The 72089-nt window shown below is 42.0% G+C and overlaps 2 protein-coding genes across 4 annotated transcripts in view; both read left to right on the forward strand.

Annotated features, from left to right (window-relative positions):
• The window catches only part of MEGF10 (multiple EGF like domains 10), an 84311-nt gene extending 82531 nt beyond the window's left edge, over positions 1 to 1780 (forward strand). For all 3 annotated transcript variants that reach the window (XM_068177545.1, XM_068177543.1, XM_068177544.1), the window contains exon 25: positions 1 to 1780. This exon is cut by the window's left edge and continues 461 nt beyond it. The gene's annotated coding sequence lies outside the window, so the exon portion shown is untranslated.
• Positions 1781 to 25512: 23732 nt separating this feature from the next.
• Positions 25513 to 45820, forward strand: PRRC1 (proline rich coiled-coil 1). The gene is made up of 9 exons (XM_068177413.1): positions 25513 to 25655; positions 31447 to 31563; positions 34127 to 34480; positions 35680 to 35837; positions 38013 to 38115; positions 41138 to 41301; positions 42753 to 42856; positions 44442 to 44544; positions 45485 to 45820. Exons 2-9 carry the CDS (start codon positions 31467 to 31469, stop codon positions 45692 to 45694), a joined length of 1293 nt encoding a protein of 430 aa, XP_068033514.1. The 5' UTR covers positions 25513 to 25655; positions 31447 to 31466; the 3' UTR covers positions 45695 to 45820.
• Positions 45821 to 72089: the final 26269 nt, after the last annotated feature.

Raw genomic sequence — 72089 nt, forward strand, 5'->3', positions numbered from 1 at the left:
TATACTGGCTTAAAAAATAGTAGTTTGCAGATTAGTCTTGATAACATCACATTTTAGTGACTTCAAATATAGGCTTCATGTCTGTCATGTTCCAGAGTAGTAATACTCCCAGGACAGTGCAATTTACCAAATACCACTTTGTACAGGTGATCTGATTCACCAGTTTCTCACTAGTAGAAGGAAAACTGCCTTGCCAAATTTTACCTTCCATTCTTTAGTCAAGACCTATTACAAGAAACAAGATCTGATGGGGATAAGGAAGCACAGTGTTGCAGTTGTTTGGGAAATTCACCATCAGGCATTGCTGTCCATTATAGGTGGTGGATGTACTTGGCTTGAATAGTTCTGGAGATAAAATAATTGCATACATCAATATTTACATCATGCTTCAAGATCTCTTGGTACTGTAGACCCAGCACCTGTCTTCAACAAGTATTTTGCTACAGTTCAGCTTCATACGTTGCAGTTCTGACCACTATTTCTGCCACACACAAACTAACAATCCACAACATATCAGTTATTACTTTAAAAAATGTGTAAATTGAATCAGTTTATTTTTGTCACCATGGACTGATCATGTAAGGAGTGGACAAAGGTGATGACTTCTGTAAATCTTAATTGCAAGGAAGGGTTTACATTTTATAAAAAGGTAGTAATAATGACTGTAATATAGGATAAAGATAGTCAAGTGTTCTGACTTTTTTTTCTTCGAAATAACTAAGCGAACTCTGTGCATACTTGCTAAAAAGGCACTTTTTCTTTTTTTATAGTTGATGTAGGGAAACACATGCTTAAGCTGGTCTTTTGCATTGCTAATAATGTGACACATGTACCCCCCCTCACCTTCATTAACTCCTCTCTCCATTTTTACGCTGTGTGTCTGTGTTTTTAGTGAACTAGCTTGTAACTGAAAAAATATTCTAGTGTGTGCGTCCATTTCTTTCGCATTTTTGCCAACTGGCCTTTCGTTTGCCCAGTTCAAGGGACCTCTGGGCAGAGCAAGAGGATCAAAGTAAGAATTCACAGTGATGTCTGTCAGGGGTGATTAAAAAATACCTAACAGTTCAGATTGATTCATTAATTCAGGGAAAGAAAATCAAGGTGTTTTTTGTTGAAAATGACAGCAAGAACACAGAAGTAGAAAAAAATTCCTACTTAAAAGTTTAGCTTATTCTGCTGATCATGTGGATGGAGACCATCTTCCCAAAACAGCCCCTTTTTCCAGAAGAGGCTTTCAGTCCTTCCAAAACAGTCTATTATGAGCTGCACAATTCAGTGAAAATTAAATTCACCAAGGGATCCGTCCGTGTGACCGAATTTTCCCCAAACACGTAAACCTAAAGATAGCATGGTTGTTGTAGACTAGACAACAACTTTCTCTTTCAGTGAAAAGACACTTTCAGGAAGCTAAGAGTGAGGTGCCAGCATTTAACATGACATGGCAGTGCCTCTGTAGCACCTTGTCCTGAGGGCTGGTGTGTCACTGATTGATGGGGAGAAGGATCCTGGCTATTCTGTAGTTCCCTGGGCATTTCTGTTACATCCCTGGAATAAATAATTCCATTACCTTTGGATTTGGAAAGTACAGATATTAGCTAGGAGATTTCTAAGGCTGCTTGCCATTTAATCCCTGTCTAAGATGAAGTATTGATTTGGTTTGTATCCATGTACATAAAATGTAGAGCTACTGGTATTTACTTCTTTTGTATTGTGTGAAACAGACTTTAAAATAAAACCTTTCTTCTCTAAAGCCATGAATAGAAAATGCTGCACTTAACAACTGGGGGCTCACTAAAACTTGTTGCTGTTTTTGAAGACCACTAGGTAAATTATCTTCATCATATAAACAATTATTTTAACAAGGAAAAGTGAAGAGCTGAACAAATGTGAGGATTTTTAAATTTCCAGCATGTCGCATATCCTCAAGTGAAATACTCAGTCAAATATTCATGACAATAGATGAGTTTACTGTCATTTTGCTTACTGTGTGTGTTCTAAATATACACATGACTGAGGTCTGCCTTCCTGCATGTGGGTGAAGCTCCTGCTGTGTAGTCAGCAGCAGCAATGTCTGCCCAAATCTGAACTGGATCTGCTGTACATGCAGGGCAAGCAAATGGCTTGTGAGTTTACTTCAGAGAACGATTCCTGGTAAGGTGCTCAGAACACTGATTTCCTGGAGTGCACTCTGCTCTCAGCTTCAGAGATCCCCAGTTCAATCCTCGTGACTGCCAGACAGCTCTCCCTGTAGGTCCCACTGTGGTCTTCACACAACTCAAATACTTCTGGAGGTGCATTCTGTAGGGTGGAGGAGAGTGAATGGGTCAGGTGATGGAGCAATTTTAGCAAACACTCAGAGAAGTGGCTTCACTTCACCACAGACACGAATGGAAAGGGATGCCTTGCCTCCATATATTCACATAACAATAGTGACAAAATATAGCCTCGAAAATGGAGGTAGATCTCCCCTAGCAACGTGTCACCATTTAAAAAAAAGGCTGCACCAAGTTAAAAGCTGAATTTAAAGTAGTGAGTATAAACTTTAGGCTTTAAATGCTGTAGGCATCATTAATTCAGGGCACTTAGAAGCGTAACGAACCCCATGGCTTTCTGCTGTGTCCAAGATTTTAATCACAACACACAGTTACACATAAAACCTGTCCTTATCTTGATCTACCCAGAGAACTTCCATTAACTTTAATTGGAGATGCAGATGCAGATTACAGGAAGGAAGATTTCACTGTGCTCACACTTTCTGCTGAGACAATCTGCAAGTTCATACTGAAGTGAAGTTAGGATAAAATCAAAAGCAAGGAATGTGTTACTCTAAATATATTGGATTTTCAAGTACACTAACAACAGTTTTTTATCCAATATGTGTCCAAATAGTACTTCTTACACCGGAGCTCTAAAGTCCAGACTGAAGATCACAGAGCTAGTTTTGACAAAAAATGCTTTATATTAAAGATTGTATATACAGTATCTGAAATTACTGAAAACAAATGAGTGTATGTTTTTCAATTACTGTAGAGAAAACCTTGTCATTTGATACACTCATCCTAGTGCTAGAGCACTGAATATAACTTTTCAGTTTTTTAGCCCACAAGACTTCACTTTGATATGACTGAACTGTATTATATTTTTAAAGAAAACTTATCAAGTATGCCTGGCTTTTTTTTTTTTCTTAGTTGTAAGAAAAAAAGTGTTTTGTTGTGAAAACATATATATATTTTCCAAAGATGACTGATGTTCATCATTCTCCCTTTCACTACCATGTATTTCACTTCACTTCACTTCCCTATAGGTTAATACAATAAAAGTTTCTAATGAAAGATGAGAAGCACTTTTTTTTTACTTTGTTTTTAATTTGCCTATAGGAGATCTTGAAATAGCACAGGAAATGTATGAAATGTCATTTTTGCTCTCTCTAGGTTTAATCCTAGCTGGCAACTGAGTACCATGTTAATCACTCCTCCAGGGAGGAGTAGAGGAAACGAAACTCTGTGGGTTGAAATAAGAACAGTTTAATAATTAGAAGAAAATAAAGTAAATTACTAGTAGTGACTGTAATACCAAGACAGAAAATTCCGTCATAGAGGGCTAATGTTTCAGGTTTAAAAAGCTACAATCCAGTATTGTAAAAGTACAGTCCTACTTTCCTGGCTTTTCTGTGCAAATCTGAGAAACTCAGTGTTCCTTCAATGCTGTTGAAAAGAGGGGTTTAATCCTAAGTAATTGACTTGTTTTACATTCAAACAGCCATCAAGAGTGATCCTGATTAACTACATAGGGTAAATGATCATTGGTTATAAGTAAGTATTCTCCATAAAGGGTCATGATTCCACATAAGGAAAAAAAGGGCTGGGACATTTCACACAATCACAGAATCAATCAGGTTGGGAAAGACCTTGGAGATCATCAAGTCCCAAGCTGTGACCTAACAAAACCTTATAAACTAAATTATCCTTATGCTAAATTGAGGGGCCTGGAACTGGACACAGCACTTGAGGTGTGGCCTCACCAATGCTGAGCACAGGGGAAGAGTCACTGCTGGCCACACCATTCCTGATCCAGGCCAGGAGCCATTGGCCTCCTCAGCCACCAGGGCACACTGGTGGCTCGTGTCCAGCTGCTGTCCATCAGTGCCCCCAGGTCCCTTTCTGCCTGGGCACTGTCCTGCCACTCTGTCCCCAGCCTGTAGCAGTGCAGGGGGTTATTGTGGCCAAAATGCAGGACCTGGCACTTGGACTTATTAGATTAAATTCTGTCTTAAAGGACTTTGCCCATCCATCCAACCATTCCGGGCCTCCCTGCAGAGCCCCCCTTGCTTCCAACAGATCCACACTCACACCCAGCTTGGTGTCATCTGCAAATTTACCGATGAAAGTCTCAGTGCCCTCATCCATGTGGTCAATAAAAATACTGAACAGAGCTGGCCCAGCACAGAGCCCTGAGGGACAGCACTGGTGACTGTCCCCAGCCGGATGCAGCACCGCTCACCACCACTCTCTGGGCTGGCCATCCAGCCAGTTCTGAGCCCAGCACAAAGTGCTCCTGTCCCAGCCGAGGGCTGCAGCTTTTCCCGGCGTGTGAACATGTGAGCTTCTCCGGATTGAGAAAGCAAATCGAGGAGCATCATCAGGATGAAGGGCTATGTCAAAGAAATAGTTCTTTAAATCAGTAACTTATTAACTTCCATTTCCTGGGAATCATGACAGGCAACAGTAGGCCGGGTTGTAATGTGCCAATGTCCTCCACGACCTCACTGATCTGACATAGGTCCTGTAGGAGTTGTGTCCTTGTTTTGTCCTTGGATGGCAAAGATCTGAGTGTTCCACAGGCTTGTGGTTGGGGTATTGTGCCCCTTTTGAAGCTGTTCTTGCACCAGAGACTGAAGCATGGCCAGTTTTACCTCGGGGAGGGGAGGCATTCATCTACCCGCACAGGTGTGTCTGATTTCCAAGTTAGTTTTAGAGTGTCACGCTGCTCAATAGCCCTAATTAAAAATTTGTCTCTAGGTGTACTCCCCACTGAAATAAACGTCTCTTCCCCACAAAGCTATGGGGGCTCTTACCACAAAGGGTCTGGTCTGGTGGATCCTTCAAATTCTATTAGCTCCATGTTCCTGAGGCACGTGCTGTTGCCTCCAATCCTTGACAGAATTCCCAGAGTAGGAGTAAGAGCCCAGTCAAGGGGCCACTCGGACCACGAGATGATCATGATGTCTGCACCCATGTCTACAAGTCCTGAAAGAACAATTATTTTGGTGTTACAAGTTTTAGTATGCATGTCAGCTGAGGTCGACTGTGGCTGATTACCTGTGTCCACATGACTAAGGACTCTGGTGTGCTGCCATTGCTCAAATCAGGAAGTAAAATCACTTGTGCGATTATTAATCCTTGGGGAATTATTATTAATCCTTGGGGAATAAAGGTGGATGAAGACACATCACTGACACTGTAATTTCCTGTTGTGATATTAATGATACAACTGATGGTAAAACAAAAAATCCCTCAGTTTTCGACCTACAATTCCCAAGAATTAACAGTTCACTGGCTGGTTTTTGGGTCCAAGCTGTCCTGTTGATGAGTGGTGAAGTCAGTCAGTATTACTGGCTTGGCACTTGCCAAGTCCAGCCTGGCACCTGGAGGCAAGATTGTTTTTAGCCCCATGATGAGATGCTGAAATTCTGGGACACGTGGCCTCCGGTGGTTGCAGTCATGGATGGCTGGGACATTTGTGTCACTGCGCAGGGCCCTCCTGTGCTCCACAGGAAGCTTCCTGGTGGCGGCCTGCTACAACCTTCCCACTTTGGACAAATTTGTTTAGTGTGTTGGTAATCTCTGCACCCGCAGGTCCTAGGAGCGAGTTTCACATCTCACTGGGGTACTCCGTTATGGAATGTCCCTTTTTGCCACATTCAAAACATGGTCTCAGGCTCTGTTGTTGCCCTTGAGGGATGACTCGCATTGCTGCTAAAGCCTCTGCCATCCCTTGTCCTACTGCCGGTGCCTGTAAAGCAGCCGAGTGTTCTGGTGTTCTGAGGCAATTACAAGCCTCAATCATTTGCATCAATGCTGGCTCAGGCTCTGGTGGAAGAACACAAAACACCGTTTTGCATTCAGGGCTGGTATTTGAAATTACCAATGTTCTCAGTAACTCGTCTTTTGCCCTTTAATTTTTAAATTGTTTTTCAAAGGCTTGCTTAAGGCACTCAATGAATTGCATGTAATGTTCATTGGACCCCCGTCTTACACCCATGAAATCAAGTGTCGGTCTCCTGCCATCAGGCACCTGCCTGAGTGCTCTTGTGGCTTCATCTTTGATACTGTCTAATACAGGTCTTGGGAGGTTGCAGCCTGATCAGCAGGTTGGCTTTGCGCCCCTTCACCCTCAAGGGGGTCGATTGTTACTGCTGCCCGTGCTTGATCACCAGCATGTGGTCGCTCGGGGTCTGGCTCGGATGGGCAGACCCCTAGACCGCCCAGGAGATTGGTGAGAGATCCCAAAATTCGACAGTGTTAGATGAGGAACAGGCACAAATTGGTGACCCAAAAATGAAGAGGGTTTATTAATGCAAAAATAAACTGATCGAAGGCGAACACGGTACAAAGGGGTGCACCAAAAGGGCCAAGAGCCAGGGTGAATACAACTTATATATGTTAGGGTGGAGGTGGAGTTTGAGAGTGAGGGTCCAGTAGGGGAGAGGGATTAGAAATATGTAAAACTTAGCAACATTTTTTAACCAATAATCTAACAGAAAAGGAACTTTCTAGAGGTGATTAACATACACTGGCATGGGATGCTGGGAGTGAACTGCTTTCCTCACTCTAACTACGCTGGGTTTTCCCTTTGTTCTAGTCCCAGTATCTTTACTCAACCCCAACACCAGCATATTCCACAATCAACTGATTTAATAATCTTTTCCACCCTGTTCCCACAGGCTGTGTTGTGTGTGGGATGACAACATAGGCATTATGTACTTCAAATCATGTGGCATCAAAACCTGAGTGGTGAAGATAGCCTGAACGAAGTTCCTTAAGTAAGGTGATTCCCTCCCATAGTCCTTTGCTGCTTTACACAGTTCCTTTATTTCCCCATATAACAATGACTCCCATCTTGGATTCACACCCACCCTCTTCTGTACCGTACCAAAGCTACTGTAAACTTCGACACCATTTCCCAATCCCCCTCCTTGATTGCTGCTATCCAGATCCTCTCCCAGGGGTCTCTGGTCAGTGGATCTGGAAGGACTTAGGTCTTTTTCTGAGGAGGAGGAACAATGACTTGAGACAAATACAACTTTATTCGTAACATGGCATCAATGATGGTGTTTGGCCTCTACCACTGGCATCAGTACAGCCTGCATGGGCACCTCCAGGTTGTCACTGGCATTGCGACAATCTTTGGACCAGCCGGGGTGGTAAAGAATGAAATAAATAACGACGGGATCAACGAGGCAGACCAGAAAACAACTTTAATAAAAGAACAACAAAAATGTAAGCCGCACGCAGTATAGGGTGTCCTCTGAAGACCCCAAAAATGGGTGTACACAACAATATATATGGAACTCCCAGAGGGTAGCGAACCAATGAACAACAACATAACCATGTGTAAAAACTAACCAACCAACCACTACCAGAAACTCAGAACATAACCTTATTTGGCTTAAATGCACTAGCATAACTACATTCATAATTCCATCTTCGTCTCCGTAACTTAAACAGACACTTCCCACTACCTCAGACTTATGTTTGTTTTGTTGTCTACCAGGATCAGCCCACTGTCCAACTCTGGCCACTCAACTCCCACATCATGTTGGAGGGTGATAGTTCCGGAACTATGGTGGAGGTGGTTCCAGTTTCCTCCGGAAAGGGTGTTGTAGCGAGCGCGGGTCTCCAGGACGGTTTGGATGGATGAGAGATCTCTGAAGTCAGGTCTTAGAAAATGTGATTTATTAAAAGGGGGAAAGGCCCTGCTTGGAGTTGTCAGGCGCAACAACTCGTGGCAGGCCCAGGGAGAGAGGGAGAAGGAGAGAGAGGGAGGGTTCCAGGTGAGGGTCCCAGGGGAAGATCCAAGAGAGCGTCCGGTCCCTCAGGCACACCTTATCAGGGGGCTGCAAGGTGGGCTGGAACAGGACTTGGGCCAATGGGGTCACAGATACCTGATACTGCAGGGGAGGGCGACAGGTGTGGGATGAGCCATACATTGGGGGGTGAGACAGAGCATTCCATTTGACCTTTGGACCTATCTGCAGGTAAAGGGCATTGTTTAATCAGAAGGGGGGATTGCTTTCAACCTGGCTATACTATTGTTTTCTAATTATTCAATAGTCAGGGTTTGCAAATCTAGTTCTCATCTCAATGTCTGTATTTTCCAAATCTTTTGCCAGGCAATCATATTTATAAGGTTTTCCTATTTCATCCTCCCCAACAGGGTGTGGAGCCAAAGGAGGAGCCTTGGGTAAAATGGTGGCATAGGATCATGGCATGACAAAACGGCAGTTGGTGGAATAAGGAAGTTGAGAAGAAGGCATGGGAACCTGTAGGGCAGAGCAGGAAGGATGTCGTGGCTGTCGCCATTCTAGGCCCCATGTGGAGAAGGCGGAGGAGCACGCACAATAGCAGAGTCATCGTAACTCATCCACATCTCTTTACATGTTTATCCCATGTCCTACTTGCAGGGTAGATCAAGAGAGAAGTAGAAAGAAGAGGTTGGGTAGAAGTGGTAGTGAAACTAGGACCACAATTCTCTTCTTCCTATTTCAGTGTTTCTATAATCCCAGAGAAGATAGAGAGTAATGCGGTGCCAGAGTCCGCCTGCTAGCTCCTGGCACTGGGCCAAGAAAGGGCTGTTCCCCAAAAGCCATGGGAATACAGCTTAAAGCAATTGCTCTACAGCACTGATCTCGAAGCACCAATGGCAGAGGCTTGCCGGCCATGAGACAGGTTCCAAGCCATGCTGAAGGATAAACCCACCAGAACGTCCGGCCGTCTCATCCGCAGGGTCCGGAGATGACCACAGGCCTCACACTGGACGCCAAGCTGCTGCCGTGCCCACCAGAAATCCACTGGACTTTGCCCAAACAGCCGGCAGGGTTGACTGCCAGGGACACTCCCCTGTATCTCAGGGAGGTTCAGGGAGTGGCTAGGGCTGAGCGCTGACAGTCAACCCTGGGACGGAGCAGAGGCAATGTCCATGGAGGAGAAAAGAGGCCAACTCTTGGCTGGGGTAACAGTCCAAGATTTATTACGGAGGTGTGGGGAGCTCCGCACTTCAGGGAAACAAACAACAAAGAGCCCTGAGCAAGGCTGTGCAGCGGTATATAAAGGGGGGTGTAAACAGGGGGAAGGGATCACCCACCAAGCAGTGGGGAAATTTGGGGGAGTGGAAGGTGGGAAGACAGACAGGTATAATGTCCTGTAGGGAAGATCTAGAGGAGGGACCCCTGGCCCTTGCCCAATCACTCGACAGCCTTGGTGGAAGATTCCAGATTGGTGGATGGGGGGAGTTGAGTGATGGACAAGGCACCAGGGAGGGGGCAGGGGAATGACTCCACAGGCTTCAGGGAACAGAGGCGGGGAGAAGGGGATTGACATAAAAGGAGGAGGGGGTAACCTGGGGTGAAACCATTGTATAAAATGGAGGGGTGCAGGAACAAACTATTACAGAACTGATACAGAACTTGAAAACACAATACAACAGCTTTTTTCTCTGGAGGGTCTAGAAACAAAAGGCACTGAACAAAGGTGAACATTATTTTATATACGGGGGACATCTCAGAGGGAGGGTACAATTCTTAACCAATAGGGAAAGGGTCAGGGAGGAACAACAGGCAGGGTTTACAATGCTTATGCCAATGCAGAGTCACAGGGGGAGGGAAACAGTTCAAATAAACAAATGGAGCCTCAAGGATTAGGGGATTTCCGAAGGGCTGGTCCAGGCAGGGGGTTGGCACAAGGAGGGATTGAGCTGGGTAGGTGGAGTGACAGGGAACATTCCAGAACAGGGGGCAGGGTTGGGACAAGATTGACAATTGGAGGGGAGAATACAACTTAGGAATGAGCTAACAATACAGGGTAAAAGGAACAAACCAGTAAAGAATAAACACACTGCAACAGGGAGCATGCAGGGCGCCACAGAATCTCTTAGTAGTTAGATCGTAAAGCTTTACCCTCACCAAGTCCCAGGAATCAGCTGTAATGATGTTAGTGTCCATGGCTTTGGTGAAATGATGAAAATCCACTTTAAGATAGTTGTAAGTTCCTGCTTCTGAACTTCTTTCCCATTATTCACTGTTAGGAATGGGGACAACTCTTGGATTTAAACAAAATTAATTTATTATAAAAAGATTAATTTAAAAAAATTTTGTAACTAATTTTCAAGAGATTACCAACCAGGTCATTTTTTTTTTTGGTCAGGGGCCAAAAATAATTCTTAGACTGCAGTTTGTGAGAGTTTGCTGTCTCTGCTTCTGGAAAAAGGCCCACTTAAAAAGGCTATTAAACATACAATTAGAACTTATGGATACTAACTAGGTTAATGGAAAGGTAACAGGGTTGACCACAATTATTAACTTCATTAACTGTCCCAGCACTCAACAGCGCACTCAGTATTGGTGACAACAGGGGTGCAACATTCCCCCTGCAAGCTCTGCAGATTCCAGCTATCAGTGGTCCGACACAGGAACACAGAACAGCGACACGGATCTTGGGGTAGGACTGGGATGATTTATTAGGTGGATGGACCAGGACCCCAAGACCAGGCTGGGGGGGGGGGGCTATACAAAGGATTTTATACTACAACTCAGGAGAAGTGGTATAGGACAACAAACCAATGAGGGCACGGCAGGGGAGGAGTCTGAGGCGGGACTAACATTCTACCAACCTATCAGGGAAAACAGGGACAGGGAATAATACAAAGAAACAAATGGGGCATCAAGAACCAAGGGATTGACAGAGAAGATTCTGGGGAAAAGGGTAGGGATAGGGAGGATTGACAACTTGGGAAGGGGGGAGATTAGGGAGAAGAATAGTGGGCAAGCTAAGAAAACTTAAAAAACACACCACAACAATTAACAACTATAATAAATTTTTCTTATTTAATCTTTAATTAATCAAACATGCAAATGCTAATCTTACAGTTTTGTGAGTAACATTAACTAAAAGTACGTCCCTCTGCAGTTGGAAACGTCCTCAAACCCATTTCTGCGCCTGCCAGTTAATGAGCGTTGCTTTCAGTGCGGCCAATCAAATCGTAGCTTCGGTTTTTGGGTACTGCGATAAACCCATAAACTATAAACTTAAGACCAAAACTTGTGCCACCCTTTTATAAAACCCAATAATCATGGGTCGATATCCCCACCTCCTGTTCACCTGCAGTCTGTCACAGGTGCTTTTCCTCGTAAAATTCTCCTCTTTTGGTTGAAGTATGCCATCATTGCCAGGCCTGGCTTCCAAAACTCCAACTTTGGAAAGGGACGGTCTACTGGTCAGCACTTCCTGGTGATCCGATCCCAACAGTTCCCTGAATATCAGGGTCCCTGTTCAGGCGCCACTTTCCACAAATGTCAAGTGCAACCTGAGACCGGACCAGCTAGGAGTGGCAAAATGAAATAGGGACAGGAACAATGGAGTAGCCCAGAAAAATAAACTTTAATAAAGAGCAAACAAAAGGAAAAAAGCCTCACACAATATAGGGTTTCCTCCAAAGACCTCAAAATAAGGAAAACACAGCAATATATACACTCTGATCTGAGGGCAGGGAACCTATAATCAGCTGAGCCATCAGCTCCTGAGGTGTAATGATAGTTTTGACAGGCCAGTGGGATTGGAACACCCACTCCATTATAAGGAGTTGGTCTTTCTGAGTGGGGTACCACTGAAAGGTAAGTCCATGAAACTTGGGTAACTTACCTAAGACAACAAACTGAAAAGACAAGTGTCTTAAGGTCCAAGAGCTACTAGACGGTACAATGTGGCCCTTGGACAATTGCTCCTGCACGAGCGACTCAAATGCCTTTAACTTTACTTCTGGAAGGGGCCACTGATCCACCCAGACTGGCTCCACTGATCATCCATGTGAGTGGGAGTGTGGCATGCTAAGGTGGCTCCAGACACACAACCTTAACAGTGACTTCATCCCTTGCTCCTACAGTCTGGACTTCTGGGAGTACGTGTTAATTGTCCAGTCCACTGAGAGAATCTCCGGTGATTAAAGCGGCATCTTTGTTGCATTGTGCCTGGAGGCAGCCAGGTTCACCACACTTAAAACACCTCATAAGGTTTTTATGCCACAGTTTCAGAGACAGAGAGGTGACCTGACACTCTGTATTCATGCAGCAACAGCCAACTTTATTGAGATCTTACTTCCTTATATAGATAAGAAATCTATGAGATTAATTCTCATTGGCTGAGCCAGTTACCACCTGGCTAACCAGCCAACAGCAACCTAAGTCCCCAACGACCTGGGCCTGCTCTTACTGGTCAAATTACGTAAGTAAAATAATTATATAGTCAATCACATACTTCTGTTACAAAACTGGAATTATTTATACTTAAGGCCAGCTGCAGGACACCACATTTTTACTTTGTGCAACAAAGGCTTCTGCCACACTGTTGCTGACTGCCAGAGCCACTGTATGTTCTGTCATTGTTGAACGCGTGCAGGCTTCTACCATTTGCTGGATGGTGGGCTCAGGGTTAAGAGGGAACACTCTCAGAATTTTCTTACACTCTGTAGTTGCACTCGAAGCTTGCAGTTTACTGGGCAACTCTTCTCTTGTCCTTGGGCAGTAAACTTTTTATCAATAGCATTTTTTAGCCTATGAACTCAATGAATGTTTCATCAGCGCCCTGGTGGCTGTCGATGAAACTTTGGTGTAGGGTGGTACCATCTGGTGTTTGAAGCAGTGCATTTTGTGCGGTGTTTTTAACATCCTTCAGAAGAGATCTAAGGATATGCTGGGCTTGGTCCTCTGGCTTCACAAAATCACCTCCTCTACATAATTTAATGGAAGTTAGGTTGGCCCATCCTTCCTAATTTTTACAGTTTTTTAATAATTGCTTTAACTGTCTCTTACAAATGGTCTCCCATAGGAGAAATTCCGTTGGAGAGAGGACCACTGACATCATGCGCCACAGGTCATGCGGTACGAGAACGTGGGCTAAGAAGGCGACATTCAAATGGTTTTTGATAAAGGGTGATCCCCTCCTATTAGTGTTTACTAGCTTTGAGTAACTCTTTTAAGTTCCTGGTATGGAATAAACTCCTACTTAAGGTTCCTCCCCCTCTTGAATGTAACTGGGGCCACTTGAATTTGTAACTTCTCTACCATCCCCCAATCACCCTCCCTAGCAGCCTGCTTCTGCACCTCTGCCCAATGACTCTGAGACTCTCTGTAGCAGATGAGTCATTGTTCTCCTCCTCCAAAGGTAAGTCAGACTTGCTGGCAGTGGTGAGGGCCTCCAGTTGGCCAGTGTGGCCCAATGACGGGGGCTGCTGGCAACCAAAATGGCTGCCTTCTGGTTACCATCATGGCTACTTCCAGTATGGTAATATGGGAACTAGAAGCGTCATGGCTGCTAGGGCTGGAGCTATAGGCAGAAGGGGTGGAGCTCCCCAAGGGTGAGGCAGAGCCCACATGAGGAAAGAAAGTCCCAAGGGAAAATGAAAGTCCCGACACAGGGGCAACTATCAGCACAGAGGTGGAATGCGTCGTAGGGGAAGAGTCCGATGGAGTAGAAGGAGTGGGGACAGAGAAAGGTCACAGGCACCATTTTGTGTGGTGGAGGCGGGAAAATGTAGTGCCACAACACTCAAGATGGTGGGTCCCCTCACTGGGCTGGTGCCACCTTGTGGTAAAAGGTTTAGGAGGGGAACTGGGTAGATGGGCATAGGAAGGAGGCTTCGGTTGGAGCCCAGGATGGCGTCATCAATGCCATCCTGAGAAGGGGACAGAAGAGGTTGGGAGATAGCAGAACATAGGCGGCACTCCTGTGCCTTTTTGCAGTTTCCATCTCCCAGCATTCCCTGATGGGATTAGGGAATAAGAACACAGAGGGAGAAACACTGTAACTGGGGCAATAACTGGGGTACCTAATATTTAACATTGCCCAAAATCTCCCCCAAACCTTCAATCGCTCCATCAATGTAACAAAAAATTGGGTAAAATTTTCCCACCCAAAACTTCCCTTGAGTTTGAAAGACATATAATTTTCTTCCCAACAGCATCCCAAAACTCAACAAATCATGCTGATTCCCATGTAACTCCCATCAAATTCTTAAATATCTGTGGCAGCGCGCTGAGTGGGGCTTTCTGAGCAGCAGCACCAGGGGAGCCATCCCCCTTGTGAGCTCTGCTGCTCCGAGTTATTGGCAGGTCCGGCGCAGGGACAGAGACTGATGACACGGGTCTTGGGGTGGAATGAAGTGGATTTATTCCTGGACTCCAAGACTCCACTCAAGGGGTGAACAGAAATTTTATACAGTAACTTAGGAGGAGTGGCCTAGGAAAGGGAGACAATGAAGATATGGTAAGGGAGGAGTCTAAGGTGGGGCAAATAGTTTACAAACCTATCGGGGAAAACAGGGGAGGGAAATAATACAAAGTAATGAATGGGGTATTGAGTGCAACAAGACAGACATAGAACTCTCTGGGGAAAGGGGTACGGATAGGGAGGATTGACAAGGAACATTCTGGAGAAAGGGGTGGGGAAGGGGAGGACTGACAACTTGGAATGGAGTGGGTTAGGAAAGGCCTTGGGAAGATTGGCAGCTCAGGAGAGAAGGAGATTAAGAGGAGAACAGGGGGCAAACAAGAATTTATACAAAATGCACTACAACAAATATCCAATGGATAAAAGATCTCAAATTCCCTTTAGAAAACTTAACTTTCTTATCAGTAATGATATTTTGAACTTGGATGTAAACTTCCTACTACGGGATAGTGAATTTTAATCCCATCTCGCCTCTTTCCCTCCCAAAACATTTAAAGGCAAAAATATAAAATTAAAATAAAAATATAAAAATATAAAGAAACCTATACCTACACCACAATCCACTCTCCACTGTGGTGGGTCAACATAATAATCTCATGGGGGTCCACCCATGCAACTGATCCTCAAAGCTCCTGAGGGGGCGCTGGTCACCCCTTCTGCATCTTCCCAATAAAATTTGGGATCTTACTTCCAGGAAGTGGAAAACCCAAATGCTGCTGGAGATGCTTTCGGAGCACTTGTGAGAGGTCCCTCTTTGGGCGCCACTAGTCGCAAACAGCAAGTGCAACCTGAGACCAGACCAGCCAGGAGAGGCAAAATGAAATAGGGACAGGAACAATGGAGCAGCCCAGAAAAATAAACTTTAACAATGAGCAAACAAAAGGAAATAAGCCGCACACAATATAGGGTTTCCTCCAAAGACTCCAAAATGGGGAAAACAACATATACAGTTTGATCTGAGGGTAGGGAACCAATCATCAATGAAGACTAAGAACACTTCCTAATATGTAACATGGTATGAACCAATCAAGAACACGAACTAGAAATATAACCTTATATGGAACAACATCATTAACATAACCACTCCCATGATCCCGTAACTTACCTACACAATTTCTCTCTTAACATCCTGTTTCCCACAGCCTTAAATTGAAGCCTGTTTTGGCACACCGTTGAGGTTTGTGTTTATTTCATTAAGTTATTGTGAAATGGTTCATTCTGTTATCCCTCCACCTCCTCCCTTTGTTCTAGTCCCTTCCCTGCCTGTCAGGGCAACCCTGCTCCTTTTTCCTGAATGTTCCCTGCCACTCACCCCCTGGGCCAATCCCTGATTGAAATGCCCACTTAGAAATCCCCTAGTCCATGACGCCCCATTGGCCCATGTGACCTTTCCCTCTCCTCCCCCTATCCTGACTGGTCCCACAGTGTTGATGTAATCCCCTCACTCCTCCCCTGAGGATTCCCTATTGCCACCATGCCCACCTGAAGACCCCTAAAATATTCGCTGTCGCTACTGGAACTCTTTTTTGGGTTTTGCACAACTCTTTGGTTGCTTGGTAAGCAAAGGGCAACCATTGGGGCTGAGCTTTCCCCTCCTGCCGAGGTGTGTAAGTGACAGGAGCGGTGGCGAAGGTGGCAATGAGTGCTGGGTTCCAGCTCCCAGGATTCCCCCCACCGGAAACCCAAGCGTGGGAACCTGAAGTGGGATGGTGGGAACTGTGGGAACCAGAAATAGGATCAGAGGAAGTGTGGCCAGGGCAATGGGAGAGAAGACATGGACACATCCCTGAAGGGGTGGAGCTAAGAGGTGGAGTTTGAGGGGACATGGGAGGAGCTGGATGAGGAGAAAGAGTACCGGAAATAAAGGGTTCAGGGGAGGAGTCATGGGACAGGAAGAGGTTGGCTGACGGGCGAAAGGGATTTTGGGGAGAAGGAGTAAAGGAGTGATGGGAAAAAGGAGGACAAGTGGCAGAACAGCCATGTGGCATCTGCCATCTTGTGCACTCCAGGGGACGTTTTGAGGGGAGTTGGGGTCAGGGAGATGAAACCAAATGAGAGGTTTTTGGGATGGTACTGTACATTGCAGGGACTCAGGGACAAGAAAGGTCCCAAGCAGGCTGGCCTACTTGGGCGGAGGTCTCGGGGAGTCTGAGGGGAGCCAGGGAGTTGGTGGCAGCCCTGCGTCAGATGATGGGTTGCTCCCTTTAGAATCCCCGGTCTAGAGTAAGAGGGTGAAGGATGAGGGCTTGGACAGGGAGAACGGGGTTCAGTTTGTCTTCAGGTGGCTATTCCTGCATTTCAAAGTTAGATTTTAGGTTATTTCTTATTTTTATGGCCAGAAAAACAAATTTAGAAAGTGACGAATCCCCCAGTTGCAACAATTAATTTCCTACAATGTTCTGAAATTGTAAACTGTAATTTTTTCTGCCAAAATACCAGGGAAATGAAGGAACAACCACCTAACAAACTGTTTTAACTTTTTTTTTTCGAAAACTGATTTCACACCCCCGCAAGGATACCCACAACTTGGCAGAAGACCCCTTTTTGGGAGACAGCCGGGCACCCATTGTGGCTGTGATCTAAACTTGGTCTCCCAAACACCTCACTGGCACTGGGATGAAATAAAAGAAAGGATAAACACCTGCAGCTGGCAGCTTGCTAAGACCGAGTGCTGCGCAGCAAGAAAGCTACAGTAGTAGCAAAATAGTCAGGCTCCACAGAGGGAGAAAAATTTGGCTCTCTTCCCAGAGAGCCAAGTGAGAGAGAGAAGCAGGTAAAAGAAACCCCTACCCACAGGGAGAGGGCAAAGTGGAAGGAAAAATACAAATCCAAAGCCAGCTGCAGGAAAAGAAAAGTCCCAGGCAGTGTCCTCCATGAGGGACTGACCTCTGTGATGTCCCGGAGGCTACCAGTCCTGTCCCCAGGAGCGCCACCCACTAGAACAGGGTCTGCCTCCACTGGGGTAGCTTGCCAGCCAAGAGATGGATTCCAGGCGACACTGAAGGATAAGTCTAATGGGATGTCCAGCCATCTCCTCTGTGGGGTCCAGTGATGACCACAGGCCCCCCATTGGGCGCCAAGCTGCCACCATGCCCACCTTAAGCCCCCTAAAATATGGCTTCACCCGACCAGCACGGGCATGGTCGACTGTGGGGGACACTCCCCTGTTCCTCAGGAGGTTCGGGGAGCGGCTAGGGCTGTCATCAACCATGGGATGGAGGAGAAGCTGGCAAGGTCCGTGGAGGAGAAAAGAGGCCAACTCTTGGCTGGGGTAAAGTGCAGGTGGCCTTTGGTGGCTTCCCTGGGCAGGTGCTGTTGGGGTGCCTGCGGCACCGGGGAGCAACTGGGAACTGGGAGTGTACGCAACTGGGGACTGACAACACAGCATTTGCATTTGGGGTTCTCCCAAGACATTTGGGCCCTGTCCTCCCCACAAGCATCTCCCACAGTAAAGTCCAAGGTTTATTCCGGGGCTCTGAGAAGCTCAGCACCTTAGGGGAACCAACAGTGAAGAGCCCTGAGAAGAGCCGTGCAACAGTATTTAACAGGGGGTGGCAACAAGAGAAGGGATCACCCAATAACCAATAGGGTAAACTGGGGGAGTGGAATCTAGTAAGACAGACAAGTCTCATATCCTATGGGGACAATCTAGAGGAGGAACCCCTGACCCTTGCCCAGTCACTTGATGCCCTTTGTGGAAGATTCTGGATTGGTGGGATGGGGAGTCGAGTGATGAACAAGGCATCAGGGAGGGGATAGGAGAATGACACATCAGTTTTACAGATGATTGACATCAAGGGAGGAGGAGGTAACTTGGGGTAAACCATCATGGGAAAAAGAGGGTACAGGGATGAACCATTATAAACTCAATACAGAACATAAAAACACAATACAACACCCTATTAGTTAGCTGTTTGTATCAACCCCCTGACTTGTATATGAACAAAATCCCTTGCAAACGAGAGCTTTTTGTCCTGCTCCCTCCATCTGGAATAAACTTTGCAAAAAGCCTCCTCCTTCCTCCTTTGCCTGGGCCCTGCTGTGGTTGTAATGGCGTGCACTGTAGAGCTTGCAGATCTTCAGGTTCAGCAAATCCCCAGCTGTTTCCCACTCCCGTCGTGGCTACTGGAGTGTACAGAGCTAGCCCAGGTTCCAGTGGGCTTCAGCAGCACGCAGCTTGGTGTACACATTAACGAGGGGCGACACTCCCCCAGGGCCCTGAAGTCCCAGTCTGTTACCACAGATCAATGCTGTTGACAAACGAGATGGGCCTTGCTTGGAAAACTAAGGATTTATTAACTTAAAGGCTGACCAGAGACAAGGGCCTCAAACAAAGGCAGGGCAGTGGGTTTTAAGGCACAAGCCAAAGGTGGAGGTTAGGGCTGGAGACCAATTACAATGGGACTGGGGAGGAACCTAAGGTGGGGATTACAACATTTAAACTAAAAAGGAGTTACAAGGAAGGGGAACAGTTTAAACAAACCAATCGAGGGTGAGGGGATTTCCAGGGTTGGGGGTTGATCTAAAGTAAGACTGACAACTAAACAGAAGGAAGGACAGACAACATTCAGGAACAAGGGGCAGCTTTAGGATACAGTAGACAACCAGGACTAAATCAATGTCTCAGAGAGAAAGTGGAGGGAGGGGTACAGAACAAACCATTGAGAATAAGAATACAATAAAAACACACCGTAACAGAAGTCTTCGTTGTTAACGAAGGCTAGCTCACTATGCATCCCAACTAGTTGAAATCCTACATCCCTACCTCTCCTGCAGTGCTGACTGGGAGAGCAAGTCTGGGGCAATGCATGGGAAACCTTCCCTTGCACACAAAAAGAGCAGAGGTCCTTTTCCTAAACACCATCTAAGCTGTTCCACAGAAGGCTGGAGTCCCACTGCTCTGGGTACAGGAGACTTTGCTGCTGTCCTCCAGAGTCCTGCCTAGCTCTGTGGTGTCCCAGGGCCAGTGGCGAGAGTGGGGAACTGGCCAGGCTGGGGTTTGGCCTGGGCCAGGACCTCTGAAGCACATACCACTCACTTGGGCTGGCACAGTGCAGAAAAGCGCTCGGGTTGAAATGAGGAGACTATGAAGAATCCCAGCAACACAAGACTGCAAAGGATCTGAGCATTCTGTCCAAGCTGGAGTGAAGACAAGCTGTGTTACACCACACCAGGAACGTGGCTGCACCCTGCTCTTCCACCTCAATAAATGGATTGGAATTTCACCAAAAGAGTGTCTCCTCTGCCTTCTTCACCCAGTCCCTTACACATTGTGTCAGAGTACCACTATAGAGCACTGAGCTCTTAAGGTTCCGCCCTTGGCACTACCCCAGCCAGGGCAATTTCCCTCAACTCACCACTGGTCCAGAACATTGAAGACTCCGGGAAGCAGTGGCACAACCGTGGTAGGCCTCCAACCCGGACTGTACGCCAGGCTCTCCTAGAGCCGCATCCAACTGCCACCAACCCTCTTCTGTTCTGGAAGGACTGCAATCACACCCTACCACGGGCGGATCAGGAACGCCAGGAATTTTACCTTTTAGGTTCTTCCACTGCCCCCTTTTCTATTCATTTGCAGTATCACTCCCATGACACGGAACCCAATACACAGCAATCAGGCAGAAAAACATTTCAGGGACTCTCCAACATCAGGAAACAAAAAATTCCAGGCAAATCAATGGTGTGGGGTCATCTCTCAGGCTTATACGGCCTCCTCCACTAACGGTCATCCCCATCAATTAGACCAAGGCACCTTCTTAATCTGTGGGGACTGCGCCTGGGCTGGAATCCCCTCTCGTTTGCTTGGATGCCACTGTACCCTTGGCAGACTATTGTTGCTTATGCCCAACAAAACGCAAATTGAAGACTGACAAAAAAAAAAAAAAAAAAAATTGACTATCCAAAAAAGAAGTCTGAGGATTTGGATGAAAATTTTGACAGTGAAATTATTCATTGGTCAAAGTTCAAAATAAATGCGGTCTCCATTTGCTTGCCATGGGTAGCCACAGCCAAAGCTCTAGGAGAATTGGGCCGCCTAGAGTGTTGGGCAGTTTAGCAAGCCAACTTGACATCACATGCCATAAGCGACCTTCTATCAGACAAGGCGATAGCCAGGCAGGCCTGTTGGGGCCGAAAGGCCCACTGGTGAAAGGGCTGCAGCACTCCCTTGGAGAGCCAGTCCTTAAGCCACTGACTTCGCACTTACGGTGAGAAGTGCTACCACCCAAAGTGCTCCCACCTAAAGTTTGGCTTCCCTCACCCCACCTCCAAAGTTGCACCCAATTCGTTACTGTGTTTTCCCCAACCCTTCTTTCCCCTATAAATACCCCCTTCTCTCTGTGCTCGGAAAGCTGGCTGTAACTGGGCTCCTTCACAGAAGGCCCTGCACTTCATAAAGGCTTTCTCTGTGGAACGCCATACAGTGCTCAAAGTCTCTTGCTCCGTGTCGCTTCACAAAGAGCTAGAAATCACGAGCCGGGCTGGGAGACATGCCTGTGCACCTGGGCAGTCCTATTCAGACAGCTTCTTCAGAGATTGTCGTGGCACTCTCACCATCAGCCCCCATCATGGCACAAGTCACCCTTCAAAATCGGGCAGCCATTGATTTCTTGCTCCTGCTTCACAATCGTGAAGGTACCGAATTCAAGAGTCTCTGCTGCGTGAATTTAACATCCAAGAGTGCGGATGTCCATGCCACCCTCCAGAGGATGCAAGATCTGATCATGGACACTAAGGAGGGTTCCCAGGACTGGCTAAACAGTATCTTCAAAGGCTGGGGACTCAATGGATGGCTCTCTTCAGTTTTTAAAGACAGTTATTTTGTTTTCATTATAGTTACCACCTTGATTATGTTTTCAGTTATGAAGAAGCTCTGTTTGTCCACTGTAAATCAAGTTGTTGCTCACAAAGTTAATCTTACTGAAATTCCATTAGAAACCTCCTCCCTCCACATCCCCCTCACTGGTTCTATAACCAGTACCCAGATTCTGAATACAACCTAGATCCCTCTTTCTAAAAAGAAGAGAGGGAGACGTTGCAGTTTGTGTTTTACGTTTATTTTATTAAGTTGATCGTTAAATGGCCTGTTCTGTTATCTCCCATGTTTTCCCCAAGTCGGTATCTCCCTAAGTTGTACTCTCCCTTCTAGCTGTCCCTCAAGCTGTTCCCTCCCTGTTTCCAGACCCTTCCCTGCCTATCAAGGCAAACCTGCCCCTTGCTCTAGAACATTCCCAGTCATTCATTCCCTGAATCAATCCCTAACTGAATCCTCTGTCCTCCCTGTCATGGCCGGTTGTTACCCAAAACCCCACCTTGACTGTTACCCTATCGGTTATCCAGTTGTATCCACCCCCAGTTTCTCGATGCTTTAAAACCCCATGCACAGAGATGCTTGGGGCTTTCCTCGTCCTGCTCCCTCGGACCTCGTTAAAAGTTGTGCTGGAACCTCAAGACTGGAGAGTTTCCTCTTGCCTCTTTGCCCAGTCCCTGCCTTGCTGCATAGGAGCACTGCTTTTCTCCTTTAGAGCTTTATCAGCTCCAAGGTTCTGCCCATGGCTTTACCAGCCAGGGAAGTTCCCCACTCTCGTCACTGCTCCTAAACAACAGAGAGCTAGCCAAGGCTCCGGTAGGCAGTGGCACAGGCATGCAGGGAGTATCTCCATGTAGTGATTTTGGTTAGGATTTCCCGGCCAATGCATCAATGGTCAGCATGAGCATCCCCTGGTGTGTGAGCAGCGCAGCGTCCACTTAGTGCAAAGAGCTCAGAGTGTGCCTCACTTGGGCTGGCAAAGTGCAGAAAAGCGCTCGGGTTGAAATGAAGGGACTGTGAAGAATCTCAGCAATGCAAAACTGCAAAGGATCTGAGTGTTCTGTCTGAGCAGAGACAAGCTGCTCCTCGACAAGTATTCTGTCGGAGCGGAGACAAGCTGTGTGAAACCTCATCAGGAGTGTGACTGCAACACTGCCAGCTTGCCCTGCCCATGTGAACGGCATAGAGCATGGTTCCCAGGGCTGGGGGAGCAGGGGCTCAGTCTTCCCAGCGTGGCAGGTGCCCAGAGCGGCTCTGGGGACATTTCCAGGTGCCCCAGGTTCCTGCTCTCTCCCAGCCAGATGTACTGAGCTCCCTTTTTTACAGATTCTCACATGCTCTGCTGTTTTCTAAGCAAGATAGAAAGTGCTTGATTATCAAGGTTGAAGACTTTTTTCGTCACTGCAGTAACAGTTCTGGGAAAATCACAGGTCACAGAAAAGCTTCAGCTTTTGTTCCTCACTTACATTCCCTCTTAATTCTTGTTTCTTCAACCTTACATTTTTTCAATTATTGCTGCATGTTTTCTTTTTATACATTCCTTATTAAAGCATATAATTAAATCATGGGTCACAAAAAAACAGCTCATCATTCTCATTGTTACAAAACAACGTGCACCACAATATTTGGCAAGCACAATACCTGAAGGCACGTATTCATTCTGCTTCTCTAGCTGCAAATATGCACTGCTTATCTCTGTTCTCTCGATTAACGACCTTGTCTTCTTCCTTTCAGGGATTAACACAAATCTTACCTACTTCTGCTAACTCAGTCTTTTGGCTCACAGACCAGCTGTCAGCCCCCTCCACATCGGCTCCTGCAGGTGATTTGAGGGGAGCAGTGGCATCATGGAAATACTCCTCTCTTCTGCACTGCATCAGCTGTGCCTGATTTGAGCCACTGCAGCAGCCTTGGTTTTGGTTCTGGTCAGAAGACAGAAGCGTAGCTCTGCCAGCTGCAGGGAGCAGCAAACATTGTGACTAGCAATGCATTGGATGCCTCCAACTAGCTTGTTTTACCGAAGTCTAGAGGAACAAAAGACTATTTGTTCCAGCAGACATTTCCAGGCACACACAGCATTAGAGTTCATTGACTCTAGAGGCACTTCACTCACAGCACCCACCCCTCTAACAAGGAATTCTAAATTAATAAGTATATTTGGGAACATACTGAAGAGCTACACACTTAAAACGTATAAACCAACTGTATTTGAATATAGCAAAGAATGCTGGCAGTATTTTGACATGTTTCTCTCAGAATGTATTGAGTGTAGAAATTTATTCTCCATCAGGATACAGCTTCAAGGGTATATTACAGGCTTTGGATTCTCCCATACTCGGCTTTTTCTAAGCCAGATAGATAGTGCTATCAAGGCTGAGGACGTTTTTTTGTTCACTGGATGTGAAAAACACCATCCACCTGTGTTAGAATTTTAGAAGGTTAATAGTAAAAAATAGAAATAAGAATTTGGACAATCAAAATTAGGACAATAAAAGACAATAAAAAGCAAAGAATTACGGACATCCGGGTGCTTTGCACTCTGCCATAGAAACACGCCTTGCTAACAAAGGATTAACCCATTAACCCTTAAAAGCAATAGCCTGTTACATATTCATATATCTCATACATGCTGCAAATTCTTTTCAAGCAAAGGATGTCTTCTGCTTGATTTCTGACCCCCACCCCAATCTTGTAAATCAATTCCTTTGGCTTCTAGAAGTCTGGAAGAATTATGAATAGTTCTGATAAAGAGGCAGTAATTCTTCTATTCACCAATAATTTTGGTGTCTTGTTGCTGTTATCTGTGTCCAAATAGGCTAATGTGAAAAATTTCTTGAGTGTCTTTTCCATTCCCTGAGCCAGCTACAAAAAGTATTTAACATCACGTACCTTCTATTTCAGTATTATGCTACAGCCTAAAAACTGTATTTACCACACTACCTAAAGACGTAACTTTCAGCATACCTTTCTAACATAACATATATGGTATTACTTTAATATTTGCAAAGAGCCAATCATATAATATGCATTTTTCACACTGGAGTAACAGAGTTTTCAGAAAGTCTGAAGTCACAGAAATACTTCAGCTTTCGTTCCTCACTTATATTCCCTCTTAATTCTTGCTTCCCCAACCCTAAATTTTACTGTGAAATGCAGATACCACAGAGAAAACTACCTTCTGAAAAAAAGAGAAATCTTGACATTTGTCTAATTTAAAAGTACTTGGCTTTGCTGAGTTTTGCCTAAAATAATACATAAATTCAGTGGTAATGTTATCTGTCAGGTCTTATTTTTCAGGCCTTAACTGAAATACGCTCCAAATTCCTGGGCGCCTAATGGAGTGTCAAGCCTGCATGGCTTAATTAAACATGTACTTTTCTCCTCTCCTGTAGGCAGGGAAGGACATCAGAGGAGCTATTCATGTCCACGATGCTGCTGGTGCCCAGGCACCAGAGAAGGCCGATGGCCCCCGGGCTGTGCCAGCCGTGGGGTGGCAGCAGGAGCAGGGCAGGACTGTCCCTGTGCTGGCCCTGCTGAGGCCACACCTCGAGTGCTGGGTCACCTCTGGGCCCCGCACACAGGGAATGGAGGGGCTGGAGCGTGGCCAGAGAAGGGAACGGAGCCCCAGGAGAGCCTGAGGGAGCTGGCTACAGGCTGGACTCCGTAACCTCAGAGGCCTTTCCCAACCTAATTCACTCCGTGAACACCAATCACTCCAACAGAGATGTACTTCACATCCCTACGAATAAAGAGCTACGCAGGATGCCCGATGGCTGTTTTAAGCCGCAGTCTTAAGGCTGAGGTTTCAAGGCACTACGTAATTCAGACGCACACCAGCCTCTCCCTTACGCCGCCAACGTGGCGCTGCCGAGAGCCCGCCCGCGCCGCCGCTCTTATATGCGTGCGGAGCGAACCAAGCTGAGGGCGCAACACGGGGGTGCGACCCCCCCGCGAGGGGCCGTTGGACCCGGCCGTGAGAGACGTGGCATGGCACGGCGGCGGCGCCGCGGAGGATGCTGGGAGTTGAAGTCCGAGGCGGCGCTGGCCGCGGCCTCCTTTCGTGTATCCCTGGGACGGGAAAGGCCGGGAAGAGACATCACGGGACGGGGGAGATCGGTCTCGGCGAGGGCGCTTTGGCGGCGGGAGGACCCGCCGCGTTGTGACCCGTCGTTCCCGGCGGCGGGGAGGAGCGGTCGGAGGGCCGGACCGGGCGGTGCCGGGGCCCGGAGCGGCGGCGGAAAGTGCGGGGCTCGCTCCACGTGTTGTGACCCGGCGCGTCCTTGCAGGACTGCAGCGGCTCCTGAGCGCCTCGAGTGCTGCCAGCGCCGGGCTCCGAGGCTCGCTGTGAGGTGAGGGGCGGGGAGCAGCGCTGCGCAGAATTCCCGGTGCGATTTATCCCGGTGATGCGCTGGGTCGCCGGTGCCGTCCTGCTCCTGCTTCCGGCCAGGTTTGCTCCTGCGTGGAGACTCTGGGTGCCCGGTTGTTCGGAGCCTCGGGGCACCGAATTCCAGCCCTGCAGCGAGGGATGGGAGTGTGCTGGTCCTGGTAAAATGCCTGCGGTTTCATCCTCACCTTCTTTAATGCCGGATGGAATTGGTGCTTCAGGAGCCTTATCGCTTTATTGTGGTGTCTCTGGAGGCATAACTTGCTCTTTGTGTGATTTACTCGCTTGTATTATCACATGAAAAAAACAAAAAAAAAAAAAAATATTGCTTCTTTTGGGGGAATTAGCTCTGGAAGTGCTGTAGCTGTTGCATCACATCCTGCGATATCCACAGCCTGGAAGAACGGTGGGTGCGGGTTGTTGGAGCGGGCTGGCTCTGGCTCTTTCTTTGGTGCTGTTATTTCATGGCATTGCGGGATGGTGTTACGCAGCTCCCGATCAGCAGTTTTCCCGCTGCAGCCATCGCTGGTGTGTGGGGGTTCCGAGAGGGTTTTGTGACACTCAAATGCTTGGATAGCAAAGGGCGGGGGGGGGGGGGGGTGTCTCGTCTGCTGCGTATCCTGAGGGTTGGCAGTGGCGTGAGAATGTGTGGAATGGAATAATTGGCATTCTAATGATTCTGATAAGGTCAGGCACCTTTGGGGAAATGGAGCTGGCTGGGTTTATGGTGTGTGTGGACGCTGTCGGCACTAGTGACAAGGGAAGGCCAGCAGCCCTTGCTGTCCTGCCTGGTGTTTCCAGCTGTCCTGGTGTGTGTTAGCTCTCATGCACGCTGGAGAAAAGGCTTCCTCGGTGTTGCTTTTTGGGTTTCTTTTAAGGTGAAAAGGTAGTGCAGGTGTTGTGGTTAACATAATTTATGTGATGAATATAGAGTCACAGATTTGCTTGGGTTGGAAGGGGCCTTAAAGATCATTTTGTTCCACCCTCTGCCTTGGGCAGGGACACTTTCCACTATCACTCCAAGCCCTGTCCAGCCTTGGGCACTGCCAGGGATCCAGGGGCAGCCCCAGCTGCTCTGGGCACCCTGTGCCAGGGCCTCACCACCCTCACAGTCAAGGATTTCTTCCTAATATCTGTAGGATACTACTCTCTTGTAGTTTGAATGTTTTACACTCTCTGCTGATAGTTGAATACATCAGATTCTGCATTAAGCTATACCACAAAACATGTAAACGAGCACATTGCAGTTATTTCATTTGTGGATTTTCTAGCTCATGTCACATCTTTGAAGTGCTCATGTTAACTTGGAGGAAGCACGAATTAAACAGAGCCCCAGAATAAGTGCACAGCACTGTTTACCTGGTGCAATCAGCTTCATTATGCATTGGGAGGAAAGTTGACTTAGCTTCGGTTTCCACCTCTAAGGCCTTAATCGTGAAAAGTTATCTGCCACCTCAGTTTCAAGTCAAGGGATCACTTTGCACACAGATGCATTGTTTGAGGTATGGCATCAGTAAAGAGCCCAAAGTCTCAGAAATCAGGTGTAGGAGAGTTCTGGGGGCTGGTTTCTTGGGTTTTTTTGTGTTGTTTATCCCCTCTCCTGATTACCTTTCTTTAAGACTTTGGACTTTGGAACAAGTCATTCACACGAGGTGATTGAAACTGATGACCTCTCTGTGCGCTTTCTTTGCACAGAGAAAAGTGCTCTCCTTAGTGCTCTCCCTTTCTAAAATGGAAAAAAAACCCCATGAGGGACTTTTCAGATGAAAGTTTTAAATGTACTCAGGGTCCAGTTCGGGTTTGGTTTCAATTTTGAAGAGTGATAGCTGCGTCTTTTTCTGGACAGTTGTCAGCGTGTGCTTAGCCACGAGCATTGTCTGCAGCATGTGAAAACTTAATTAAAAGTTATGTCCTCTGTGATTAAAGTCAAAACGTTCAGTGGCATTTCAATTTAGTGTTCCAGCTTAGTGGTTATGTTTAATTTCAGGCTCTATTTAGAGAGCAGTTTTCTCTCTCAGTGTGCTTAAATATAATGTGGTTTCTGTTTGTGGGTTTCTGGGGGGTTTGGTTTTTGTTTTGGTTTGGTTTTTTTTTTTTTTGGTTTTTTGTTTGTTTGGATTTTTTGCCTTTTTTATTAGCAGGAGCACCTACTGAAACAGAAGGGATCAATTAAAGATGACTGAAAATACACCTCATTATAAACTCTGAAGTATAGCTGATTCTAGATAATGTGTTTTTATCCACATGAAAATTGCTAATCTCTCTTTGTAGGTAATCTTATCATTAGCTGTGAATGTTTGTATTTTAGAGTAATGACCTGAAGAATGCTTTTGAAGTGTGATTAAGTTGTTATGGTTATGGCAAAATATTAGCACAAATGTAATTACTTTCTATTAAACTAAAATGAAAAGACAAATAATTTGCCATTCTAGTCTTTAAATTAAATTATTTACTTCCTGCTTTTAGCACAAGCCCTGTTAAAAATTTCAGTCAGAGTTTTAGCCTGGTTTTCCATTCAGTTGTACGCAGCTTAATTCCCTAGTTTGAGAATTAGGTTAATGGCTGAGATTTGGTTTTAGGTTAATGGATGAGGTTCAGCTGGTGAGAATCAGTAGAAATAGTTCCAGAGACAGACTTTGTGGGTATACTGTGTTTTTTGGTTTTTTTTTCTGTAATGTGAGGGTTTAGCATCATCCCTACAGTGTCTTCATTGTAGTGAAAAGGGATTTTTTTTAAAGAAAATAACTGATCGAACAAAATTCATGCTTCTACTTCCTAAAGGGTTTTTTTTTTAAGGATGATTGATCACTGGAAATGCATTTGTCCTGTATTTCTCGTCGCCATGTCCCTACTTTTTAATTTCCACATAAAAAGAAAACCAGGATTTCCTTCCAGGAAGACGTGGCATTACCGAATTTGCAATTTCGGGTCACACATCACTAGATGGCAGTGCCGATACTGTTTTCACCTGAATTCCATGTGCTTCACTTTCCCTGTCTCTGGGTTTCTCCTTTGCCCCTTCAGTTTAGTAAACCAAAATGTTCTAGTTTGCAGGAAGGCATAAAAGTCACTTCCTTAAGAAGTTATGCTGAGTTTCCTGGTGCTCCCTGTTGCAAATTGTGTGTTTGTGGCTTGGATTATGAAGAGTTATTATTACAGCTTTTGGGTTTTTTCTCAAGTCACTGAAGAGACAGCCCAGTTCTGTACCCAACAGTCATTAAGGTACTGTAGACTGATTCTACTGGGAAACTTTTCCCCTGCATCTCCCCTGAGGGAAGGAAGTTCCAGAAGAACCCCCTCTGGAATTTTTGTTGAGGACTGAACATTGCTGATGGGTTTCTTGGGTCCTTTTTTCCATGGTTTTCTCCTTCCACCCATTCCTCACACACAGCTGGTTTTGGGTATGCCAGTTATGTTCATAAATATACTGTAGGATCATTTTAATAATCTGTGGTTATTTCAACACTGTGAACTATTAGCTTTAAGTTACCCATTGTACTTTCTGCTTTCCTTTTGCCTATTCCTGTGCCTGGTCTTTACCCTTAATTTTTTTTCTTTAAATTATTTCCTTTTTTCATAATTCAGTACCTGCAAACCACAAGTGGATCATGTTGAAAAATCAGTGTACAGAAAGTTGTTGTTTGTGCAGGCTCCATATTAGTCAAGATATCGTTTAAGTCAGTTCCATATGGGATTTTTATCTTGTTTCAGCAACTGACATGATTTTTTTTACATTTCAGATTACTGTTTCTGTTCTCAATTTTCTTTTTGCGAAGTTAACAGTGAAGAACAACTACAGTGTTACTTATATTTCTACTAATTCCTGACTATCCAGATATCAGGTGGCTTTTTGGGGGGTTGCCCCTTCTCCCTCCCCCCAGCACCACCACTGTAATAGGTTTCTGAAAAATTTGAAAAATCCTTGCACAGAGTTTTTGGAAAGCTGCTCTATGGAATTTTACCACTCATTCTGCATGGCCACAGAATTTATTTTAAGTAGTGAGCACCTTTCAGCAGCTTTTAATCATGGCCTTGGGTGAAATCAAGCAGCAGATTGGAAGAGCCTCGAAAAAGTTTCTAGGTTTTGGTCAGTGATTAATTGTACAATGGAAAATTCTTTCATCCTTTGCAATGTATAAATGGAAGAATAACTTAAGAAGTATTTCTGTGCAGAGGAATGTGAACTCCTGTAGATTGATTAAAAGACAAAAATCTTTAATTGCAAATTGCTGCCCTTAGTAAAGTTGGTGGAAGTTTGCATTTCTTTGTTACAGGATGATGAGATGTACTTTGCAAGGACAGTGTGTTCCCCACCAGGCAGCCACTGACCCTTTCATGTGAAAAGAAGCCTTTAAGTGAATTAGAGATGCTCAGAGCCCAAAATCCATCTGTCATAAGAATTTCTTGAAGGGTGCTGCTCATAAGGCGCATTGACATGCTTTCCATGGCTGGGCTGAAGCATTTAATCCTGAATCACTTAATGCAAATCATACTAATTTGTCAGAGGGTCTGTGACTTCTGCTGTATGATTTTGATGCTTTCGTTTGTTTTGGAAACTCCTAGTGCACTTGTGAAGACTGACATTTATGTCCTGCTGTCTGGATTTTTCAGTTTGGTGGTAATAGTAATTTCTCCTTCACATTAAACTAAGAGTTGTATATACTTTTGAAGCAATGATGAGAGAATGAGGAATTTTTACTTTTGTTTTTTAAACACAGGAAAGCCCCTATATTTTTGTAAGTGTAGTTTTTTATATATATGTGAGTATTTTTATTGAACATTTTATCTAAGCCCTTTTCTGTGTGAATTCTTAAAGGGAATAAGCTGGCAGTCTTCAGTAGCCACTGATACAATGGACATGGTGGAAAATGTTTTCAGCCTATCTATTTTTATATATATAATTACTTTATACAATACTTTTATTTTAGTAGAAGTTCCTTAAGGTCTGCTGCCTCAGGGAGTGGTACAGGTAGTTTACCAGACTTGTGAAGAAGCAGGACTTTTTGTGAAGTGCTGCTGCACTAAAGCATGAAAATCTTAATTTTTCCTCTTTTCGTCTTCTAAGACCTTTTACATTAATATTGTTAAATAAGCATAGAGGTTAATTTTTTTAGAAATAGTATATTTTAAAGGTTTATTCAAATATGTCAAAAGATTCTTCTGTGCTTCAAAATAAAAAACAAAGCCTTCAATTACTTCCACTTCTGTTACCGTCACCAGGGAAGTGTGGTGTATGGATTTTACAGGAATTGGCTATACTGGAAAACTTGGTGTAAGTGTAATTTTAATCATGCTGGAAGTAACAGGTCCTGGTTTGCATTGTTACAGCTCAACAATGCAGCAGAAGTGTACCCTGTAGTTAAGTTTTTCTTGCAATGAGATATGAGGTTTGTGATGTGTAATTACTTCTCTATTATTACTTTTCTAAGTACCACCAGTATATTTTAGAAGCAGTAGCTGAACAGGCTCAATAAGGTTTTTAGAAAGAGTCTTGGAGTTTGAGGTATTATCACAGTGCTAAAAATAAAGGGAGGATACAAGAGAAAGGGGACACTGGATAATTTTGTACTTGAGATAAGTCAGTTGTTTTTCTTTTTTTTTTTTTTTTTTTTTTTTTCCCTTGAGTTGGTATTTGAATTACCTTCTCTGTTCAAGAATCTAAATAACTGTGTTGTGGCCTTTGCATTCGAATTTAAAATATTTTCCCTTGTTTCTCAAGATGCACTTTATATATTTTTTTTTCCCCTCCCTCACAGCTTTTTGTAGCTGAAGGAAGATGATGGAAGAGAGTGGGATAGAGACGACTCCGCCTGGCACACCCCCTCTGAGCACAGGAGGGGAGGCTGCTGCTGCTGCAACACCTGTCACTTTAGGTACAGAAACCTTTTATTCTGTCTTTTGAAGCACTACAAAACCAGTTGCAATCAGCATAATTGCAGTTCTCTTCTCCAGGCTGATTGGAAGGATTTAAATTGTTTCTTAATTATGGAAGTGGGCTCCTTATCTGTAATGCATCTGATATCTCACGGAATATTTTAGCAATTTTTTAAATTCTTGAAACTATTGTAGGAAGTGATGTGGATGCTCTTGTATTTTTTAAGGACACAGGGCTGGGGAAATAATACCTTCCACAACAGTCCAAGTTAGATGAGCAGCACAGAAGGGGGTTAAAACAGATTTACAGTCCTCTAGTGAACAGTGGTAAAATGGAATAATCACTTGTGTTTTAATACTGAGAGAATCCCAGAATGGTTTGGGTGGAAAGGAACTTAAAGACCATTTTGTTCCACCCCTGCCATGGCAGGGACACCTCCCACTGCCCCAGGCTGCTCCCAGCCCCAGTGTCCAGCCTGGCCTCGGGCACTGCCAGGGATCCAGGGGCAGCCCCAGCTGCTCTGGGCACCCTGTGCCAGGGCCTGCCCACCCTGCCAGGGAGCAATTCCTAATAACTGGCCTAAATCTGCCCTCATCCAGTTGGAAGCTATTCCCCCTGTCGTGTCACTCCACGTCTTTGCAGAAAGTCCCTCCATCTCTCTTGAAGGCCCTCTGAGGTCTCACTTGTGGTGGATAATCAGAGTGCTTTTTCTGACTTTTTCAAGATTCTGAACATCATATTTGAGTACCAGATACTGAATTTTTAGACAGGTGTGGTATTGTTGAGTCAGACTTGTACAATCTCTCTTGTCAGATGCTAAAGGAGGAATATACTGACAAGATCTCAGCCCACAACATTAAATTAGTTACATAATAAAAGCAATTTTTTTTTCTTTGTTAAATTAAAACTGTGGAAATATAGCCTGTGATGGAGCAGTTGCTTTAACTAGGATGAAAATGGTTTCTGGAGTAGGCTTGCCAATGATGTTACCACACATGAAATGTAGTCACTGCCTCATTCATACACGAGCAAAGAAACCAGAGCCAGGAGTTCATGAAGTGCTACAGGATGTCAGCAATAAAGTTAATTTTATAAAAATGGTCTTTAAATAGCATGGTTTTGGCAGTATTTTCTGCTTACATAGGGAGTGACCATGAAAGATTTAATTTTTTTTTATGTGGCAGAAGTTTGCTGGCCACCAATGGCAAGGTCTGTTAAAAGAGTTGTTGACATTAACATGGACATGAACTTTTTTTAACAAAAAGTTTCAGATTTGCTGATGTTTTCTGTGGTGGTAGTCAGCTGTGTAGTACCTAGTTGATATTCCAAAAAAATAAGCACTCATAATTTGTCCCATCCAGGTAAAGGTGACATTTCAGCAGGGGGTGATACAGGAGTACTTTCGTAAGAAGGTCATGTTTTTGAGAAACAGTTTCCAAAACTGATATTTGGAAATAACTTCCATTATTATTCATTCCTGGTGCCAAAACCAATGCAAGTGTTCCATAAAAACTGTCGGATTTGTAGACATCAACTTGCAAAGAGAATTTCCTGACCTGTGTAAACAGCTTCCAGACTGTTTCCGTGGGATTTGAACGCACTCATTAAAAATACAAAAATGCAGCACATTCATCCTGCAAGGGCAGTTGATGGACATCAGGGAAGATGAAAATTTGCCAGCTAAATTTCAAGGAAAACTTTTGCATGGTTTATGGGTGGGAGTGGGAAATAAATAGCACTGTACAGCAAGCACAGCCAACAGGGCAGTTCCTCCATGTGGATCTCTGTGAGGCTTTTTTTTCAGCCCTTAAACCCAGGCATCAGAATGGTCTGAATGTAGAACCAGACCTTTAAATTCCTGCATCGTGAGGCGTTAAACCGAGATGTGAAAATTACCGAGGTTTCTTCAGTTGCACTGCTCACCCTAAAAAGTTACTATCAATGATTGTATTACATAGTATGTTAATCATTATTGATTAACTAAATTAGTATATTGATAGTATATTATCAAAACAATTTCCAGTGTATGTAGAAAATGTTTTGTACTATTAAGAAATTTTTTTTTCATTTGTCTTTATCTCATAATTTAAAAATTTTTGTTGTGTATGTTTTGTAATGTACATGACATACTGGAACAGTGGTGTATGTAAGCAATATATAAATAGACTTTACATGGGGGAATGAATGCTCAATTTTTTTTTTACTGATGGGTGTATGTGACCAAATTTCGAGACCATGGCATTAGTGTGATTTACATATCATTTGACTGTGATGTTTAAGCTGAGGTCAGTGAGATGCTTAAGCTGGTTTAGCATGTTACTGCCTTCAAAACAGGCAATTTCTGTTTTTCTGACCTAATTTCCTGGCTTAATTTGGTTATGGACAAGAAAATTGGCTTATCCAATTTTCAAATTCACTTCAAATGAAAAAAAAAAAACCCCTGACTGGTTAAAAAAAAAATTGTGAAATGTCTGAACAATTATATAACTGAATCTCTGAGATTAAGGCTTCTAAAGTTCTTTATTGTCTCCTTTTTTTATATTTTTTCCTTATTTTTGTAGCTTTGTCCAGCCCCTTTGCCACAACGAGCATGCCATCTTCTTCTGTCTACTTGCCATCTGGAGTGTCCTCAGTTCCTCCTCCCATGATGACCTCGTCCTCTCTTGCACTTGTGCCTTCTGCAACCGTTTCTACAATTGCACCACCCCAAAGCCCTGTCACACTTCCTGCTGTCCCTGCAGCTTTCAGCACCCCCGTGTCCCAGTTCTCTGCTCCTCCTGGTCTTCCTGCACCTCCCACTGGTCCTCCCATTTCAGGGTTTTCCATGTCTTCCACCTATGATATCACCAGAGGTCACGCTGGCCGAGCACCTCAGATCCCACTGATGCCTTCATTTTCTGCACCTCCAGTCACAGGTAATTCTTTATTTGCTGTCCTGTTTTGTGGGACAGGATGGGGGATCTCTTGGGCGACTTATTATTCTTCTGGGTATCCTTAATTAATTAGTTGTACTTAGGGGAAGGGATAATTAATGTAGCTCTAGTCAGAAGACGGTATAATAGCCTTTAAAATATACTCATGGTCCAGGACAGAGTCCACTTTAAGTTCTGGTGGCATTCAGGTTCACAGGAAAATCTTTTGTTTGAGAATTTTTGTTTTTGTTACCTTGCACACCAAAGCCCAGATTTTCTTCAGCTCAGAGAGCTACCTTCAGCCATTATGTTTCCCCAGAATGACAAACACAGGCTGTAAACTCAAAATTTTCAGGGTTTTGTTCTGAAAATCTGTCTCTTAACAAGCTGTCTGTCACATGACACCAGCTTCTATTTTCTTGTTTCCAGCCACGAAATTGCATTGGGATAGCTAAAAATACATAATAATACATACCTTCCATGCAGGCAGTTGCTGTGGTTGCTGAACTGATGTCATTTTCAGCTTGTGCAATGGAAACTTCTGTCCTCAGCTGCAGTCAGGCCAAGCTTTTATTATTACTGGTGATGTCTCTTTCAAGTAGTCTGTATTAGGAAGATGTCTAAAAAGAGCTATCAGTTGTGCAGCATAAAATAAAAATAACTCTCAATTAAGGTTAGTGTTAGAAATTCTGTTAAAATAAGTTTGAGTAATGGGGCAAAGGGTCTGACTTTATTTTTCTACTGTTTTAGTTGCTTTTGTTTTCCTTCAAAATATGTAAAGCTTCCTCCTTTTTCTACTACTATTGATTTCCAGCACTTGGTTTTAGAAAATTTACTTTTCCTATGGTATGAGAACATTCCTATGCCTTTGTTCAGAGACTAACACTTGTCCCTCTCATTACTGAGAGTTTATTATGAAAATTTGAATACAGGAAGAACAGCTTTTACTTTAGCGTGATAAGAAAAAGAATAATTGTTTAACTTCGTACATAATATGAGGCAGTCTCAATTTCATTAGCAGATATGATTGCATTCATTAGATCTGCTAGCCTTTAACAAGCAGAATTGTTCTTGGGCCTCCCAGAAGTGAGGTGAATTAGCCTGGAATTGTTTTATTCTTCCTGCTACCTTCCTGTTAAACAACTGCATGTTGCTTTAATATAACAAATTAAACCCTTGTATTTTATATTTGTCTCTTACAGGTGTTTTGGCAGATCCCATTACTCAACAGGCAACTTTCTCTTCATCCTTGTCTCCTGGGGCTGGTTCTGCAATCACTTTTCCTGAGGAGCATGAAGATCCCAGAGTATCCGCTGCCCAGAGTGGAGCACCTGCTGGAGGACTCTGGGGGTTTATAAAGGTAGGGGTTTTTTGTCTGTTACCTTCATGAGGAATTACCAGTTTGTACTGACTGTAGGAAGACATGTTGCACTCTTTAAGTGCATAAGTAAGTAATATTTTTTCCAGCCTCATGTGCAAGGTGGCTGTTCTTAATAGTAGTGTTTGCTGAAACTATGCTTTTACTTTTTCTCTGTATAGAAGAGAGGGGACTGTACAATTGCAGGTGTTCTAGGTTAATTTCGATTCCTGTGATGTGAACTTGTGATAAACCTTGTTCCATATGGATATGTTCTTAAACCAGACAAGGTTCTAGAACCTTTAAAACCTGAAAGGTATTTTTTACTTCACAAAGACTGTATGGAGAAGCAGATAAGTCTGTTTCACCTTGCCTGAATGCTTTTCATATTCCATTTAGAACTTCTTAATTAACTAAGTTTGATTCTTGTGGGATGCAAGTCATGCTTGTTCTATAACAATCAAGTTATATTTTGTCTATTTTCAAGGACTGACAAACTACGTATTTTTTCAATCACAAGCATCTAAGGTATTTTGTAAGCTTAGTCTGCTAGAAGGCATGGAATGTATAGTGCAGAGCAAGTGCTCCTCGTGATGCCATCTAATCAGACAGAGGAAATAAGCAGTAACATCAACTAGTAGAATTTCATTAGCCTGTCACCTTTCTGGAGCTGTAAGAGATGCTACATTTAAGTAGCATCCTGAAGGTAGTGGCAAAAAGATCTGAGGGCTGTACATCAACACTGAGCTGTCTTCAAGAGCAGCACCACATTCTGTCCCATCTCACACTGAATGTGAAGGAAGAAGAAAGAAGATTATTGTCCCAGTGTAAGTGAAGAATTTTGGTTTTCAGTCCCTTTTGAGCATGAAAACCTGGCAGAAGAAGTTGTGTGTGATGTGACAGACTGAACCCTGTGTTACTCCAGTGATAGTCTTAAAGAGGAAGATTCATTCTCCATCAGTACACTGAGAGCAGAGTGGTCATGCTGCCATTTTCAGGGAGAAATGTCGTCTCATAATGATAAAAAACACATTTTCCTCCTTCCTTTCAGTCCTTATATTTCTCCTAATATTTGCAATAGGTGGCAGTGTTCTAGAAGAGAACATTTTACTTGTAACATGATTCTTTAGCCCTTCTCAGAGTACCAGAGCTTTCAATTGCAAATAAATTGAAAAGCCAATCTCATCCACATTTTAGTGCTGCCACTTGGATCCAGAAGGTGTCCTGTTTCTATTTATGGAGCATTAATAATCCCTATTACTGACTCCAGTAATAGAGACTTTGGTTGAAGTATCAAGCATTCCACGTGCTCTGTGTATTCAGTTACCCCTTCTTGAGAGTTTCTTAAGCAAAGTAATGAGGAATCAATAATTACACTGAAACCATCGAGTTCATGATGTATGTAAGCCCACATCAGAGTCTGTGCTTTTTAAAGATGAGCCAGAATTTGGGACATGCGGTGGTAATTTTTACAGAAACGCATCCTGAATTTCCTGTGGAGGAGCTCACACAGTAGTTGCCACACTTGTCTTTATTTCTGTTGTTGAAGTAATTTGTTAAGAAATCAAACACCTTCCTTTCAGATTTCCTTCCAAGCTCAGTAATATTGAAAACTACAACAATCTAAAATTGACAAATAATGGTCTGGAATCAGACGGGACTGTTGCAGTTTCTTCAGTCATTCAAAGATGCCTGAGCAGTTCCATTGCAGTTCCAAGACTAATTTCCAAATAATTTTTGCAGTAACTTCGTGTTTTGGATTGGCATAAAGATACGGATTATTTCACCCTATTTGTGCTAGGCAAATGAACACATAAAAGCATCTTCCTCAGGTAGGAGTAGTCTCAGTGTTCAAGAACCATCTGTATAATGATATTATGTTAGTTAAGCAGTCAGAATGCTAACTGGGGAAGCACTGCCTGGCTTTGCAAGATGATGGGGCTGTTTCTGCATTAATGAGGAAGGTAGTAGTTAAACTTGAGGTAGTAACAGAAAAGCCATGCACTGATAGTCATGTCCTGCAGCATTTGTGCTGAGTAATGCACAGCAGATTTTACAGAACAGCTTAGTTTTTTGTTGTTTTTTTAACAGTAACATTTTGAATTTTGAATTTTTTGAATTTGAGGAGGAGAAAAAAAAACCAGAAAATAATATGGAAACATATTTGCTTAAATTTAGGGTGTAGCTGAGAATCCCATGGTGAAGTCTGTTCTTGATAAAACCAAGCATTCAGTGGAGACCATGATCACAACGCTGGATCCTGGCATGGTTCCATATATCAGTGAGTGTTTATGATAAACTCTCAAGTATTGCTTGTAAATCCTGGAGAAGCTACTGCAATAGCCACTACTTCTACTCTTGAAGTGTAAAAGCATTTCAGTTACAGCTTGAAAATTAATAGGAAAAAAAGCTTTCTGTTACTCACCATTTTTTATTTTATTGGAGGACACTGCATGTTGCATGTAGCTGACCTGAGAGTAAAATAAGCAAGCAAAAGGCACCACTTGTCCAGGGTAGTGGTTTTGGTTTTGGTTTTTTTAGCATGTTTTTTTTTTTTTTTTTTCCTAGCAGCCTGATAAGCAGCTCTCCCTCCTAGGTGTGCCAGTACTGACCTTGTTCTGTCTATGAAAAAAGCTGCTCAGGAAACAGCTAAGACTGCGAAGAAACCATTAATTTTTTTTTTATTATTATTTTGTGTCCCTGATTATTTTTTTTCAGCTGAACTTATTAGGTGACCCAGCTAACTACTACTGCACTTTTGTACTAGTGCAGAGGACAGGGGAAGACGACCTAATTTTTCAGTAGTAGTTAATTGTCTTACATTTAAAGGAAAATTTCCCAGCAGCTGTCTAGTGAGGAGATAGTGGGAATAAAACCAATGAGGCCACCCAGCAATGCCTTCTAAAGGTATTTGAGAAGAGTAGCAGGATGCAGGGCAAAACTACAGTAGATGTTGATTTTTACACAATTTGACAAAGTGTATTTAACATTTCTATTGCAGTCATCAGTGTCCCTTTTTAGAAACAGGATCTCTTGGTATCCTGGATAGTTTGACCCAGTGTTTATTTGCAGAACAACTTTATCTGGAGGAGGAACTAATACTAATAAAATGCTTGGTTTGTAGCATTTAGGTTGAGTAAACTAAGTCAATGGTTACCTCAAAGCTCTCTAAAGTCCTGTTGGAAGGGGAAGCATCTGTATACATCTTGGCCATTTATGTACTGCATTGGTTTTGTAGTTTCAGGTTGTGAAAATGGGGCAGAGATTTGTAAACTTAGCCTGTAATTCCTTGTAGAAATGTATTCTACAAAAACCATGTCCTCAACAACAGCCCCACTTCTCTCTGCTCTCCCTTCATTACTTCAATGCCAAAGGAATTTCATATTCCTCATTACCTGAAATTACCAAAGCTTCTGGATGAGTTGGTTGAAATATTTTTTTTCCCTCATCTGAACAAATAGTATTTCTATAATCTCTTTCTTGAAAAGAGCTGAGCTATTTTCATTGGCACATTGTGAAAATGTTATCTGAGCTGCACTCCTGGAACAGACAGTTTTTTTCTAGACAGAAAATGGTCACCTCATAAGCATAAACAACATTACTTTTACAACAAAAGACAACGGGGAATCTTAAATTAAATATGGAACTGTAATTTCAGATTATAATGCACAAGGTACAATGAAATTTCACATTCAGCTGTCAGAGCTTACCTTCATGTAAGAGTTCTGCCTTAGAATTTACCAGGGTGCATCTAGTTCTTACATTTTAGGATTCCATTTTACTAGATTTTGTCACAAATGGTTTCTTTTAACCCTTGTAATACCTTTGTGTCAGTTCTGTAGTGCCTCTGATGAAAAAATAGATGCTTTTGATATTTGATGATCCATAATACAAAAGAACATACTCTGTATTCTGCAATCGGACATGAGGCACAGTTGCCATTCTTAAAACTGTTAGGCAGTAATTTACTAGATATGTTATGGATTGGTTCTTCATTAAAAGATCTTGAATTGTATTTCTGTTCCTGAGCAGTCAGGCAAGGCTAACTCCAGTAAAAGCCTGCAGTCAATTTTTAGCACTTGTTTAATTATGCTAAATTGATTTATATCAAGAAGGAATCAATGAAAAAAGATAATCTCAATTTTTAGTCCAGTAGTTGCACAGCATTTAAAACAAGTGCTCCAAGATCAGTGATCTGTGCACCTAATTACATTCAGCAAAGCAATTGATGAATAAAATTATAAAAAATTACCCTAAAGCTCCAAAATAGTAAGTTTTACTACTGTCCTAGCCTATATGGTGATTATTCATAAAAGTAAGATGATTACTGTAACTGAGGTCTGGTGAGTAATATAAGCCAAAAAGTTAATTGGTTTTTTCATTAAAATTTAAGCTTTGGGTTTACCCTTATCAGTGGGGGAACTTCTCTTGAATCAAGATTAATACTGCAAACTCTGCAAGCTCGTGTGGTTGATGCAGTTTACTTAGGCAGCTTTCTCTGATGTCATGTTCCATGTTTCAGCTATTCTTCGGAAAGCTTCTCACAGCAGGGATGGATTTTATGATGTGTTTCTGCACAATAAAAGTGATCCAGGTGTGACAGACAGATGTGAGGTGTGATTGAATCTTTTGTGGTAGTTTTAGATTTCTTTTAATTCATTAATTGTTTTGTTTCATTCTGAAAAAAGTTTAGTGAAAGTTCATGCTTCTTTATGAAGATAGAACCCTATGGAAAATGTTCAGAACTGTGCACAAGTTTTTTGGTTCCATAGGTATTTAATATCTAAGAAGAGCAGTAAAATTGCACTGAAGTTGACATTCCAAGGACAGCTAAAAAGTAATGAGAGCCTTTCTTTTAAATCTTGTGTAATTTGGCTGGTGTTCACTGGATTTTATGACCTGCATCAGTGTTCTTGATCACATTCATAAGAGTTTGCAATATTTCTTGATGCGTCACAGAACACCAAAACATCCTTGGAAATGGATGTCTTATTTTCCTGAAGCTCTGTGAGTTGTCATCTTGAATGAGTGGTATGGTTTTTTTTTTTCAGGTGCTGAACCTGAAAATTGGTCAGTTCCTGCTGCCTGTCTTTCACCCTTGTATCCCTTAGTTACTCATCTGAATTTCAATTCCTGACTTAAATGACTTCTGCTTCATGGAAGAACTATTGTCCAGTGCATGAGAAAGAAAAAAGCAGCTGGAGAAGGTGTAGAACTGTGTTTGAGCTATCCAGCAGTGTGAAGGAGGAATATTCCGTGTGTGGATGTATTTTTCACAGATTATTTACAAAATTATTTTGCAGGAACTGGGGGAGAGCTGGACATAGTGGTTACTTCTAATAAAGAGGTGAAAGTTGCAGCAATTCGGGATGCCTTTCAAGAAGTCTTTGGGATGGCTGTTGTGACTGGAGAGGCTGCACAATCCAATATTGCACCACAGCCTGTGGGTTATGCTGCAGGCTTAAAAGTAAGTGGATATGTAGTAGTAGCAAAGAGAAATTCACCCAGAACAATCTCATTTTCTGTAAGGTGAAGGTCAGTTTCTGGGATAGGTAAACATTTTCTTAAATTTTTTTTTTTTTTGGTGTTTTGTTTTTTTTTTTTTTTTGCTATTGTTTGTTTGTTGGGGTGCAGTTTTTTTGTTTGGGTTTTTTGGTGGGTTTTTTGTTTTGTTTGTTAATGGCTTTGTTTTGTTCGGGTGGTTTTTTTTTTTGTTTTTTTTTTTTTTTGGTGGTTGATTGGTTTTGTTATTTTGGGGGTTAAGTGTTTTGGGTTTTTTTCTCTTTTCTCCCTCAGTTTGGATCATTAGATCCAAAGCTCTCTCTTTGAAATATTTTCAAGGTTTCCCGCAGACACATTTGCAAGTGAAGAGTATTTATGTCAGTGTATTATGCCACTTATGTCAATTTCCTTATACTGTCTTTGATTGCCATCACATCTTGTATACATTGTGCTATTACTCTGGTTTCAAAGTATATTAGGCATTTTTTTGAATAGTCTGTTACCACCACATCATGTTGGAAATGTTAGAGATTAAAAGTCTCCAAGAGTGATTTTTCTCCCCACTGATTCTGTAGATCAAAGACAGTTTGATCAACACTTGATCTTCCTGAACAGATCTGTGTTCTCTTTGAAAAACAGGAATTCACTGTGCAGCCTTGCAAACTGCTGTGCCTCCCCAGAGGAAGGGTTAGCAAAGGGTTCAAAGGTTGTTTCACCACTTCTGGCTAATAAGTGAAAATCCTGAAAACAGCTGTTTCATACTCTGTTTACTAAATGTAAGCAAAAATTCATGAAAAAGGAAGCTTTTTTCCCTAACTGTTGTGTCAGTGTTGCAGAGTAAAACCTGTCCTCATAGCAGTGTCCTATCTGATGTAATTTCTTGGTGAGATAAAGCAGAATAATATGCATGTTCCTTTACTTGTTTAGCTCCTGCAGTGTATTATATATTTCTGTTACAACTTCAGAGTGATAACAGTTTTCAGGGGGGTAATTCCTGTGTGTTAGTTGGATATGTACCACAACAAATGGATTCTTTCCCTTGCTCTTACAAAGTTGGTCCAAAGCTCTTAAAGACGCTAAACCCAGGAAGTCTTAAATTGTAGAAATGTCAAAGTAACACAAATATAGACTGATCCTTTAACTGATAGTTAAAACTATCACAGGTTATGAATTCTTTGCATACTACCCTGGATATTTTTCTTGGAATGTAAAAAAACCTAAAAATATTTCATTAGCTTTGTCCTAGGTTTTGTTACTGTTTGGGATTCCTGGCCTTTGACTAGTTGGGGTTGTTGGGTTTTTTCCGTGTTGAGTCATTTTGAAAAGTGTGTTCTAGGGCTCTTTTGGGATTGATCTGCAAGCATAGCACTAAGCTGTGGTTCAGAGTTTTGTCTAACAGCTTGTGTTGCCACTCAGGGAGCCCAGGAGAGGATAGACAGCCTGCGCCGGACAGGAGTCATCCATGAGAAGCAGCCTGCTGTGTCAGTGGAAAACTTCATTGAGGAGCTGCTTCCTGACAAGTGAGAACCTTGAATTTGTTCCAGGGGGGTGGGGACATGTTGGGAATATTCCTTGTTGAATCAATGCCTGTAAGAAGCTGGTGGCAGTTTGAGGAGAGGGAGAGAGAGAGGAGGAGAAGGAGAAAGAAGGAGATTTGTCTGAAGTATTTTCGCAGGCTTGGTTTTGGTGATGATGTTCAGATTTTTGTCCCGGCATCTTGAGATCTTAATATAAAGAAATCCTTGTCAGGTTTTGTAGATCCACAATGTAAAAAGCACAGTGAAGTGAGCTGAAAAAATTAGGAGCTGTACAATCTGGAATTCGGCTAATAGTTTGTGCATTGTTGTGTGCATCCTCCCTTCTCTCTCTAAAATTGTATCAGAAGAGATATTCCTGCATTTAGAACTTATCAAATAATGTATTTTATGTTTTCCTTTCACTGAGAATGTATTACTGCATCTAACTTGCACTGCACAGACATAAAAATGCTGTTTCAAAATGCATTGCAACATGATTTTGTAACATACTGTTTGACAGGCAGTTCTTGAAGCAGCTTTATAATTAAATTCCAAAACATTGGAGACAATGCTGTGTTTTTCTTAATACAAACTTAAACAGTTTTATTCCACTGTTTACCATGCTTCTGCATGTTCGAAGAAGAGTTTCAAGTAATCACCCATCACTACTAATAACATGTCATAGATATCCTCTGTGAAAAGACAATAAAACATCTAAATCACACTAGATGGAAATAAATGCTAAACAAAAATTAAAACTTCTTCTTACTCCTATTTGCTTTAGAAAATTCCTCATTCATATTGCACTAAAAATACTAAATGTAACAATAGAGTAAAAGGAGAGAAACTGTGAAAAAAATAAGTGAAAGCCCATCACATGCATAAAAATGCAAACATTAGAAGACAATACCAGTAACTTCATTATTAATTAGAGGTAAGTTATATTTAACTGTGAGGCTTTCTCAGCCTTTAATAGTTGCCAGTCAAAGCATTCCAGTGCTCTATTCCCTGCTAGGAAGATGATGGAAGTGCTTCTTCCTGTCTGGCTCCACTAAACTCTTACCATGATGCTTATGTGGCCCAGACAGGTGGAAATGTTTCTCTGAATAAATCATTTAAATGATTGCTATAGCATTAGACTTGTCAGAAAATCTTCTGAATGTAGAACATAAGTGATAATTAGACAATTTTCTTTAAAATTGTTAGAAAAGGTTATTTTAATGAGAAATATTCCTTGAAAGATTGAATGAAAACTGTAGCAGAATACCTGTGGCCATGGGATTATGTGTGCCCACACACCCACCCCTCCAGCTCTGTTTTTTTCTTTGATTTGTAAGTTTCATGTAATTTGTATTTCTGTGTATTTTATACATTTTACATGCATGCACATGCACTGTTATGAGAGAGAGATAGACAGAGACACATGCAAATTCCACTTGCAAAATACCACAACGGTTCAATGAGTTCTCATTATTACTACAGCTGTAATAGAGCTTGTAAAATGTTCATAATTCAACTTTTAGCATGTTGGTTTTCACCAGAGTGATACTCACTACTCAGAAATAAAACAATTTGCACTTAACTGCAGGTGGTTTGACATTGGATGTCTGATTATTGAGGATCCAATTCATGGAATTCACCTGGAAGCATTCACCCAAGCAACACCAGTGCCTTTGCAATATGTTCAGCAGGTAAGAACGTATTCCTTTTTCAGTTTTCTTACCAATTAATAGCTGAGACATAAGACTGAAGTTTTAATTTTCGTTATTATGTCCGTTTTTACTGGAAGTTATTGCACTTACTTATTTTCATTTGTTTAATGAGAATACAAAATGGTTTTGCACCATGTTTATGAATTAATTTTTAGACATTCATTGTAAACCTTTTCTTAGTCAAGGGTCTCATTCTGCAATATCTGTCGCTTTGGAGCACAAATTTTACTCTACTGTTTAAGAAGAGGAAGTACTAATCAAGCAGGCAGAATGCTATAGTCTCTGAAAACTCTTTCCTAAAAACAAAAGGTTTCCATTTTCCAGATCATTGCTTGGACTTAAGTCCCCTATGAACACACTGAGTCCCACCTAAAAGACAAGGCTGATTTCAAATCCGCTATTCTGACAAGGATGTCCAATTCTGAAATCCAAATATTTAAATCTTGGAAATACTGTAGTTCATTTAATTGGAAATAATGGGATGAACTGCAGTGGAGTGCAGTTCTGAAATACCACCAAAAGAAGTTTCTCTGGAGGTGAATTATTTTCCTTTGTGCACAGACAGGGAATTACTCCAGTCACTGCGTGTTGTTTGACAGCAGATATGAGTCATGCTTTAGTTAACAGTGGCCTGAAAATTCTTTTAAAATAAACGTTTCCATGAAGAATTTATAACCAGAATTGTTTGGGGTTTGATCCTCAGATGTTGTTTTGGGAGAGCAAATAGTAACTTTGGGGCTTTTTTCAGTAGCACCAATTTCTGAGTAGCTGAAATTTGATTCTCACTCCCTTTAATTTGCCACACAGGTCTGTTGATACAAGAATGATTCCTTGCAAAAGTTGGTTAAATCTGACGACAGAAGCAAATGTACTAATTCCAAACTGTTTCAGTAAACACTTCTCAAACTTCTACACGCAGGCCAAGAGTCTCACCCCTCCGGACTACAGCCTGAGGTGGTCAGGGCTGCTGGTGACGGTGGGCGAGGTGCTGGAGGAGAGCGTGCTGAACGTGAACAGGACGGACTGGCACGCGATGTTCACGGGCATGTCCCGCCGGCAGATGATCTACAGCGCAGCCAAGGCCCTGGCAGGGATCTACAAACAGCAGCTGCCACCCAGGGCCATGTGACAGCGGGGACACCCTCACACCAGGAGTGCTGGGTTTGATTCCAGGATCAAAGTGAAAGCCGTGTGTTCCCATACTCAGCAATGCAGATTTGTGATTTTTACTCTAAACCATCTCTACTTCTTGAGAAATGAAGGTGATTTCCAGGAGTGGAAGTGGGCAATTGCAGTTTTTAGCTCATGTGTGATCTCCACTATGATTCATAAAACAAACATGTAGTTATGACTGCTACAGGCAGCATTGCAGTTTTTTAACTGGAATGTGCTGTGGTGTGACACCTTACCAGCCATTTGCTGAGACAGTTAGCTAGTATTCTTTCTAAAGGGGATATTTGTTTAGCTATTTCTATTATATTGGTAATATAAACATGTTGACAGCATAACATGTGTGTTATATATGGATTTCAATCCAGAGAGACTACCTTCTGTATTACATGTGGTTTTTGGGGCATGTGTTTAGGGGATACTTAGCACCTCCTTGGGTTGGTGTCTGTAGTTCTCAGGAGCGATGCCAAGTAGTCTCTACAGCACCTAAGAGTGAGCTGCTGAAGAATAGCACAAATCCATGTCTTGTTAGTTGAAGTTGTTGCTAAGTAATTCTGAATTCTCATTTTCTATGATGCATCTTTCTGCTTTTTATGTAACAGTAATTGAATTTGTGGCCAGCTGGAAGACCACAGACAAAATTTCAAGTTGCTTCAGTGGGTTTTAGATCAGGTACTGCACTCCCCACATGAAAATATCTCAGCAGTTTCAATAACATTATTTACTCCAGTACTTCCAGACTTCACCTGTTATATGTAATTATGTAATTTTTTTCTATGTATTTACAGTTGTCAGTTATCTGATTATGGAAAACGGTCATGGGTGTATCACTTGCTTTGCTATTTTGGGTTTTCTAAACACTTTTAAGTCTAAAAGCTTTCACGAGTTCACTGTTTCTCATGTAAGTTTTCAGTGGTGTCTGATTTTTTTTTTGTGGCTATAAATATCTTCCATCCATGCTCACACAATCTTAAATCTTTACTTAGAAACATGGAAGTAATTGTGAAGAAAATATTTTGGTAATAATACTTTTCTAAGAAACAAAGAATAAACAAATAGTTTTTGTTTGCCTTAAAGAAGCAGTTTTTCGGCTTGTATTGCTCAGCCTTTACCTTTCTTAGATGCTTTCAAAGAACATTTTGTATACAATATGCTGTTAGGCCAGCTCGTTGTTTGTACCCAGTGAAAGCTTGTCTGTTTCCAATACATTTGGCCTTAATTGGCTCACTCTGTAAAGCAGTTGAATAAATGTTTTCCCTAGAGAATGGCATCTATTTTAAAGGTTTGGTTTTTATTACAGATGATGAACATCTTTATTGAAGTTGTATTTGCATGGTAAGTTTGCAGATTTGTCACATACTAGACATGCAGACATGATCCAGCTCTCAGTCTTGAGGTCCCTCATTGAGACAGCTTCTTTCTGTGTTAGACCAAAACAGGGTTAAACCAATACAGGGAGTTTTCTTTGTCATTATGCAGCAAAGGCATTTTTACATGTACTGTAATTTCAATTTGCAGTATATAGTAAGTTGAATGTTGCTGTTTTATCCCCTGCTTGCAGCATCCGTGATGCAAAGGAGGAGGACATGAAGTCATCAGTAGTTTTAGGTGCCTTGACATGGCTTAAAATTAAGACTTGGAAGAGGAACAACACTCTTCTTCCTTCCTTTCCTGTCCCTTGCCCTCACCTCGTTTAAGAGGTGAGAGGAGTAGAGGAAGATGATGTGGTCAAGTGAAATTTTTTTTCTCTGGCTCATGAAGGTCTCATGATTTATTTTCAGCTCCCAGAAGAATTAAAATAACTCAATAACTGCTCATACACTTTCCAGAGTGTTCTTCATTAACAAAAAGCTTCTAGAACTAATAATACCAGTCACCTTTTTTAGACAAGATAGTGAGGAGTGGCAGAAGAGGGCAAAGGAAAGAAGAGTGTTGACAGATGTGAAAGCAATCAGGAGAGTGCCAGAGAAGCAGGAACGTTTGGTGAGTCCTGAATGCAGGAGGTGGTAGAGGGTAGTTGAGAAATCAGGAATATGGAATAACTTGTGTCTCATTGTCAGTTGTGGCCAGCTTTAGAAGAGCACAAACATGCAAATCTTGCAGCAGAGATACTTAGCACAGATAGGATTCTGTATCTCTGTCTGATGAAGTTTACAAGTTGCTTTTGATGTTTACCCCTCCATGCAGCATAGGGGAGGTTTTTCAGGGGGTGTTTTTCAAGTGGGAGATTTCTGAAGGATTTCTGTAAGTATAAACCTGTGAAAATGAGAAGTTTTGTAACAATTCTTAAGGATATTTGGAAAAGTATCCCCTTTTTATTATAATAGTAAACTTTGCAGATGAAAGTAAGGCATTATCACCGAATAGTGTTCACTCTGCCATGTATAACTCCGTGTGTTTGGTTTGCAATTACGTTTAATAATTTTGAGCAAATTTTTTAAAAGGGAACAAAAGTGCCTTTGTTTATTTCCTACTGTTAGCAGACACAGGAACAAATAGTAAATTAGAACATTCTGTATCCCATGAAAAGCTGTTAACAGACTTAAAAGCAAGAGTAAAATAGCTGCAAACTTAATTAATTTTCTGATGTGGATTTTAACTTCAACATTTCTGTCTGTAACCTATCAAGAACTCATATTTTGAAATCCTGAATTTTGGAGTAATTTGGCTTTGACTTTATAGCTTTGTTCCATCCGTAGTTACATAATTCAGGAAAAAGAAATTATAAAACTAATGGTGAATGGATTTAAAGCTCCTTAAAGAAAAAGGGGCCGAATGGTTTGATTTATCGTCTCATTGTGCAGAATTCTGTCAAAGCTTTGGACGCTCCAGCCAGCTGATTCTGCAGAATGGCCAGACTATGGCCAGTCAGTTAAATTGGGAACACACTGTGCTGCAGAGGAATAACAGGTCCAAAAACACTCAACAGCTGCTTCTGAGGATTTTTCATGCACTGGATTAAAAGGAGATGTCGCTTTAAGGATACAGGAAAAGTAAAATATTTCATATTGAGAAAATTATTTCCAACTGTCTTGGTATTCTACATGTGTGAACAAATGTAGCTGTGGCCTCTATAAAATAGGGAAATACCTCATAGAAGTAAAGGTGAGAGCAGGTAAGCTGGTTTTCCAAGATTATGTTGGCTGTTTTAATACAAAGTCACATGGAATTCTGTGTTATGCCTGGGGTTTTTTGGTGTTGACCACAGAAACATGCTTCTTGTTAAAGGATGCTCCATGTCACGAGTGAATGTGATTTTTTTTTTTTTTTTTACTAAAAATCTGATACTGGAAGTTACACATCAGAACTTTCAAACTTGTTTCAATCTTTGTTATCAGGTCAGTGCAAACAGTGCCTGTGTTTGATAAAGATCAAACTGAAAATTAGCTACTGCTGGAGTTTTTGTTGTGAATAATGCATTGAACCACTCAGTCAAGTACCTCTCTCAGCTTAGTTGTGTATTTCATCAAGAGTTCTCTTGAGTTTTGAAAGTTTTCACTTGCCTTAGCTTGAATATTTGTGTACTCATGCCTTGCAGTTGAGTTCACCACTGTGAGAAGGACCCTAATTTATTTTTTCCTCAAGTATCACCTGTTTGCTTTTACAAAAACACATTGAATGCACAGTTCCCAGGGGTCATTTTCATTATATAATCCTTACATTTGCAGGAGCAGCCGTTGCAAAGTACTGAATGTTCTGCAGGTTCTTGGAGAAGTGCTGTTTTGTGTGACTGTTTGGACCAGTACTGGGATTCTGAATAGCTGTGCCATCTAACAAGACCTCAAAAATAGTATCTGGCACAGCCGCAGGCTTAGAAAAAATTCTCAGGCTGACAAGTTCTATAATAACAATTGCAATATAATATGTAATATATAATTTTACTAATATTATTATTACTATTAATTATACTATTAATAGTGGTGGATTTGAGGTGTTGCTCTTGGATAACAGAATTACACAGGTGCAAGGCAGATACTGAAATTAGTTATTTTGATAAAATGCATTAAAACTAGAAATAAACAAACCTGTGTCTGAAAGGGAAAGGCCAGGAGAATATTGTAAACATAATGGGAGTTGCTGTATTCAGTAATTATTGCCTATTTACTATTACCTGGTTCTTTGTGGTTCTCAGAGTAATTGCAGAAGTAAACATCCCAATATTTAGAAAGTTGTAATTGTGATAAAATAAGTATTGTAAGATTTGTCCCATTATCTGATCCACATGAAGCAGTATTGGCAAAGACCACACATTAACTGCACAGAGTCATGGGTTTGAATGCACACTTTTAGACAAAGGAAGCAGAAGGAGTGCTGCCTCTTCTTAGATTCATTTCCAGTAGTGAAGCTTCTCCTGCTATGAAAGTTTAATCATTTTGCCCACAGAAGACCTCTGTTGCATTTTTTAATTACCTGTTTAATTTCTTCTGCTAATATTTAGTTTCCTCTCACTGCAGGCCCTTTATATTCCCCATACACAATTTGCTCTCTGTTTTCTTCATAAGGAAGCCCATTTCTCACTTTTTTGTTGAATGAAACATGACTGGTTTTACTCAAAGTCCCAGTCCTCTGCTAGTTTAAATCAGTGTTTAAACAGCAATTCATGTGGGGTGGTAAGGTAGCTCCATGTTTTCATTATTTCATTTCATTTAAAGACAGCAGAGGTCATGAAAGATTTTTTTCCAAGACCTGCAGAAATGTCTAACACCAAAGAATTGCTCCTATACACTTAATTGAATAGGAAAAAAAAAGTGTTTTCTTCACAGTTTGTTTTGACTTCTGAGTCATGGCAAAGCAAACAAACTGGGTTGGTATCCACATATTAAAAAAAAAATGTTTAATAAAGCCCACAGAAACCTAAGATTGCGGATTTCCGTTTAGTTTTGAGAACTGAGAGTTCAGATGCTGCCCAGATTTTCCCCAGAATTTAATCTGTCTGCTCATTGGCTGTGATCAAACCCACCCTTCTTCTTGGTGCTGGATGAACTCATTTGGAAGAAGAGCTGAATAAACACTATTCAATGAGAGCAGACCTTTCCAGTCAGTGTTGATACATGTTTTCAGGATGGACTTGAGCAGAATGTCCTGCATCTGCCACGTCCTTCCAACTGTGGAGTTGCCTAATAACCTTTAAATTTAATTTTTTAATAAAAGGCGTGTTGTTGCTAAGAGTTTTTGAAACCATTCAGAGTACCTACTCAGAAAATTCCTGCTAATATGGGCAAATTCTAGCAAATTTTAATAATCTGGCGTGAAAAAAAAACAGATAAAATAATGACATTTCAGTGCATATCTTTTTCAGAAGTTTGTATAGTAGGAGGGAAATATTTCTTGGCAAAGGATGTAACTGTCTTATACCCATCTTCTGTGCTTGCACTTAGCACTATTCATAATCAGCTTTAGTGCTGTAATTCTGTATTAATTTTATGGGTTGATTATGCCATGTAGTGGGCCGAAAGCAATTTGGCATTTTACATTCTGTGTGTGTAATCCTCGAGTGTGTGTTTTCTTCTGTGTACTTCTCTGCAAGGGAGACGAGCTACCCTGAAAGCTGTCCTGTAATTACCCACTTGAGGGATACCGAGGCCAAAAAACAAGAAAGGGAAATCACAAGAGGTGCCAGACTCCTGTGCGAGGGGTCGCAGATGGAACAGCTGCGCGTGTCCGCTGTGTCTCTCTGCTGAGCACAAACACCATAAATCTGCTGTGTCCTGCTTCAGCCGAAGCCAAAGGCAGCTCTTTCGCCGTTGCACAAGCAGAACTGTTGAAAATTTAAAAATAAAAAAAACCACAAGGCATGCGATATGTGTAGATCATAGGTGAACATGCTCTTGGTGACTTAAAACTTCTTTGCGCTGGGGGTGGCGGATCCAAGACTTCCTCAGGAAGCCTGTTCCAATGCCTGAAAATCCTTTGGGTGAAGAAATTTCCCCTAATATACAATCTAATCCCCCCCTGGCCCAGCCTGAGCCTGTTCCCTCTCCTCCTGTCCCTGTTCCCTGGGATGATCCCAAATCCCCCCTGGCTGTCCCCTCCTGTCAGGAGCTGTGCAGAGCCACAAGGTCCCCCCTGAGCCTCCTTTTCTCCAGGCTGAGCCCCTTCCCAGCTCCCTCAGCCTCTCCTGGGGCTCCGTTCCCTTCCCCAGCTCCATTCCCCTCTCTGGACTTGTTGGTCTTTCTGGTTGTGAGGGGCCCAGAGCTGCCCCCAGGATTCGAGGTGGCCTCAGCAGGGCCAGCACAGGGACAGTCCTGCCCTGCTCCTGCTGCCACCCCACGGCTGGCACAGCCCAGGGGCCATCGGCCTCTTGGCCACCTGGGCACCCTAGGTTTGTGTCCAGCTGCTGTCACAGCACCCCCAGGGCCTTTTCCAGCCACTTTTCCCCCAGCCTGGAGCTGCAGGGGTTGTTGTGACCCGAGGGCAGGACCCAGCCCCTCACGCTGTTGTCCCTCACCCCAGTGGTGTTTATGTGCTTCCCCGGATCCTTCTTCTGGGCCCCTTGGAGGTGGGTGCCACGTTTGCCAACTTCCCAGTCGCCTGGGACCTTCCTGGGTTGCCAGGACTGCTGGAGGTGAGGCCAGGAAGGCCTCAGTGAGGCCTTCCACCAGCTCCTTCAGGATCCTGGGGTGGGTCCCACCCAGCCCCACAGATCTGTGGTTGTCACAAGTGAAGCACAAGTCACACAGCACATACTGACCCCTTCTCCTTGGATTATTTCATCCTTTATTCCACTGAATGAAGGTGGGTACCCTACCTCTTCCTTTTCCTGCTCCTGTGCCACTGCTTCCCCCTGCAGCTAACCAAGATTCTCCTTGGCCCTCCTTTGGATGCTGAGATATTTTTTTTAAATATTTTTGTTATCTGTTACAGCAGTAGCCAGATTAATTTCTGGTTTCTACCTTGGCCCCTCTGAATCATGAGACAGAGCACGGGGTGGCATAAAGCAGTGACACCTCTGAGGATGCTGTGCTTGAGCCTCTTCCTCAGTTCTGCTTGTTCACTGATTTAAGTGCTGCCCTGAGACTAGTTTACTGATGCTTCTTTAACAAAGAATCCTCCTGGTTTATTCACCATGGACACAATCCTGGTAATTACCGGCCTGGTTTACACTGGCCCTGTTTAAACTGGTCCAACAAATGAAGTTGCCCTACCTATAAAAGCTTAGGCAAAACAGGGCAGAAATTGTACTCTCATCAAGAAGTCTGGCTAGTTTTTTTTACTTTGCTCACACACATATCTTATGTATGCATGATTATTAAATTTTTAAACGTATTTTCTATAGTATATTAAAAATATATGTATAAATAAGGCAAATCAGCCTCTTCTTTAGAATGCTTTGCTTTTTTTTTTTTCCTAAACTATAAGAGCTGTGTAGAGGAGACTGTACTACAAGAACAGTTTTAAGCTGTAACTCACAACCATTCGTGGTGCCATGGGCTTCAAGAAGAAAAGTTTCTGCAAAAGGGAAGGAAAGCTGACTTTGCTGTGCTTCTCTTTTGCTAATCCAGATTAGTAAAAAGTTATTTGGCACAGCGAGTCCTTAAAAGTGTCACAGTGGTTTGATTAGGACTTTGCTGTATGGGGTGGTAACCTGTTTGATTCAGACCTGAGAGATGCTGTCACTGCTTCCATCTCTGAGGCAGAGTAAGACAAATGTAAAATTCCTGCTTCTCTGCTTGTTTCTGTGCACGTTTTTAATCGTGGTTGTAGGCATTTAGGAGAAAATGTCAGATTTTCATTTCAGATTTCATTTCTCCTAACATACAGACCCGATCCCAATTCATTGCCTGTTTAATTAAAAGTGCTCCTGCCTAAGTCACACGGCAAATTGTGGTTACTTCCTGGGCTCTTAACACTTGGTAAAACATGACCACTTGTTTTCTTTGGTTTATATCTCCACACTGGATGCTTGAGCTGTGGCAGTGAGACAGACCACAGGGTATCGTTTTGGATAATGTGCTGTTGCCATCCTCAGTAATGGATTCTGATAAGCATCATGGAGCTGATTTAAAGAAGCACTGATACCCTGCTTGTTTGAAGGTCATTTTGACCTCCTTAGAAAACTTTGTGAGCCGAAGCTAAATGTGTTTGTTCTGTGGCAGGAAACGCATGGGGCAAAAGGAGACTGTGCATTGCAGCACCTGACATTTGCTAATAGGACACTCACCTGTCACATGTATTTTCTGTCCAGATGTACAGCTTCTGACAATTTGGAAGTCAGCACAAACTGTTTTACTCTTTTATTTCTGCTTCTTCACGTGGATTTGCTTTCAGGCCACCATTCAGTCTGACACTTACCAGGGTGGAGCTCCTGTATCAGGGCAGTCAAAATGTCTGGTGACCACAAGAAGACCATCATCTCCCCCATATTCTATCTCCAGGTTAAATATTTTTATGGGGTTTTTTTTGTGTACGTGTGCATATGAAAGTGTGTGTGTGTGGATATTTGTATAAGAATGGAAGATAAAACTGATTTCTTTTTTCTTCTCAAGGAAGGATTCTGTCACTTTATCCTTGAGGAAAGACAGTGAAAATTTTAGTACCAAAATATAAACTCCAGTGGATGATGCTTTCACAGCATTTTAGAAGATTAGAGTAAAAGAGATTCTGTCTGTGTTTTAGAAAAGGTTCTTTTATTTTAACACAGGGAGAAGTCATGGCAGCCAGCAGTACAGATCTGAGGCATTAAGGAGATTCTTAATAGCCAAGGAAATTATAACTGCCAAACACCTTATTAACATGATTTTTTTCCCAAAAAAAATTGGTTTCATTATTGCAAATACAAGATTTTAAGTGACTGTAATAGTTTTTCGCTAGAAAAAGCTTCTCTCAGGCATCCAGAGAGTAACAATTTGTCTCCACATGATGGCACTGGATGTCAGGGAGAGTGGACTGGACTAGAGTCCAGCCCTGTGAGGAAAAAAAAATTACTTTAATTACCCAGCAGTAGGGAGATAATCTGCCTGCCATGTGACACATAAATGCTAGGAATGGTTTGAAAACCTGAGCTCTCCTGGTCAGTCATGAATCTGAATGGAAGAGCTCAGTAACTGTAATAAAACAAAAGTACATTTGGCTGCTTTCAGCATCAGCAGTGTAGTAATTTCTCCCTAAAAGATTTTGGTGTGTTCCAAAACTTGTTTCCCACTGGAAGTGTTGCCCTTAAGACAACACTTTTTGGTCTTTGTTGACCAGAAGTAAAAAGTACTTTTGTGCAGTTTGATGGGACTGTTGTAAAACCCTATTGAATATTTCTCTTAAATTGATAGGAACTGTTCAAAGAGTAAGTTTTGGACCAAAGACTCATGAAAATACTGAAAGTATTTGGACAGATAATTTTAAACTGACTATGGCGGTATCATAAGTAAAATTGGCTTAGTCAGTTTTACTTTATTAATAAACAAACAAAAATTTCTAATTAAAAAAAATCAAAATATTCATTACCCTGAGATGATGCACCTTCCCATCTCTTATCCTTCCTGTTGTTTCTGAACATATTTCTTTAACTGAAAGATTCATTTCTTTACAAGGCCTCAGAAATATCTTGCTTTTCTTTCTTTCCTTCTTGGATTTTTTAGCATGTAGTGCCAAAGAAAGGAAAACTCACTGGATCAACAGAGGTAGACAGGTATTTTTAAACTGGAGAAATTAATTAAAACCAACTATTTTTAACAGTCCTCTGTGTTTCACATGTAACCCACTCCTTATAGATCCTTGGATAGTTTAAATGCACATGAAAACTGGGGAGGCAAAATTAATTCCAGCAGTATTCAGCCAATTGTTTCAGGCTTCTGGAGAAAATGCTGGAAATCATGCTTGTTTAATAAAAGGTCTTCAATAGAAGCTGTGGCAGATAAAATTCATGACCATAACTTCCACTAGCCATATTTATTAGTGTCACCTCTCTCTGTTCCTGTGACTGTGACTCCAGTCTATGTCAATGTCAGGCTTACTGCATTCTCCTGTAATAATAATAATAATAATAATAATAATAATAATAATAATAATAATAATTTTCTGCAAATAATTTGCAATACTCTCCTCCCTCTTATGCAGCAGAGACCTCATTTTCTTGGATTTTCAGCTAAATGGAAAAGAAAATACCATTTTCAGCATTTTTAAAAAATAAATATACATGAGAAAATACAAGCCTGTTAAGTATCTCAGTGTTGTGGATCTTTGCAAAAACATTTATATAATAGTGTGCATTTGGCCTGAGTGTTTCACTTGATTTGATGTAGGTGGTGATGTTCTTCAGAGCTCTGTCATCAGCCCTGGCTAGTTTCTCTGCTAATGAAAAAGCAAATGTCAGGTTTCTTTCTGTCCATATTAACCCTATGCATATTCCTGTTCGGGAGTGCATGTCTGGATACAAAACCTCCACTTCCTCCAGAGTGGGCATGAACTCTTGGGAAAAAACACTAAAACAAAAAAACTAAACAATAGAAAACAAGACAAAACAATAACAACAAAAAAGCCCCCCCCCCCCAAAAAAAAAAAAAAAAAAAAAAATGAAAAAGGAAAAAAAAAAAGAGCATTTCAGACACTCTCTGTGCCATTTACTCCCATCCTGTCACTGCTGTGGAAATACAAGTTATGGTTCACAAACAGCCACAGTGCAGCCACTGAAACAAGAGGAAGCACCTGGGTCACAGCACAGCCAGCAAGGAAATGAGTGCCTCATGCCCACTCCAGTGAATGCTGAGAGGTTGCCTGTCCTCAGGGTGAGGAAACCCTGTTCCTACCACCATCCTTATGGGAAAAATGTCCGGGATCACCCACTTGGGAACAAATTTCCCCAGAGGGAGCACCCATGCCCACCAATCCAACATGTTCACAGTGCCAAATTTTCATCTCTCCTTCACTGACTGCTGTAAGGAGTTATAAAGTTAGAATAAATTAGAATAATCCTAAATTTTATGTTGTCTTACTTTTTACATATTACTATAAAACAATATGAATTCCAACCAACTTTGTAGGTGAAAACTGGAAAAATCAGACTAAGTAGTTTATTAGGCAGAGGCACCTAGGATAGACTGTGGGAACCAGAGAAGATGGTTCTCTTCCAATGTTGTGCTTGCACTTCTTTATTAAATTAGAGCCATGTAGAGCCATGTTTACACTCAGTCCTCTTGTGTTTTCCCAGGGCTGCCAAAGTAGCAAATAATGAAAAATCAGCATAGCATCTGACAAGACTTAGTAGTGCACAGCTTTTCCTGGTTGCTTGTTTAAAGTCATTTTCCCCACAGAAATTAGTAAGGATTTAATTGGTTAATGTTATTGTTCACTTGAATATCTGAACTATCTTTTGTTGCTGGGCCCACCCATGACTAACAAGGGCTTACAAGACTCAGAGTTTCCTCTGTGGTCTCTAGAGATGGATAGCCATATGAAGGCACATCAAATTGCTCTAATTTAAGTGCTCTAAGTTATTATTTGGAGTACTTGTAGTCATCTCATGGTCAGATGCATACTCTCAGGTCTTTCTTTTCATTTTTTTAGTCAATTCACAGCTTGAAACAAAAGTTTTCCATTTGACCCTGTGTGCATAGCAATGGTCTCTATTCTAAAATTAAATCAAGTTTCAGTTATTTGTGTCCTCAAGTTTACTCACTTCTTATTTGACAGGGTGTTCTGTCTTCACAAATATCTTTGTGCTTTACCTCTCCTATTTTATTTTGTAAGTGTATTCAAACTTCTGTGTCTTCACTGTTCCTCTTCTATATAAAGACTGGAGAAAAAAGTAACAGCATGCTCAAGTTATTCCTAGGGCTAATGCCCAGATTCATTCTTTACCAAACACTGTGACAGCAAAAGCCTGTCACAAAAGTACTTGCACTTGTCTTCAGTAAGGGCATAAACTGAAAACAGAAAATTGCTTTAGATTTTTTTCTGGGTTCTTCTTCCAGATCTTTCTGTTAAGTTTAAGAGATTTAAGGACTCATGTAGCCCATCCATTGAGAAGCTAGCCTCATCTCATTCTGTTGTGCTACTTTGGCTCTTTTTCCTCCAGGGAGAAAATTCCTTGTCTTGGAGATCATCTTCTTTGTCAGTCCTCCACAACACACTTAGGCTTGGCACATTCTGCTGTAGCACTAGGGCTTTAAATTCCTTTTTTATTAAAAGGCCATTTTGTGTTGGTCCCTCTTAAACCTTTTCCTGCTCAGCTCCTCTTTTCTTGAGTCCTAATCTCCGTTTCGTTAAAATCACAGGATCATAGAGTCGAAGGATCATGGAATGGTTCAGGTTGGGAGGGACCTTAAAGCCCATCCAGTGCAACCCCTGCCATGGGCCTTCCACTCCCACCTTCCACTGTGCCAGGCTGCTCCCAGCCCCAGTGTCCAACCTGGCCTTGGGCATTGCCAGGGATCCAGGGGCAGCCACAGCTGCTCTGGGCACCCTGTGCCAGGGCCTGCCCACCCTCCCAGGGAAAAATTCCTTCCCAATATCCCATCTGACCCTGCCTCTGGCAGGGGGAAGCCATTCCCCCTTGTGCTGTTACTACATCTTCTTATAAAAAAATCCCTCTCCAGCTCTCCTGGAGCCCCTTTAGGCCCTGGAAGGGTCTCTGAGGTCTCCCTGGAGCCTTCTCCTCTCCAGGTGAACACCAGCAGTTCTCCCAGCCTGGCTCCAGCCCTCAGAGCATCTTTGTGGCCTCCTCTGGACCTGCTTCAGGAACTCCACATCTTCCTTGCATTGAGGACTCCAAACCTGGATGCAGTTGAATTTCATAATTTTTTCCATCACACCTTCGAGCCCATATCTTGTTTGCTGCTGACTCCAGTTGTATTTGTGGTCACACCTGAGCCTCTGATAGTATTTTAGCCTATTCAATATGTTTATGTGGACAATCCGTTTTATCAGGTACCTCTTTGTCTTGTTCTGCCCCATCCTTACTAGGGTTTTTTTGCCCTAATTCCCAAGAACCTGGGGCATTGTCTTTAAGGATGATACATATTCAAAATCAATTATTTTCTTTTATAATTGTTACTTTTGTTCATAAGGACACTGGGAGAACAGAGAACCTATCCACAAATGTCTGGTGGATATTTTAGCAGGGAAAACACAGCCTTTTTCATCACAGCATTACAACTGCATCTTAAAGTCAGTCAGCCAGTCACAGATTAAGTGATTTGTGGTCAGTTGTGCACAGTTCTTGTTTAAACATTTCTGTGAAGTCTTTATTTGTACTATGAGGGGCATTTGATGTGGAGTTCAAAGCATTTCCAAACCAACCTGTGCCAGAAGAAGGGGTGTAAGAAAGTCCCACAACATGATGCCTGTTTTTCTTGGTAGCTAATGACAGAAATGACCGTGATTTATGACACTTGAAAACCAGTTGAGCCGCAGGACTGCCAAATTAGAATAATGTGCACAGAGAAGCTCTCAAAACAATGTCGTGTGTTTTCCCTCTGTGTGAGTCAGAGCTCCACTTGAGAGCCTCCAGCTACTCAAAATCTCACCCGCTTTTCTCTCTCAGCAAGTTCAGGGGATGCTGCCAGCTCCAGAAATTCAATGGCCATTTGATGTTTTACTTAAAACCCAGTTCCTACGGGCTTGTGACCATGTGAGAACTTCAGCTTCCATTTAGAGAAAAATGAAGATTCTGGCTATCAAAAGGCAGGATTTAAGGGCAAGTGGGACCTAAACACACACAACCATCTCACAAAATGAAGGAGCTGGAGGAGGAGGAGAAACATTCTTTGTTGGATGTCAGACAAACATCTACCAGAGTAATTCTGCTGTAATTGGTTTTGCCCTGGGAAAAACTCATGTTGGCTTCAAATAGTGCACTGAAAAAACATTGATATCAAGTTTTTGTTTGTAGTGACAAGAATAGGCTGTGAATGAGACAATGAGATTTTCATCCCTATTTTTATGTTTTAAAGAAGACGTCACTTGGGTATTTTTAGTTGTTTAATATGAAACTTTTTCAAGAATTTTCACAGAAATGCCTTTAATTGGAAAATGCAGTATCTGCAGGATAAAAATCCTCTGCAGGGGACAACATTTTTCTGAAATGAAAGCAAACTCAGAGAATCTTTTACACAATTAAGAGATTATTATAAATATCTATCAAAAGAGAGTGTCTTTTCTTTCTCGGTGAAGAAGCCCTCTATGCTTAACATTTTATTAAGATGTTGTGCAGAAAAATGAAATTGTTCAAGTCTACCAGCACAGCAGGTTCTCCTGAGATGGAACTGGAAAAAAATCAAAGAGAGTGTGATAATATACCTCCTCAGTTGTGGTGAAGAACCAGGTGAATGCTGAAGACAGTAAATTTAAGCCAAAACATTCATGTGACCGTTTAGAATTCTCTGAAATGAAATATACTTAGACAAGCAGCATATGAAGGGGAGAGATAGCTGGTTTTGCAGCTGTTCCTAATATTATTGCCACAGTGACAAAGCAAGGCTGTGCCTTGTGGTGTGAGGGCATTGCCTTGCTGCAAATCCAGCACCTTTGCATTCCAGGCACCCTCAGTGCCCTGCAGGTGTGGATGCAGTGGTGACGAGCAGGGACTGATCAGTTGTTCACGGATAGGATGGCTGCTGTCTATGAAGGCAGGCTGACTTGGAGAAGTGACTCAAGTGCAGCTCTTTGGCAAAGATGCTTGGTAGATGCCCAAATAAGAGGATGCTGAGGTGTCTCTGCTGGCAGCAGGTGCAATTGGAACTGGTGAAAACCTGCAGAGGGTGACAACTTCTGATGGGACCTCTGCCAGGCAGGGCTCCTAAGGTGGCAGGAGAGGTGGGACAGCAGGGTCAGACAGGGAGGGCTGTGCATCCAGATTGTCAAAATGGCTGAGCATGGAGAGAAAATAGAGAGCAAGGTAAATGTGTGTGTTGTTCTGAATGAGCCAAATCCTTGGAGGACTGATCACAGGACAGGTTGACTGAGCAGCGGGGAAGCTCTGTCCCTTCACGTGCTGGGAGCACAGGAGAAGAGGCTGTGGCACATCACTAGGCACTACTAGGCTGTGACTTTTTACTGCTCACCCCTTCAAAAGGAAGTATTTCAAATAATGTCTGTCAGTAGGAAAAAGGTAAACTGGATTTGCTAAACAAACTCTCTGATCAGTGCTAACAGCAGTTTTGACTTGTTGTGTGTTTCTCTGCAGTATATACCCCAATAATTTATTTTTAAATTTAAAAAGCCTGAGGTCTCTATTTGAAGTCAAATGTGGATTTTGAACACTATCTCTGTTGTTTTACAGTTGACTGGCAATAAAGGAGTGAATTAGAAGTAATGAATCAATAGTACCTCCCACCAAACCAGAGCAAAGTTACCTAGGCAGGCAACAGGGAAAAGATCTGTCATACCACGAAAAACCTGAGAAACAAAAAGGAAGAGTCTCCAGTTCTGATAAGCCATCTTGTCTCTTAAATTTCCAAGTGTTTCAGTATTATTTCATATCTTAGTTTTACATGCATTTCTTGTGAAATATGGTTTCATAATGTGGAAAGCCTTAAGGACTACTAAGATCTAACACCATCAGGAAGGTTTATTGATAAAATAACTTGTGCTGGTGAAAGTGATCACATCCCCATTTGGTAACATTTTCAGTGTTCCTTGCTGCAATCTTTAGTTAGAAATTACCTTTCCTGAGCCTGCCTTTAACAAGGCTGAATGTCAAGATACTGGAAGGAGGTTTGAAAATCAGTGGTTGGGATTAACCAGAACCATTTAAGAGTAATGCAAACATTTTTACATCTTTATGATGTTTAACAAGATCTCCCAGAGCAATGCTTATTGTTCGTCTCTTTTTAAATTTTGACAGATCAAATATATCAAATGAGTCATAGAATCACAGGATAGACCAGGTTGGAAGATCCTTTTGTGGGAAAGCAGCATCAAGGAGATTATCCAGCACCTTCTCCAATCCCATCATGAAAACCTCCAGAGATGGAGACCCCACCATATCTGCTGGAAGTTTGTTCCAGTGTTTGATAATTCTCTCCATGAAAAAATATGTCTTATTTCAAGATGAAATGGTTGCCATTTCTTATTAAAATAATTTAAGAAGGATAGTTAACATGAGGAAGACATTGAAATAGTCCTTTTATTTTCTTAAAGTGCTTAAACCATTAAAATAGTTAACCATTTAAAGCTTTAGCTTTATCACATTAAATTTAAAAACATTACAATCACAGTTTTCAACTTGCAAGGAAGTGACAGATGAATAACCCCCCAGAATTTGGGCCCTGGAATTTCCCCTTGTTTTGTCTCATGGTCTCACAGTGAGACCATAAGAAAGGTGACTGCTATGGTGTCAGGGGGTGTACAATGAGTGTAAAGAAGTGTGGGTATGGATGGCTGAGACTTTTGCAATTTGCCATTAATAACCTGGTCCTTTACCAGATATGCCTTTGGTTTATGGCATGACTACAGTCTTAACACCTTAATATGTGTCTGCAAGTATGTACACATCCTCTGAGCTAGTATTTTCTTGTGGTTTCTTCCCAGGTGTTTTGATATGCAGGAAACTTCTGCCCCTGCCTTTCACTCATTACACTTTTCTCCTGCTCTCATATGCACTTAAATGAAACCATGGGTTTGCAATTCTCTGTCCCTCGAGTCTTCTCTGCCTTCAGCCTTTTTCCCTACAGCTTCTCCCCATCCCCTCCCACAGCTGCTTTTCCCCTCCCTCCACGCTCACAGACTGCTGAAATCACTGCGTCAGTCTGCTCCCTTTTACCCTGGTTCTGCTCCCGTCCTGCTGCACAGCTCTGTCACACCCATGGGTCCTCCCCTCTGTTCTAACCTCTTTGATTCTAAGAAGAGGTGACTGCACTGTCATTTTCCTCCCCAGCTCTTCACCAAGGCTTAGGATGCACTTTCAATCTGCAGTCGAAAGCCCATTTAATAATCAGCTGCTGCTGGAAGAGGCAGCCCTGCTCCTCTGTCTTCAGTTTCCCCCGCTCTGTGCCCATCTCTCGAGATGCTAACTGGTCTGATGACAATGTCTTTGTTTTGCTTCATTTTTAATTCCTCAGGTGAATTTTCCACACCTGATTTATGCTGCAGTTGCACAACAGCTGTGTCTGATGCTAAGGGAGTGGTGGCAGCCTTTGGGGCTGGAAGGTGGGGTGGGGGTGAGTTCGCCTGTTTCTGTCACACACACTGACTTTGTTGGACTGTGAAAAGCCTCTCTCAAAGCAAGGAACAGGGAGATGAATGGCTGGCTGCAGATTTTTCTAGCAGAAAAGGTCCTCAGTTCCCTGGTGGAAGCACCAAGATATGGACAACCTGGAGGAGATTGGAGGAGGGAGTGGAAAGGGAGTGGAACCTCTCACTGCTGCCTGTTTAAAAGCATTCTGCAGTAGCTTAGGTTCTGATTATTGGTTTGGTGGTTTTCCATTAATGCTTCAAAGCAAAGGAAAAAGGCAGAAAAAATAGTGTTACTTGACACCATTGCTGATTTTTGAAATATCAGGCCAAAGAAAGTGAGGGCTGTATTAACCAATTGCTTTTCAGAATAGGAACATAGATGAACTTTATTGAGCTATAATAAGATTCAAGTTAATAGTTATAAATTTCTTTTGTGTATTTCTATTAGTAAATAAAATATTTTTGACACAGAAAAATGTGGGAATACACAAGTTTTGCTGCTTTTGAAATATCTTTTTCAATGTACCATAGTTTTCCCTTGTTTGTTACAGTTCAAGAGTATGCTCCATTTAGTACAGAATCCTTCAGATTAATTTTAATTAATGTGTTATGGGCCTTTCAAATAAAACCCATTACATTTGTTATTACCTTTTAAAACAGAATTAAGTCATTTGCCCCAGTCATGGAAAATGTGAGCTTATCTTGAATGTAAATTAACTGCAGTAGTAAATAGCTCTGTCTGTGTGTGTTTCCTTATGTGGGCTCACATGCTTTTAGCTTTAATTAAGGACACTAATTTTACTTTTGGAGACTTATACATTCCATGAGTCAGAACATTAGGTGGTTAGCATTAAGATATGCTAGTTACTATTCTATTTGGAAAAGAGCATTGTATAACTGATCTTTTGTCACGTGAAATCTTTATGCTCCCAGTTGAAATGTTTGCAGCCTTTGTTCAGGTAGTATTCTTTACACTGAATAACTGCTTTTATGACCATTTTCCTAAATTACTGTACATTATATTCAGTTATTTCCTGCTCCAAATGCAGTGTATGACATTAGGTCAGTGACAACAGCAAACTGTGGGGGGAAAAGTCCCAATTTGGCTGTGTCAGTGTGAGCTGTTGCATTGCTGGGTGTGTAAAACATTCATCGTGGAATTCCTGTGGGTTCCACTGAGAAAGCACTGCCATCTTTGGTGTCTCTGGGTTAGCCAGAAGGACGACTTTCATTTCTTTAAGGCCCCAATTTAACCAAAACAGTGAATAACAATTACTTGGGCGTTACCAGCTCCCTCGTCTGGGATTCTGCAGCACATTGTACAGAAATTTTAGTTGTAGGGGTTTACTTAAGGGAGCTACCTCTTCCTTTCATGACACACTCTCATAGGATGACATCGTTGTGAGAAGGGGCGCTTCTTTGTAAAGGAAGCAAGATTCTTGAAAGGGAAAAACATACTCATCATTCCAAATTACTCCGAAGGTCAGCAATTGTGTCGCTGCAACAGCCAGCTTTTCTGCTGAGACAATCCAGTCGCACTTCTCAGCAGCAGCTCTCAGCTCTGCAAAGTTATTGAAAATCAGGGCAAAATCAAACTGCAGGAAAGCCAGCAGCCTGCTCATTAAGCTTTCACATATCTCTTCATCCTCATTTTTCCAAAGGCCTTCATGTTATTTCGGGATGATTTTTAAGGCAGGCTAACTAATGTGGGTTAGGTAGTGGTTATAATTTCTTACTAAAATCTGTTCAGTGATGTTATTCTGGGTTTATTTTAATGAGAGTTGGACATAAAATGTGTCTTGGCTGACATTACTGAACTGCATCACACCAAATCACAATTCCTACATAATGCCTTTTGGAAGGCATCCTTCTTCAATCTTTAAAATTATAGCAATTAAATTGCACATTGCTTGTTTAATTACCAGTAAGCCTATGGATTAAAGATAGATCTATCTGCCCACTCTTATTCTGCTGTGTCCATGCAAAGTGTAAGTTTAAATCAGTGCTTTTCTGGAGCTGCCAGCCACCAGATTTCTAGTAATCTCTTACTTGCACACACCACTCAAATTTTACCCATCTGCCTGCATAAACCAGCTGAAGGAAGAGAAGCAGAATCTTTTACAAACCTTAATATTTTTGGCAGCAGAATTGCTGTCATGTTATGCTAGGTTTCACATCTAGGCTGTATTGCGGTAAAATTGGGAAGTAGAGGGGAATATGGAGAAAGTAAATTAATTTTGAAATCTTGGCTTTTATGATGAGTTATGTAAATGATATTAAGGATGCTTTTGGTATCATCACAGTGTACACTAAAGAATACAAATGAAGGGAAAATAAATCAGTATGAGTGCAGGATAATTTGCAAACTCTTCTTCTGCATCCAATGCCACCTCTGGGTTATGATTTAAAGCTGCCTGTATCATACTGATGGTTTGAAAGATGTTGTCACCCCACAATTTACCCTTATTTCTTTTTCTCTCTTCCTTCTGCAGACAGACAAAACAGCCTTCTCTGCCCCAAAATTTGTTGTTTTCACCTTGTTTTTAGGCAGATTTTAGGAGTCTCCTTAGGTTGGGCTTGTATAAACACACGTCAATCTTGACCATCAGATTATGAATTATATTTACACTGAGTGCCAAACAAAATCTCTCACGTCTTCCTTTGGCCAAGCCAGGATTTCAGGCTCTCTGCTTTGTGCAGAGACTGAGGCAAAGTTACAGCAGTGGATGCAAAAGTGAGATAATCACTTATGTTAGGACAGGAGAGAAGGGAAGCTACAGTCTCCAAAGTAAACTATATGTATGGTGTGTGACTGTTCCTTCAGCTTTCTGAACAAGGTTTCTCAACATTTTTAACCTCCCCAGTATTATATCCTTCTCACTTTGCTATGGCAGAGGTACATATTTCCTGTCCAGGCTGTGCCATCCTTTAGAAATGATCAATATTTTTAACGTTTTCAGTTTTACATGGTCCCACAAAAAAAAAAAAAAAAAAAAAAAAAAAAAAAAAAAAAAATTAATCTGGCAAACTGATTATATGTGGGAGAGCTCAAGCAATTGTTGTGGAAAATGCTGGCTGATATATGGATCACAGGGATGAAATTCCAACGTAGAAGCATGCTGAATAGACAAGGCAGGGAAACAGGTTGTGCCATGTCAAGGTTTTCTTCTGAGGTTACCACAAGGGAGCCAGGTGTGCTCCAGATAGTCCTACAAATGAGAAGTTAGGAGTCCTACTGCTTGCTTACTACCCTCAGATAATGCCTAAATTACATTTTGAATGGTTTATGTTAGGGGAGCTATTTCATGCACCTTCACACACCTGCCAAAGGAAACATTCCCAAAACAGGAAAAGCATTGGTGAGAGGAACCTCTGCAGGAAAAATCAAGTTTCCATGGTCCTTTCCCCTCTGAGTGGGGTGGCAGAGGACCTGCAAGAGGAACACCTGATACAGAGTGTGCGGCACAATGCTGCATGTTCTTCTTGTGGGAGCAGCAATTCAGGGCCCCCACCTCCAGCACCCAAATGTAAGTAACAAAATTCTGTGGGCAGTCAAAAATAGAAGCACACTAACAAGCTAGCAGGAGAATCTCTTGAGTTGCAGTGAATGTCTCAGTGTTGCAGTTATGGCTTTTAATCAAAATTAGTTGTTGGTTTTGGTTGTGGTTTGGTTTTGGTTTTTTTGGGTTCTTTCTGGGGGTTTTTTGGTTTTTTTTTTATTTGTTTGTTTGTTTGTTTGTGTTTGTTTTTGTGGTTTTTGTTGTTTGTTTTGGTTTGGTTTGGTTTGGTGTTTTTTTGTTTTTGTTTTTTTTTCCTGAAAGGCTGCCTTTATTTACACTATTTGAAATGGATGTAAAGTTTGGAACTGAAGCACATGTAAATATTAAAAATATTTATCTTCAAGTCTCCATTTTCAAAAAGGGTAAGATACAGCTTCATAGCAAAGCAAGTCAATGTGATGGAAAATATTTTAATGACATTGGCTCAGAAAAAAGCTTTCTTTGAAGGGCACTAAAGGAACTTTCCCGTTAAATACCTGGAGCTGCAAATTCACCCCCTTACCAGTCCTTGTAGGAAATTACTTGAAATACCAATGCTTTATGGTATTTATTGAAGAATTTTACACTATTTTCATTCAAAGGCATCTGTGAAGCATAATATTTTCAAATCAAATGAGAGTCTTGGAGTTTGCCATCTCTGGGGGGGGAAGCTAGGATATGATGCACTCATTGCAAACCCTACTAGAACTGACCCTATAGCATCTGTGAAACCTAAAAGTCACACCCAAAAACTTTATATGCCCAAAGCAATGTTAAGGGGACTATATGAACTTAACTCTGAAATCCCAAACCCTCCCTGGCTAATGACTGCTGGAATTCACAGGACTGTTTTCCTGACTCCCAGCTTGGTCAGAGCACCTCAGGGTTTTTTCCATCTTATTTCCTGGCTCCTGCTTTAACCTTACTGGGACCAGCTCCTAGCAGAAGCACTGCCTCCTCCAGCTTTTACAAGTTCATAAAATGTCTCCTGGGTTTACTTCTTGTTCTTTTTTTTTTTTTTAATCCAATAGTTATGTAATATAAAATTTATATAAAGTGTTAGGAGAAAACCTTCCCTTCCTTGAGAGGTCCTTCATTTATAGGATTTATGGATTTATAGATTCTCACTGTTGTATGATAGCTTTTCCTCTAAAAGATGAATCATTCATTTTGTTTTTGCAGACTTGCTGGGTTTCTTAGAGCTGAGTGGATAACAATTTTTTTCCACAATGAGGATTGTTTAAAGGGAAGTGTGTGATGACGAGTTTCTTCCTGACAAAAAGGTACTCCCAGGAAGAACACCAGCTTGCCTGGATCACGGAGCAGCAGCACTGCAGAAATGTGTTACTGAGTCTGTAAGACCTTGTGTGATCTGAGAGTACTTAAAGGCAAAATATAAAGCTTCTGTCCAATATTATGAAACCTCTATGTCAGAAATCTTCTGGGAATGCAGTTCAGCATCTTTTGTCAAGTCTCATCATGAACCTTCCCGACAAGGAGGGGTTTTTAAACCTTGTGAATTATCCTTCCAGAAGTTGCTTCCTGTAACAAAGGGGCCCTGGGACGCCCTTTTTGAAGCTCACCTAGAGAAACAGATCCTGAGGAAGGAGAACAAGGAGCTGAAAAATCCCTCCTGAAACATTTTCCTGCAGAGGCAGAGCCATACCATGATGTGAATTAATGGATTCATAGAGCAGACAGCCTTGTGACTTCACTGAGGTGTGTTCTCATGTAAATGTTCTGCAAAGAGATGTGCAGGCAGCTGAAATAATGGTCACCTTCCCTCAGAAAGAGTGCCAGGCCTATGTCCCTGGATAGCTCTGGTTACCTGCCAAGGACAAGGTTCTGAGGGAGGCATGGATGGAAGTTTTGTGTGACAGCAGGAGGAGGTGTTTTCCTCCTTGTTTATATTTGTGTGTGATGCCTTGGAGTGGTTGCCTACAACAGAGGCTAGAGAGAGTTAAGAGAATAAAGTGGGTATTTATTAAAGGCCTTCAATAGATACACCTTGGCAGTGCAAAAGCCTTGCAGAGGCTACACCCAAGATGGATGGTGATCATGAGTTTTTCACACAATTATAAATTATAATTATTTGGTCTATTTGCATATCTGGGTTAATTATCCAGTTACAGCTTCAGGTAATGGAGTCACATTCCCCTAGTTTGCTCCTCTCCGATTAATTTTTGTTTATACTTTTTGGAGCCTGAGGCAGAGGGTGTCCTTTGTTCTCAGGCCTGGAAGGATTGTTGTGTCTGACCAAAATGTGAAGAGAGCTTACTAACACTCTTCATGGAGTTCACAGCTATCCACTAAATGCAGCACAGGACCTGAAAAATGTAAAGGCTAAAATCTTAATGCATCACGTAAAGCGTGAGAAGCCAGGTGGTGAATGGTCCCAGGCCAGACCACCCACAGGGTGCACAGGGGTGTCCACAGAATGACAATCTCTGCACTGTGGTGACCTGGGTGGCAGCTCTGCATCATCTCTGCAAGCACAGTTTGTCCTGTTACGTGCGCAAAACCGCGGTCCCACGCTCCACGAGGTTGACCCTGACAACCACAACGCAGCTGACAGAGTTGATGTTTAAAAATAAAAGATGCCTCCACGGGAAAATCCTCATGGGTCAGAAAAAGGAAGATAGTTCTGGTGAGCTTCAAATCTATTGTCCATAGGAGAAGTCTGAAAGAAATATGAGAGAATAATATCCCGTATTCTTTCTCTGGTCCGTGAAAATATGGAATATCTGAAACCTGAACTTCCCTGTAAGAGGACAAAACAAATGACCAGCATAGAATGATTTGGGGTCTTTGTGTGAGAATATTCCTATTTGTCTGCTTTTAAGTAGAAACTCTCAGCTAAAAAAAAAAAACAAAACAAACAAACAAAACCAAAAACCCTCACGTTTTTTAATCAGTCTATTTGACTGACATTCTAAAACTGACTTCATTTTTCCCATGGGAAAGGGAAACAGGGGCCTTTTTGCTTTAGTCATGTATTTTCCCCTCAAAGTAAAAGGGAGCTAGATCAAGGGCAGCTTTAGGACACGGAAACAAGTAAAGCTCCCAAGGCAATAACACCTAAAGAGAAGTTCAGGAGTTAAGCAGCAAATGTTACTGACTGTACCTCTCCCATTGCATGGTCAGACAATTTTCAAATAAAGTACATGACTGGCATCCTACCATCCACTATATTTTAAAGTAAGGGATTGCAGAATTTGCCTGAAGACCATAAATCATCATCAGTATTCAGAATGACTGATACAAGTTGTTGTTAATTGCAGTTGTTAATTGCAAGTTATGTTAATTGCAGTTAAACAGACAGATTACTGGCAACAGTCAATAGAGTAGAAGAGAGAAGCAGATTTTTTGCTCTGATTTTGCAGAGATATGAGAATACCCTGTGGGGGTTTTTTTGGGTTTTTTTTGTTTTTTTTTTTTTTTTTTTTTTTTTTTTTTGTTGGTTTTTTTTTGTGTGTGTGTGTGTGTGTGGGTTTTGGGGTTTTTATTGGTTCACCTTTTGAATGTTAATATTCTGCTGGAGAAGGTTTCAGACAGTCTGCAGGGTGGCTGCTGTACTCAGCCAGGCAGGATCCTCTGCAAAGCTTCAAGGCTGAAATTATAGCCTTGCTTTAAGAAAACGACAGCACTGTGAGCTAATTGCTTCTTCCACAGAAATAGGATTTTCAGTTGAGTTCATGGGGCTTTTTTGTGCAAAATTCTAAGCTTTAAAAATGCAGATTTTTAACTTGTGTATTTGCCATTTCTTTGACAGTCCCTGATTTTTATATTTAGAAATACAAGTGCAGAAGAATGGAAACTAAAGTTTATTGTAACTACCTCTTACTGCTGTGGGAAATGGTTCAAGGTACTTCACAACTAGATGAAAGTATCTGTTTCACAGAAGCTGTCTAATTTTCTTCATTTATTTAATAAAATATGACTGTCTATTATGTCCTGTATAGCAAGGCAAAATACTGACATCAGGCTTAAAAGTAGCAATAATTAAATTAATGTCTACTGACTATCTTGTAGTGTATTCTCTGTCTATCTTGTGGAAAGTATAATACAGTTCATCTTTCACTGATGTCAAAAAGCATAGTATAAAACCCGTTTATTGAAATTTTCAGCTGCAAGTATTGTTTTGGTGTGGATCTGTGGCTGGTAAGATAACAAGTTTTCAGCTTGCTGATTCATCTGGATGTCAGCCATGTTGGTGCCTCTAGAAGATTTAGCAATTTTGGTTATGTTATTACAAGTACAAATTTAAGGTATTTATTGTGGAGAAGGGTTTCAGAGCTGGTGTCTGTTGTACCTGCAAATGCAGTGAGTAATTCAAGCTTTTAGGATACCCTTGATTTTTTTTTTTATGTATAAATCATCCTCACACAACTTACATAGATGAATTCAAAATTTTTTGCGTGCATATTTACACATTGAAGGGGAGTTTGCATTTTAAACATTCTACAGTGCATTAAGTAAAATGGTATTGGGAAGGGTCTACAGAAAAAACAAACAGATCCATTTCTATCAATGTTTTATTGTTGAAATTGAATCCATCGACTTCCTTTAGCAATGCCAACACCTGAATAGTGCACCAAGAGGCTCTTTTTGCACAGAGATCTGTCTTTAAAAGCTGTTCAAAGAAGGGAAATCTGTGCCTGCAGGAGGAGGGCAATTTCAGCCTGATATCAAATTTTCAAGAAGAAAAGGATGAAGCACAGGTGAAAAGGGCATTGCTGGTGTATCCATTTAGACTGCGCAGCAAACTACAGTGCAGGATACCTTATTGGAGGGATGTAATTTAATTTGTTAGCCTGGTGTTTTCTGTAATCAGAAAGTTTTGTTTGGTTAAGGTAGGTTTAAAATGTTAGTCACAGCAACTGAGATGTGAGTGAATGGAAACATCTTTGCCCAAATAGTTTGTGCACAGATGTTTGAGCCTGAAGAAACTTGCCATGTGTTTTTGTAGCTAAGGAAGTGAGTAATCAGTGAAACTAGTATGCGTGGTATAGGAAAATCATGCACATGGTCTTGGCACAGCTGTGCGCTCGCTACATTCCATGAGATATTTCACAATGGAAAACCAATTGCTCCACTAATATAGGATACCAGCATATCAGGATCATGTTGTGGAGCACCCAGCAATGTCATGGGACTGGACAGATCCCTTCAGTCCCTCTCAGGTGAAAGAGAAGGGCAAAAGAAGTCTCCAGGTGTTAACTTAAAAGAGAGAGATGAACATCCTCTTGGTTGTGTTTATTGCTTAATTGCAATTTTAACCCACCAAATTTTGAAAGGCCAAAAAGTGTAAGTGGTTGTTAAGTCAGCTGAACTATGCAAATACTTGCAGTAGTAGGATATTTGAGTCTCCTTAGCAAGACTGCAGGCCCCTGTGCCTCAAGTGGTTTTCTGCTGATCACATTCCTCCTTTGAACTTGCTTGTTTCAGAGGCTTATCTATTTCTTGCATGTAATTTACACAGAACATTGTGCAGTGAATACCCTATCAAGAAATAGCAATAAGTAGGTGCTGCCAGTCCATTGTTAATGTTTCTAGTAAAAATATTTGCTTTGAATTCATGCACACATACATTGAGTGTGTCACATTTCAGCCTCCAACAGTTTCTGGAGTTACCAGTATCTCGCCATTGCTAATCCATGTGAACCTCTGATTATATTGGGGCAAATTATGGCAGCTGAAGGTCAGCTC

The sequence above is a fragment of the Anomalospiza imberbis genome, chromosome Z (genome assembly GCF_031753505.1).
Source record: "Anomalospiza imberbis isolate Cuckoo-Finch-1a 21T00152 chromosome Z, ASM3175350v1, whole genome shotgun sequence".
Classification (NCBI taxonomy): domain Eukaryota; kingdom Metazoa; phylum Chordata; class Aves; order Passeriformes; family Viduidae; genus Anomalospiza; species Anomalospiza imberbis.

Bases quoted from the DNA above. Each gene is read 5' to 3' on its own strand.
- PRRC1 (XM_068177413.1), top strand. From the start codon at position 31,467: ATGATGGAAGAGAGTGGGATAGAGACGACTCCGCCTGGCACACCCCCT. The intron at 34,481-35,679 runs GTAATTCTTTAT...TGTCTCTTACAG, and splicing joins TTCTGCACCTCCAGTCACAG to GTGTTTTGGCAGATCCCATT. The intron at 42,857-44,441 runs GTGAGAACCTTG...ACTTAACTGCAG, and splicing joins GAGGAGCTGCTTCCTGACAA to GTGGTTTGACATTGGATGTC.